Source organism: Mauremys mutica, chromosome 10 (genome assembly GCF_020497125.1).
Source record: "Mauremys mutica isolate MM-2020 ecotype Southern chromosome 10, ASM2049712v1, whole genome shotgun sequence".
NCBI lineage: Eukaryota > Metazoa > Chordata > Testudines > Geoemydidae > Mauremys > Mauremys mutica.
In genome coordinates this window covers 3078082-3139057 of record NC_059081.1, presented here as the reverse complement: position 1 = coordinate 3139057, position 60976 = coordinate 3078082, and the positions used below count along the sequence as shown (strand labels likewise).

The following is a 60976-nucleotide window of genomic DNA, read 5'->3' as shown; positions in this document are numbered from 1 at the left end:
CTCTCTCTGCACTCCCCTGCCCCCCACTCCTCGAGCCCCAAACTCCCCTGCATCTCCTCCACATCCCCGCAGCATCGTTCTTGGCATGGGGTGGGCTGGCCCTGTCCTGTGCTTGGTCATCCAGCCCTGGCTTGGGGCTGGCGGGGGATCGCAGCCTGTGGGGAGGGGAGGCCTGCTCCATCAGAGATACGGAGACTTTGGGCCAGAAGATCCAGGAGAGGACCAGCGTGAGCCTGGCAGCACTTCCCTGCTCCGCAGGGTCTGGCGTTCGTGGACTTGCAAGCAGCTGGGTGCAGTCTGAGAAGTACAAACAGGGGAAACTGAGGCAGGGGGCGGCTGTGATGCTGGATCAGACAAGGCCCGGTTACAGGTCTCTGGAACACCCTCCACACAACCCCTGTGCCTCGTGACCACCCCTTCTCCTCTCCCGGCCCCGTGCAAACAGATTGCTTTTGCGCCTCTTCATTCCTCCCTCCCTCCGTTATTCACCCCGTGACGCAGCTGCTTTCATTTCTTCACCCTCCCATGCTTCCCTCCCGGCCTGGTTGGTAATTTACACCATACGGCTTCTGCTGTCTTGTGCCCCCCAACACCAACGCCCCCCTCCCTCTCCCCCCCCCCCCCCGGATGCAGCGGGCATAAAAGCTGCCCTGGAGAGGAAGGTTACACTGCATTGGATAAACACCACAAGTGTTTTCCCGCTTCGGGCAATTGCGGGGTTTCTTGTGGAACATTTTAAGAGCTTCGTAGAGACTCAGATTCTTTCCAGACGAATCTCAGGCATCAGTGGGAACCAGGAAAGGGAAATTCAAACAAGGCTCCACCCCCACTTTCTCCTTCCCATTGCCCTGCGCAAAAAGCACGTCCACCGTTGGCTACAAACGATGGCGAACTGCTCAATGGCTGGGGTGGGGGGTGGGCAGGGTGACCAGATGTCCCGATTTTATAGGGACGGTCCCGACATTTGGGGCTTTTTTTAATACATGCTCCTATTACCCCCCATCCCCGTCCCAACTTTTCACACTTGCTGTCTGGTCACCCTAGGGGCGGGTAGGGGTGTCTCAGCAAAGAGGGGGGGAGAGTTCGTCCTTCCCAAACATCTCGCAGCAGGGAGACAACTCAGGTGCTTCACACAGCTGGACCAGCCCACATGGGCAGCACATCACCAACCTGGGCCCTGCAGTCCCAAATCCCAGCGTGCGGCCACCACGGTCACTGCTACAGCCCCACATCACCGGCACCACACATACACCTAGCAAGCCCTGAAGGCTCCCAAGCTAAGCAGACAAGCCAAAGGAAGGGAGAGGAAAGGACACGCCCAAGGTCACCCGGCAGGAGCTGCAGAGATAGGAATAAGAGCTGGGCCCCGCAGCTGGCAGGCTGGTGCTCTAACCACTGGACCACACAGCCACGCAGAAAGCCCTGGATTTGCCTTTGGCGTCCAGTCGTGACCCAGCGCGCTGGGCAGCCCTCCGAGCACTGCAGCATCCGTCAGGTGCTCCGTGCTCACCTGACTCTGGGAACGGGGCCAGGCTCCGAGATGGAAGCCAGGCTGGAGAGAGTGAAAAGCAAAATACCTCAGTGCAGACACCCAGGGAGGCAGCGCAAAGCGGGGAGACAGAAAGCGCAAGAGCTAAGGACACAGCAGGTCTCCCCCGCGCTGGGTGCCGAGGCGCCTCTGACAGCCGCTGCACAGTCTGTGAAGGAGGAGATAAATCCCCGGGTCTTTACCCAAAGGTGCCCCCCCCCAGTAGTTTGCCGCGAAAGCGGCAGGAGCGAAGCCTGGCCCTGCCGCTCCTCTCGTGAGCGGGACCACGCAGAGCGGAGCGATGGGCAGAAATGCCGAGGCAGGGCTGGATTGGCCAGCCAGACCCCGCAGCCGGCCTGCGTGCTCGCTGTGCACCGGGGAGCGCGGGGACTAGCTTCGCTGGAACGCTGATGCTCCCCGAGCGGACCAGCTGAGATCACGCGCCAGGCCCTGCAAACACGTAATAAACACGTCCCCGGCCCAAAAGCCCGACACTCCAGCGAGGAGAGAGACACAAATCAGGAGCGACTGCGACATTTGCGGGTGGCCTGGATGCCGAGTGGCCGCCGGTGCTGGGAGCCTTCCCCAGCCGCTCGCTCTCTCGGCATTGAACGGGAGGGCTCAGACGCCGCCGTGCAGGGTGGTCCCCGGGCGTGACAGCGAGCTGCATTGCTGTAGACGGCTGGGAGGCTGCGGGCAGATTTCCAGGGAGGCTGAAGAGAGACACCAGCAGGCACGGTTATTAGCTGGCTGCATTCAGGCATCTCCTCTGCACTTGCATCGTCCGGCCGAACAGGCTCTGGGCCACGGCCGGCACATCGCTGGGCCCACCAGAGCACACGGATAACAGCACCGACAGATGGCACGTTGCTCCAGGGCAGGGAAGTGGGCGCAACGGGCCACACCACGGGACTGGGGCGCTGGAACACACCCAAGATCTGACCCCAACTCAGACAGCATCACAAATTCTCTGCCTCAGTTCCCCCAGCTGTAAAACAGCCTCAACCTTTCCCGAGCTAGAGGGCTGCTGGAGGATCGATTTCTCCGGGACCTTTCATCCTGCCCCAAGCACTTCATCTGCCACTGAAATGCAGCAACTTCTGGGGCAGAGCACAGGAGCTACCTAACAGCACATGGTGACGCTCTACCACTGGCTTTCCTCACAGCCTGCCACGTAACCACCTTAGCTGTGGTGTCCTGGTCAGCTCTGAACAGCTCCCCCCTCAGAAACCCACTCGTTGAGTATCTTCCAGGGCTCCCTATGACACGCGGCCCCTCCTGCAGCACAGCATCCCCAGCACATCTGTCCTCCCCCGGTGGGAACATGCCGGGATCCCCCTGCACCCCTCTTGGTTGCTTGCACGTGTTCGGAGGAGACAACATGGACCCTGGCTAGCCACCGGCTCTGCCACCCCAGCCACCCCTCTGCTGCGCCTGGGGCGCTTCCCACCCCTGGGGGGGTCGCTGCAGCATGGCCCCCTCTGCCCCTTCCAGAGTCGGGGGCAGCTCCGGAGGGGGCTCGGCCCCCCTGCATTGCAGGAGGCAGAGACGCTGCTCACAGAAGGGGAGGGGGAGCAGGAGAGGAGCTTCAGAGCTGCTGCAAGAAGCCGGATTGGTTGCTCTGCCCCCAGAGGCGGGGCAAATGGGGCAAGCAGCCAACTAAAGAGCTCTAATTCACTAGCGGGCTGCAGCGTCTCACGTCATTGGGAGATTGGCTCCAGCCTTGGCCGAACGCCCGTCACTCCCCACACAAATCGCCAAAGCTGGTGATGCCGCCCAGAGCCCAGCCCAGCCCCCACTCTGCTCCCCGCCCCCTTTGCCATCCCATAACAGGGAGAACAAGGGGTCGTGTTGTGAACGTTCAGACCAGGCCGGGTTTAATGGCTGCTCTCAGCACCGTAACCCACGGGACTCCCTGCTGCAGGACGCCCTCGACTCAGAGCCCGGAGCTCACCCCAGATCTACAGTGGCACATCGTCAAAGCGACAGGCAACGTTAGACTGAGAGGAGCTGCACGCGCCAGCGAGGACTGGGCCATAAAGGAGCAGCAGGGCCTGGGAACGCAAGTAACAGACTGAGATCAGCGCACATGGCTCCAGCAACCTGAAACATGGCCCGTCGCAGGGAGGGCGGAACTTGTGAATTATGATCCGACAGGAGCTGAGATGGGGGCGCCTGGCGCTGCACAGACACAGAGCAAGGGACCGGCCCTGCCCTGAGGAGCTCACAGGCTAAACAAAGGGACTATCACCATTATACAGACTGGTGAGAAATGCAGCGACAGGCCCAAGGTCCCACAGACTGGGCACTGAATCCAGATCCCCCAAGTGCCAGCACCTGCCTCGCCAGCCCAGCCGTCCTATCTACAGTCCGAAGAATCGCCCCTTGGTTTTAGCAGCATAGGCGCTAAGACACATATTTGATTGCACCCCGATTAAGGCAGTCGGTGCTCACACTCGTGCGCTCTCTCTCTCTCACACACACACACACAGCACTAGGGAACGCCCCCCGGTCCCAGCCACGCACCATCCTGCCAGCTGCCGCACGAGGATGGGAGCAGATCTGATTTCTCGGATCATTTCACGAGCAGCAAAGACACTGGCTGTTCTTCGCGGCGAAGACGAGGGTCCGCGCCTCACTCAGGTTTCAGGCATCAGCGGATCCCGCAGGGTCGGGGAAGAACATTTCACTGCCCCAGGTCGCCTGCCGCCAGAGCATCAGATGTCAGCCCCCGAGAGAGGCGGGGCAGAGCTCCGATCAGGCCGTGTTTGAGCTCCCCCATCTAAGGGCAGGTCACCTGCAAAGCGGCATCTCTTCCCGCTTGGACGCTAGCCCTGCCGGGCGGGGAGCAGAGAGGCGAGCAGCCAGCAGGGGGAAGCTGTGACTCGGACTCTGCATCCCTTTGCAAGCCCCCCGCCAGTCCCCCATCCGGGAAACCCCGTCAGACGCCAGCCAAACCAACCCCCCTGCTAACAGGAACCCTTCTCCCGCTCAGGCCCGGCCAGGTCGTCGTCAGGGGGCAGCATCAACTCAAAGGCCTCGCCCCACCCTCTGTCCCCCGCCCCGAGCGTCTGCCATGCCTGGAGCCGAGGTGTGACGAGCATTGGGAGGAGCCGCGGTCCATCGGGGGCATTTCCTCTCTGCTGGGGCAGGGCCTGTCTCCCGCTGCGTGTCTGGGCAGCGCCCGGCCCAACGGGGCCCTGATCTCCCTAGAGTTACAATGGGGTTGGGACGGACAATCTGGCCCTGCGGCTTGAGTGCCCCCCAGCAGCAGCCCCGATTACAGCGATATGGAGTCCCAGAAACTGCCTGTTCGCTAGCCCCTGCGGCACCCTTCACAGGGCCTGTGTGCGCAGAGAGGCGATACGCACGCTGGATTGTTAGCAGCCACCTCAGAGTCCTCGCAGCGCCTTACTGAAGACAAGTCAGTCTCCCAGAGCTTTCTGTAGGGCCCTTATCAGCAAGTATATCTACACACCACAATACTCCACAACCCCGGCCAGAGAGCACCTCACAGCCCCATCAGAGACAGAACACAGAGAATCCCCATTTGCTGTTAGCAGTATAGAGTCTAAGACACACAACAGTGCAGAACTGAGTCCAACCACCAGTGGGCAGGGGCCACCTCAGCACGAGCCAGTGCTTTATACGGTAATATCTCCGCTGTAAGATGCCAGCCGGGTTTCGTCTGAGAAGCGACACGGAGCAGGGCTGGGCTGGGCAGGGCGTGGGGGAAACGCACGCGCTCTTTAGAAGGAGAATGAAAAGTTACATCTCCCAGTTACAGCTGGGAGAGCAGGGGTGGTTACTGGTCACATTAACAAGGCCAAGCACAGGCCCGTGCTAGCAACAAAAGCTAGCGCCAGCTGGACCCAGCCGCAGCCACGCCCGTTCCGTCTGCAGCCGCGTTCGCCAAGCAGCCGCAGGTCGCGGCACTGATCGAACGGGCGACGTCTGGGGAGAACCCCCAGTACTGCAGCGAGTCACGGTGGAGAGTCACTAAATCCCAGACCTGTCAGGCTGGAAGGGGCCTCGAGCGGTCATCAAATCCAGCCCCCTGCACTGAAGCAGGACAGCAGTGCCCTGGCCCACCTCCAGGGACTTCACTTCCTGTCCCAAACAGCTGGGCTAGGGTTGCAGTTCCCATGTCCCCCAGGCCCTTCGCCAGGTTTGATTGTCAGTCATTATAACTCCGGCTAATTATCCCTAAGAACATCCAGTCCCTCCCTCCAAATGGGGGATTCCTGGCCTCAGCAGCTTCTTGTGGCAGTGAGTTCCCCAGGCCAACAACACTGATTTGGGTCCCTATCGAACCTGCCACCTTTCAGGCTCAGCAGCTGCCCCCATGACCCTGCTGGGAGAGAAACGAGCATCCCCTGCTCTCCCGATCAGGAGTCAATCCAGTCTCCGCTCCCCTGGCCCCTCTCTAGGGTCGGGCCTTTTTCACTCTGTTCCCAGGGACCCTGCCCCAGGCCTCTCTCCATTCTCCCCACCTGCCTCCACACCCCTCCACACCATGCAGCCAGGTCCCCCAGCCCCCACCTAGCTCCCCCTCCCTGGGGTCCCCTCCCATGGGGGGCGAGAGGCCAGCGGGAAGACACATGGGGGTGGTCTCAGGATGAGAAAGTTGGTTCCCAGACCACAGAGCCAGGCTGGCCTGCCCCTGCCATCCGAGCCCACGCCAGCTCGGGCACACGAGGGCTCTTCCGCCGACATGCCCCACTCCGCAGGGATCCCCCCCACAGCTGGCAACCTCCCGCCCGTCCATAGCCGCCCCTGAAAACCAGGGCTCCCCTGGGGCTACCATGTTTGCAGACAAAGCCAGGCTCCCCCCCGCCCCCACACACCCCCTTACCTTGCTGGGCCGGCAGAAGCACCCGGGCAGGACGCAGGAGAAGAGGTACTTCCCCCAGCGGATCACCGAGCCCAAGCACCAGCCGTGACGGGTCATAGCTCGCTCCTGCCCGGCCGCCCACGATCTGCAGCCCCCAGGGGAAGGTGGTTTCCAGCTAAAACTCCAATGGATGTTGAGGTGGCGGGGGGGGGCCAGTTCCTGAGCCCTGAGGTAACCGGTGGCTCCCGGCGTGTGGCTGGGCTAATCCCGACCGCCCCTCACTGTGCCAGAGCCGGGCAGCTGCCAGCCTCTCCTGAGCCACCTGGGTGCAGCTCTCAGGGCCAGCGCCCTCAGCCCCCAGCCGTGCGCCCCGTCCAGGTGCCGGTGACGCCAGCTAAAACTTCCCCGCTCCCTGGCGGGCGGCACAGCCAGACCCCGGCTGCGGGACAGGCAGCAGAAGCCAGCAGGGCCCTGCAGCCTGCAAGGGTGCAGCCTCCCAGCGCTCCCCGAGGCGCAGAGCGATTAGCTAAAACATCCCAGCTGCAGAGAGCAGGATGCACGCTCCGGGTCGCCCAGGGCCCAGCTCACATGCACACGAGCCAGCCCAGGCACCGCCCGGCAAATCCCACCCCCCATTAGCTAATGAGATTCTCCCCCCTCTCCTTCCCCCGGCAGCTCAGGCATCGTGCCTTGCAGCTGCTGGCTGCTCCATGCGCTCCTCAGCTCATGTCCTTCACGGTGCTCGCTAGGGCGCAGGGCTCGTCCCCGGAGTCGAGTGATGCTGCACCAAAGGCGCGTGGTGCTGAGCCCCGGGGATGCAGGGCTGGGAGGACTGAGAGTGCTCGCCTAGCTCTGGGCCCAGCTGGGTGGGGAGAGCCCCCTCCAGGGAGACTCTGCGGCTTCTCCCCCCCCACCATGGGATTTCTCGGGTGTCTCCGCAGGGAAATCATCAGTGTATCTATCCTCCCGCACCCCAGTGGGGAAGGGCCGGGCTGTTACCCCCATGGGACAGATGGGAAACTGAGGCACAGAACACCCAGCTGACTCTGCTCTAACCGCCAGACAGTCCTTCCTGCTTCAACAGGGCCCACGGTGAGGTGCAGAGTGGAGGGGCGTGAGGCACTGGCAGGGGATACCCTGTGCTACGGTTCCCAGCCAAAGGCTCCTGGGGGTGTGGGATCAAGGGGTGGAGCTAGGAGGCAGGACTCCTGGGCTCTAGTCTCAGCTCTGCCCATGCAAATGGAGGCAAGGCCCTTCCCTACTACCTGCCTCAGTTTCCCCCATGCAGTGGGGTGAGGGTCTGCTCACTTGGCTGATAGAGACGAGCCCCAGCTCAGGGCTGCTGGTACGGAGCCTGGTAACCCCTGCGGTGCCAAGAACCAGCCCCGTTGCCAGGCGCACTGACATCCCCGGCCTGCATGGAGACCAGCATGGACATTTCGGACAATAAATCCTGCCTGACACACTGCCCTGCAGTCACCAAAACGTGGGGGTGGACGGGACCTCGAGAGCTCAGCCAGCTCAGCCCCCCATGCGGAGGCAGGGCCAGGGAAACCTAGGCCCAGCCGTGAGAGGGGTTTGTTCATCCTGCTCCTAAAAACCTCCAGTGACGGAGAATCCTCCCCCACCACAGGCACCTGTCCCAGAGCTTCCCACCGGCAGAATTAGGAAGTTCTTCCGAAATCTGCCTTGCGGCAAACTGGGCTGATTTCTTCTGGTCCAGGCCTCAGTGGACACGGAACAATCGATCACCGGCCTCTTTAGGCCAACCTCGTACACGTTTACAGACTCCTCAGCTCCCCCAAGCCTTCTCTAGACTAAATGCACCCGGGTTTAGCCTTTCCCCCAGGGCAGGTTTTCATTTTTATTCTCCTCCTTGGGACTCTCTCCAATGTATCCCCTAAAGCCCAACGGCCGGAACTGGCTGCAGGACTCCAGCTCAGATCTCCCCAGCGCCGAGCCGAGCGGGCCAACGACCTCCCATGTCTTACATCCGACACTCCTGTTAACAGACCCGAGTGACAATCGCCTTTCTCACAACAGCATCACACGGGTGACTCATTCGAGTTGTGATCTGCTAGAACCCTCAGGTCAGTTTCAGCAGCGCAACCTAGCCAGCTATTCCCCCGTTTGTAGCAGTGTGTTTGACCTCGCCCTTGGTCTTTACTGAAGTTCATTTTCCTGATTTCAGACCAATTCTCCAATTTAGCAAGATCATTTTGAATCTTAATCCCGTCCTCTGAAGTGCTTGCAACCCCTCCCAGCTTGGTGTCAGCCAAAAATTTTATAAGCATCCTCTCCACTCAAGTTGTTAATGAAAATATTGAATAGTATCGGACCCAAGACTGACCCCTGTGGGACCCCACTAGATAATGATTGTGACGAAGTGGGACTGTTCTTAACGTTTCCTCTGAATACTGTGTGGGTGCCTCAGTTTCCCCTATGCATTTCTTAAGTTTCCAGTGCCCATAGATGGCCGACACTCTGTCTCCTGGCAACAAATGGCCGGGGCCCTTCCCCCCTGCAAGGGGATGGCTAAAGGTGAACAAAGAGATCAGGTGACCTCCTGGCCCGGGAGAGAGACAAAGGCCAGACAGGAAGGGCTGGAGGGGGTTTCGGTTTGGAGCTGGCTGGGGACGGGGAGTGAGGGCAGACGGGGTTGTCTGGCTCGCTGGGCCCCAGAATGGACCCAGCTGAGGGGTCCGGTTCGCTGTACCTACAAGCTCTGTTTTAGACCCTGTTCCTGTAATCGAATAAACCTCTGTGTTACTGACCGGCTGAGAGTCACGTCTGACTGTGAAGTTGGGGGGCAGGTCCTCTGGCTTCCCCAGGACCCCGCCTGGGTGGACTCGCTATGGGAAGCGCACGGAGGGGCAGAGGATGCTGAATGCTCCAAGGAGAGACCCAGGAGGTGAAGCCGTGGGAGCTTCTTGCCCTGCAGACAGGCTGCTCCGAGGGAGAGGAGGCTCCCCAGAGTCCTGCCTGGCTTTGTGGGGAGCAGTTCCAGAGCATCGCCCAGGGACTCCGTGACAATGGCCCACTGGCAAACTGGGAGGACGTGAGAAAAGTGCAGATTTCCTACTGGTTGTGCACCTCCCGTATAGAAAGCTCATCTAGAGCATATTTCCCTGTTTGCTGCTGAGGATGCCTAGCCAGGCTCTTGACACACTCCACATGATCGTGATTACGTATCACACTTGAAAAATCATCATTTAGTCAGAACCACGAGTCTCTCCACCACACAACTAACATTTGGAACATTTCGCCTTCCAGGGATAACTGGTCTCCACATGCGTGTACTCCGTGTTACAGCCCATGTTAAACGCAGGTTCTCCATGGCACAGACCTTTTCAAAACTAGAAAACTCTCTCTCCCGCCCAAACCCTCCCAGGGTTAGGAACCACTGAAATTCAGATTTAAGAGCTGAACCTGCAGTGACTAGCGACTGGGGGGTAATTCACCCTCCCTGAACATGACCCACCACCCCCCTAAGGACTGTGAACACTAGCGTACTACAGTGCGATCGTTTTGTTCCGTCTCTCGACTCTTAAGTGTCGCATTCTTGACACTCGAGGCAGAGTGGATTAGCGTGTGTTCCTCAGCGTAGAGACCTTGTTTTACGGCATTTCTGTACAGCTCCATACCCAGCAAGGGTGAGTGAAAAACCACACTGACCTCCACCTCCAGCCCCAGCCGGGGCCTGCCGATGCCCTGGGACGGAGAATCCCTTCCAGACCCAGAATCTGGCACCGAGCGTTAACCCTGCTTCCCCATGGGGTAATGCTCAGATCTCAGGCCACGGCCAGTTGTTCCCAGCAATGGTGCTGGGCACAGAACTCCCAGCCCTGGTCCTCACCAGAGCCATCGCTCTCAGCCCCAGCGCTAGCCGCTGGCACAAGGTGAGTGAGGACGGGCAGCGCCAGACAAACCGCTCCGCTGCCAGGGTCAGGCAAGGGAGCTGATCGTGGCTCCAAGAGGGGATGTGATTTAGACCTGGCACCGGGAGCCAGGGGAAAGGTCCCGGGGGTGAAGACAAAGCCGGCCCCAGGTGTAGGCCAGATTCCAGTTGCCCTCTGAGCAGGGCACGCGCAGCTTCCGCAGACATTCACAGAGAATGACCAGTTCACAACAGGTATCATCTGTGTTGGCAGCAGAGCCCAGGGCCCAGCAGTGCCGGACGCTGCCCAGACACACAGCGACAGACAGGCCCTGCTCCAGCTGAGATCAGGGCCCCGTTGGGCCGGGCGCTGCCCAGACACACAGCAAGAGACAGGCCCTGCTCCAGCTGAGATCAGGGCCCCGTCACGCCGGGCGCTGCCCAGACACACAGCGAGAGACAGGCCCTGCCCCAGCTGAGATCAGGGCCCCGTCACGCCGGGCGCTGCCCAGACACACAGCGAGAGACAGGCCCTGCCCCAGCTGAGATCAGGGCCCCGTTGGGCCAGGCGCTGCCCAGACACACAGCAAGAGACAGGCCCTGCCCCAGCTGAGATCAGGGCCCCGTTGGGCCAGGCGCTGCCCAGACACACAGCGAGAGACAGGCCCTGCCCCAGCTGAGATCAGGGCCCCGTCACGCCGGGCGCTGCCCAGACACACAGCGAGAGACAGACCCTGCCCCAGCTGAGATCAGGGCCCCGTCGTGCCGGGCGCTGCCCAGACACACAGCGAGAGACAGTCCCTGCCCCAGCTGAGATCAGGGCCCCGTCGCGCCGGGCGCTGCCCAGACACACAGCGAGAGACAGGCCCTGCCCCAGCTGAGATCAGGGCCCCGTCGTGCCGGGCGCTGCCCAGACACACAGCGAGAGACAGGCCCTGCCCCAGCTGAGATCAGGGCCCCGTTGGGCCAGGCGCTGCCCAGACACACAGCGAGAGACAGGCCCTGCCCAGCTGAGATCAGGGCCCCGTCACGCCGGGCGCTGCCCAGACACACAGCGAGAGACAGGCCCTGCCCAGCTGAGATCAGGGCCCCGTTCATAGAACCATAGAATATCAGGGCTGGAAGGGACCTCAGGAGGTATCTAGTCCAACCCCCTGCTCAAAGCAGGACCAAACCCAACTAAATCATCCCAGCCAGGGCTTTGTCAAGCCTGACCTTAAACACCTCTAAGGAAGGAGATTCCACCACCTCCCTAGGGAACCCATTCCAGTGCTTCACACACAGCAAGAGACAGGCCCTGCCCCGCTCGGAGGAGGTCACTGGCTGGCTGGGGAAGGGGGAGTATTGCTCCATTTTACGGATGAGGAACTGCTGCACAGAGAGATCCTGTGGCCGGCCCCAGGTCACACAGAAGTCAGCGGGAATTACCACTAGACCAGCCTCCCTCCCCACAAGCCCCCCTTAGGGGTCCCCCCCATCCCTAGCAAGGAGCCTGGGCTGATCCTGCCCATCCCCCTCCCTACGGGGCCGAGCTGGGCCCCGGGTGGGGTGGGGGAGCAGAGAGGGGCTCTGTGGCGAATGCTCCATGATGGGGGAGCTGAGCCGCCCCCCCCAGCGGGCTCTGCTGATGGAGATGGGGCAGCAGGTGACCAACTGGGCAGGGGAGTGGACCCTCAAGCCAGGCTCCATCAGTACTTTGCTAATGGTATTAGCCTCCCCCGCCCCCCAGGGAAATCCCAGCATGCTCCCAATCAGCCAGGCAGCAGGAGGAGAGGGGAGGGGTACTAGAGAGGGAGCCGCTGGAGGGCCGGGAGGGGGCTAGATCTGGCCAGTGGGGGTGGGGGGAGCCTGGGCTTTCCCATAGCCCTGGGGGGATCTCGCTTTAGGGCCCATCGGTGCAGCCTGAAGGAATTTGCCCTTCCACACTGGTGGGGAGGGGAGGGGAGAACGGCCCCCCAGCCTTCCTCTGCTGAGCCCCTCGGCCTGCAGCCCTCCCAACCTGCCTGCCACCGGCCAAGCCGCAGGCCCAGGGGCCACATGCCGGCCCTAGGGTGGGGTCGCAGGGAAGCCAGCGGGGGGTCCCCAGCGAGCTGGAGGGGGCCAGGACGTCACCCCCAGGAGACCTGGAAACCAGCCCCACCCCCGCGGCAGGACACTGGCAGCTGCTGGGTGAAGGAGAGGCCTCCTGAGCTGCACCCAGCAGGTTTCGTGCTGTGCCAGGACCAAGCTCAGCCGGGTGAACTGGGCTGAGCACTGGGTGCCCAAGGACCAGGCCTGGCCTGGCCCTTGACCGAGTCGGCAGCCCTTCCACCCACACCAGCCTGGCGGGCACCCAAAGCCAGCTCCAATAGCCGCTCCCCCTCCCCCAGACACTCCGCTGCCCCCTCCCCGCCATTCATCCGGGGCACGTAGCCACGCTGGTCTCCTGGGGGCACGGCTCTGACCCAGGCACAGGAGTCTGGTGCAAACGCAAGCAGAGCGTCCCAGTCCCGAATCCGTCTCTCCCACCTGCCCCCCAAACCTACCCCGCATCCCAGGACAGAGAGCCCAGCTCCTGGGCCAGCGGGGCTCCCCGGGCACCTTCCAGCCAGAGGCACACGAGCCCCAGGGAAACCCCCCCACGGTGCTGTGGGGTGTCAACCCAGGGGAAGCCGGACAACAGCCAAGCGAGACCCCTGAGAGCCGCACGCCCCCCGGGCCTGGCTGGCAGCCCGCCCGTCACGCAGCACCAGGAGAACGTGCCGCCAGGTTCACCAACACACGTTAAAGCCATGAGATAAAACCAGCCCCCCTTGGGCTCCACACTGCAGGTGGGCAAGCGCCAGGGGCATCTGCCTGCCAACCTCCCTGGGTGCCAGGGAGATGCAACTGGGTGGGAGTCCCCAGAGATGCTTTTGGGTGCCAGCCGGACACCGACAGAGCCGGGGCGTAAGGTGCCCGTCAGCCCAAGGATGGGGGACGGGGCAGCTGGCCACGTGCTCCCACCCGCCCCAGCGTGCGGGCCCCCCACTCCCCGCAGCAGTCCTGGCTCGGTTTTAGCACAAGGTCCCTGCGGCAGCCAGCCCCTACCCCTCCCAAGGGCACAGGCAGGGAGCCTCCAGCAGCACAGGCCCAGCTAATTGCATTTTGCTCTGGCCAAGGACGCAAACAGCCTCTCTGGGGCTGCGGGGGGGTGAGAAGGGGGGGTGGGGGCTGGTCCCTTAGCAGCCCCTCTCCAATAGCAGCGAGGTGTCCCCAGCCTGGACGTGCCCACTCCTGGGTCTCCGGCTCGGCCACATGGGGGTCCCCAGAGCTGGGCAGGGGGAGAGCCCAGAGTAGCTCTGCCTTGCGAGCGGTGAGGAAAAACCTCACCCCAGGGGCTTCCCAGCCCCCCAGCTCTTCCCAGCTCCCTTCTCCGAGCGCCTGGGCTTTGCCGCGTCCGTCAGGAGCAGGGGCAGCCAGAACTCATCCCTTCAGTCTCAGCCTCCACCCAGGAGCAGCGCCAGGGTTTTTGGCACCCTAGGCGGGGGGTCCTTCCGCGCTCCCGGTCGTTGGCGGCAATTCTGCAGCAGGGGGGGGTCCTTCCGCGCTCCCGGTCTTCGGGGCACTTTGGCGGCGGGTCCCGGAGCGTGGAAGGACCCCCCCGCCGCCGAATGTCCGTCCCCCCAATCCTGGCGCCCTAGGCGACCACCTAGGTCGCCTAAATGGAAGCACCGGCCCTGCCTCCACCCCGGCCTGCCCTGCTGCCAGAGGGGCCTGCAAGGACGGCCAAGTCTGGGCCCCGAGTGCTTGGAGCTTGATTTACAGCCTTACAGCGTGAGAAACTCGTTAGCTAATTAACCCTCCCGCTGCCAGGATGTATTGTTACTCCATGTCACGGGTGGGGAAACTGAGGCAGGGAGGGGTTAGCGTGTGGGTGCTGGGTGGGGTTGGTGGCCTATGACATACAGGAGGTCAGAGTCAGGCTGGAGGAGCTGGGGGTCCCTTTTGGCCTGAAACACTCAGACTCCAAAAGCCCCCCTTGATTGGGGGGGCCCCAACTTGGGAGTCCAGGGGCCAGACTCTGAGAGGTGCTGGGCCCCCCTCACTCCCATTGATTGGCAACCCTTCATCTGGCACAGCCTAGCACCCAGAAACAGAGACGCCCACGGCCAGGGGCACCTTTGAGAACATCTGCCTCAGCGAGCGGCTCCTCCAGCAAACCCAGGTTCGGCGCCGGGTCAGAACCCCAGAGACCCAGGTTCGGCGCCGGGTCAGAACCCCAGAGACCCAGGTTCGGCGCCGGGTCAGAACCCCAGAGACCCAGGTTCGGCGCCGGGTCAGAACCCCAGAGACCCAGCCCCCCGATCACACGCCCACAAATCCTCCGCACAGAGCGAGCGGCTCAGAGCGTTCATACTCACCGGCTTCCTTCGCCTGCCCACTTCCAAACCGGGCCACTCCCCGGCTCCATTCCCCAAAGCTCCCCTAGCCACAGCAGCCCTGCAAAGGGCCAGAATGGCCTATGGGGCGGGGCCTTTATCCCACCCAGCTGGAGTGGGCGGAGCTACATTGGTGGGGGGAGGGGCATTGCTAGCAGCTGGTCTGCAAAGCCACCCACCCGCAGGTATTAAAGAACAGGGCTCGAGGCAAAGGCCTGCTTTTCAGATGTGGCAGGGTTTAGCCCCTCAGCACAGAGCTCAAGGAGGAACTCCATTCGCTGGCAGCGGCAGTAGGCTGTTATCTTCTAGGTGGGGCGGGACCCTTCCCAAGTGTGTCACCCTGAGCACCTACACAGGGGCCCTGGAAAAATGGGTGTCCTGCACCCCAACCTGCTTCACCTGCCCGGCACTCCTGACGGGGAGCAGGGTCGGGCACTGGGGCAAGGGCATACAGGGGGCGGGTGGTGTGGGGCAAGTCCAACGCCAACCCGTGCCCCAACCCTACCCTCTATCTTTCCTAGAGTGCGGCACCCAGAACTGGACGCAGGGCTGCAGCTGAGGCCTCCCCAGTGCTGAGCAGAGCAGGACAACAACCCCCTGTTAATACATCCAGAATGAGATTCGCCTTTTCCGCACCGGCATCGCGCTGCTGACTCATATTCAACTTGTGACCCACTAGAACCCCCAGGCCCGTTCCAGGAGTCCCGCCCACCTCGCCAGGCGGTCCCCGTTTTGTTGTCGTGCATTTGATTTTTCCTCCCTAAGTGACACACTTTGCACTTGCATTTAGTGAATGTCACCCAGCACATGGTATTTCTGTTCCCCTGCCGGGAACGGCAGAGCACACCCAGGCAGCTGCAGACGGTCCCGCTCAGCCAGCCCTGGTGTGACGGGAGCAATGGGGGGCTGGGCTGGGGAGGAGATGAGAAGGTGGGAGGTGAAGGATGCCAGCTGGGGTGTTGTCTTGGGGCCCGGGAAGGGGGGAACCCCCGCCCCCAGCCAGGCCAGTCCCCCGGGACAGTGAGAACACAAGAGCTGCCAGCACCTCCTGGGAGCGACAGGGTCACTCCGGGGAGGCCTCGTTCCTTTCGCTCTTGGACAAGCTCCAGCTGGGCCCAGCGCATCGGAGGCTCCGGCCCGGCCCATCGAAGGGGCCGGGACAAAACACAGCAGAGCGGGGACCACACCCGGCCCAAGGGGACTCCAGAGGGAGAGGGCGCCCTGGAGGTCCCTTCCCCGAACCCTGTTCTGGGGGGGGGCATTGCTCGGCGCTCACGACCCCCTCCCAGCTCACATGGGGCCAGGAGAGCCTGGGCCCAGCACAAGAGCCGATGGCACCGTCAGAGCAGCGGGAGGGGACGGGAGGGGAACAAACAGGCCTGCGGGGGTCCCCCCGGAGAGCCTGACGCTGGGCACTTGTGTCCCATAGGTACGTCTGTGGCCCCGTCACCATCCCAGCACCCCACTCCTCACTGTTCTTCCCCCCCACCGCACCATCCTGCTAGGGGCAGGCCCCTCCCCTCCGAGGAAGGAACAGGCGATGGACCCCCCAGAAAGGGCCAGCGGTGAACCCCTGGGCTCACTCCCCCGCTGCACAATGCTCCCTCCCCCCCCAGCTGACGTGCGTCAGCGATAACGGCAGGATCGCCCGGCGCCGGCGTCTGCCCAGGAGCACACGGCACCGCTCCCCGGTTCTGTGCCAGCTCGCCCAAGGCTGAGCCCGGGAGATCCCTGCAGCCCTGAGTTCCTAGCCCTGGGCACCGCGAGGCCCCGTGGCGATCCAGGGCCCGTTGTGCTAAGAGCGCCCGTCTCAATCAACAAGGCTGGGAAGGGAAAGAGAGTCACACAGAGAGGACACCTGCCCCAAGCCCGCAGAGCAGAGCCAGGAACAGAGCCCGAAGCGGCCGGGACCCGAGCCGGAGCTGTGCCCACTACACCACACGGCCTCTCCCGGAGAGGTGTCTGCTTGCCCAGCACCAGGGCCAAGCAGGGATAGCTCCGTGCCAGGCAAGTGGGTGCTGGGGCCCAAGACAGCCAGAGATCGGGGTGCAGCGGAGAACGCGACATGTCCCACACACCCACCCAGCCCCGTTTGCTGCCGGCCGGGCAGAGCAAGCGATAAACAGATTCCGGGAAGGTAACCTGAGAGACACCTGTGTACCGCGAACACAAAGGGCTCCCAGAGCCCAGCCGGGCGGGGCGGGAGCGGCAGGCGAAAGCGCCAGTCCCCACGGTAACCCAGCTCCTGGCAGGGCCGGAGCCGAGGAGACGCTGCGGGGAGGCCAGGCGAGTCAGAGCCCCACGGGCAGGGCAGGGCTGCAGTGGATGAATGGCCCCGGCTAAAGATCGAATGGTTCTGAAGAATAAATGACCCAGCGGCTGCAGCCCGTGTGTCTGTCCGGGAACCACTCCCCACGGGTGCAGGCAGGCGTCGGGGTGGATTCTCCTCTCTCTCCCACCGGCGCCTGCCGCCTGCACTGGGGTGCTCCCGATGAGATCAGAGCCAGGCCCGGGGGGCAGCGACTGGTAGCGGCCTCTCTTGCTGCCTACATGCCTGCTGCACAGCCCTGAGTGACGGCTCCAGCCATCGCTCTCCATCAGCCCAGAGTAACCCCACCTGTGTAAACAAAACCCAGCCCTCTGAGACCAGCCCACTGGGCTGCCCCCCTCCTATAGCGCTGCCGAGCTCTGGCTATTCTCCACTTCCCAGAGCCCACCAGGGCACGGGCAGCAGCATGTAAATCAGAGCAGCCCTGAGGCTGCTCTACCATCTGCAGGGGGCTGGGCTCGGAACGGGCAGTGCCCCATTTCTCCAACGCGCCGCGAGTCCCGATATCGCTTGCCAGCCTGGCCGTTCCTATGCTGGCCTGATTCTCTCCCCGCTCCATCCCCGTGTCCCAGCGTTAGCCTCCTGCCCACTGCCCAGCGGTCCCCTCCCTGCCTGCGAAGCCTGCAAATCCACCCTGGCCCTGCGCAAGCAGGATGGAGCCTCGCTGCCCGATGGAGAAATGGGACACTGCCCCTTTAAAGATGCGCTGGCTTCCCTCCCTGGGATTCAATTCCCGCTGCCCCAGGAGAGGCCCCAGGGAATAAATTAGCCCCACGGAGCAGAATGACGCTCAGGCTGTTTCCTCCCTCACGTGCATGGGTGGGGCGGGGGGAAAGCAGGGGGCCTGGCTCTGCTGCCGACCCCCCAGCACAGCACACACGCCCAGGGGAAGGGGCGAGGCTGCGTGCCTGGCAGTGCCAGCCCTGCTAGGCTCGGGGGGCGAGCCAGTGAGAGGCACTTGCTTGAGGGGGTTTGCTGAGGGGAGGGCCCACCAGGGCTGCTCCCCCTTGAGGCAATGGGAACTGGGAGACCCCCTCACTTCTGGGCTTGGAGCCACACCAAGGCGCGCCCGTGCTCGGCACAATGCGGCTTGGTGTCCCAGGTGCTCCAGGGCGGGCCCGTCTCCATCTGCGGCTTGCAGTGCCGCGCAGAGTGAGTGCTAATCCCCAGCAGCCAATGGGGGCGGCGGTGCTGCCAAGGAGGGAGGGGACCTGCAGTCTGATCACACCTTCATGCTAGTCACGCCGCTGCTCCATGCCTCAGTTTCCCCTGTCTGTGGAAGAGGGACAACACCTTGCCTGCCTTTGGAGCAATGGCCAGCGCTAGGTAAATGCTTGGGAGTATTATGCACTGAAGAAAACAACCCGCAGGCCATGGGGCGGCTTGTGCATGGGGCTCAGTAGGGGGCGCTCTCCCCTCACAGCCAGGGCTGACCCCAATGCCCCAGCATGGCACTAGGGGGCGCTGTGCTGCAGGGAGTCGGGGGCTCAGTAGGGGGCGCTCTCCCCTCACAGCCAGGGCTGGCCCCAGTGCCTGTGTTTAGTGGCCAATATTTTCTCCCCGGGACGGTACTTAGGCTTGACAATCAAGTCACCTCCTCCAGTCTTACAATCCAAACCAACAGTGGGTTATTGGCTCCATTTTACAGACAAACTGAGGCCCGGACAGACAAAGTGACTGGCCCATGGTCGCACAGGGGGACACCAGCAAAGCCAGGACTTGATCCCAGATCTCTTGCGTCCCAGCCCAGCACGCTAGCCCCTGCCCAGCCTTCCTCTCCCGTTAGTCATCCCTGCAACGGACGGTGATTAAAGGTGAACCTGCCCCGTTTCCTGTCGTTTGCAGACTCACGGCTCCGGGCGCCACGCGGCGGCTGATGGGTTTTTCCATTTCATTTCCTTGGCTTGAAGAGACGAGCAAGGAACCAAAGGGGACTCAGAGCCTCGCGGCCTCCCGAGGGGGCTGTGTGGCCGCAGGGCTTGCGCTCACTGAGATGTAGATACACACGCTCCGGCGCTGGTCAGTTGGCATCTCTACAGCACATCAGCGCTGCCCCGACACGCACTGAGCCAACGCTGGCCTGCGGTGCTAGACCGTGGGACCGGCGTGGGCCGGGGTCCCTCGTGCAGCGTCACACTGGAGGAGACTGTTTCCCGGGTGTGCACACAGCTAATCCGGACTCACTCCTAAGGGGCAGTTTCAGAGGAGGGAATTCCAACTGCACGCTAGGGAGCAGATCCTCGGCTAGAGAAGCATCCTGGAGGGAATGGATCTCGAAGGCAGGGAATCTTCTTTATCATCAAGTGCCCAGAACAATTCAGGGCACAACTGAAGTCAACGGAGCGATGACTATTTATCAGTGCTCCAGATCTGCCCCTTTGTCTCCCCTCTCCTGAGAACTAGATCCAGGGTGGTTTAAAGGCCAGGCAGCCCTGAGTTAGCCAGGTGCCATAAAGTCTGCCCTCCCCCCCCCACCCCACTTTAAGTCCAAGTGTGTTGGAGGGTGTCTCTCAAAATCGGGTGAGGAGGAAACTCGCCTCTGAGCGGAGGCCAAGCCTAGAAAATTTCAGCTGTAAGGGGGAAAATATTTGCAAAGTTCAGTGCCAGTAGAAACAGTCCTAATAAACCTCCGGGCGTCAGAGAGGAGAGATCTGTGCTGGCCCGTTCCTCCAGAGGCCAACGGCCCGTCCTCTCCTGCGCAGGATTAGTTGGGATTCTGGCTGTGTGACTTGAAATGTCCTGAGTTCTGGGGCTTCCCTGCTAGCCCCCCGATCGCCCTATCGCAGAGCGTCCCCCCTTCCCTCTCGCTGCAGTGGAGACTCCAACCTCCCTTTCAAAAGCAAGCTGGGAAACGGCCTGCGCTCGGTAACGGAACCAGACCGGCTCCTGACGGTCAGTGATAACAACAGGACGTTAGACCAAGGATCCCAACAGGCTTAACTGCTTTGCCTGCCCCTGAAGTGCAGCCACCTCTGGGGCGAAGCACAGCCGCTGGTTAACAGCGCACAGCCACACGAGGCAGCAGCTCAGGTTGGGAAGCGCTCAAGCCGCAGAGCAGCTCAAGCAGGCAGAATGGGATTAGCTGCCTTGGAATCTGGCCAAGAGGCTGAGGTTAAAGCCCTGCCCTTGAGAAAAGTGTCATGGGACCCAGACTAACCACAAGGGGTCGGGACCTTGGTTTTTATCGGAAAGACGCCTCCCCCCCACCCGCCACCCCTCCCCTGCAGTGCAGCGCCCCCTAGGGCCACGCTGGGGAACTGGCTTCTCCCCCTTCCGGGCACGCAAACACACACCCATGGCAACCAACTGAGATGTCACAGACAAAGGACCATCTTCAGGTAGGGATCAGAACGAAGCAAAAGAATTTAATCTCCTAACGAGCTGCGGACATCTGGACACTCTGCCCTGGACTTTCCTGCCCCTTTCGCTATACGGCGGAGACTCCGGGGAGGGAAGGGGGATCTCAGCTGCCCCGGCCCCCCGAGTCTGGGGCCTCACAGGATTGCAAGGAGGCAAGAATCACAGCTCCGCCCTGCATGCGACTCTGTGGCCTAGTAAATCCCAAGGGGTGGGAGACAGGAGCGGGACAGACTCTAAGGGCGAAGGCTGCCAGCATTTGAGACCGGCCTGTGCAGGCCTCTGGCGCTGCGTAGCCCAGGGCTGGGGTCACCTCCCCGGAGGACTGCCTCAGTACACGTCGCCAGACTCACGCGTGTGCGACCGTCACCCCCTAGCGGCTGCCAGCCTCCACCGCTTACAGAGCTGACCACCACTGCAGCTGGCACGAAGCCATTCGCTCAGGAACAGCCGATCCCTCGTGCCACCCTGCTGCCAAGGAGCAGCACCATTGGCACCATCCCTTATAATGCAGAGGGGCTCCGCCCGAGCCCATCCTCGTTTGACTCCCTGCGCCACCGGGCACGTCCGTGGCTATCGCTGGCGCTGCCCATTGTGGTTGAAACTCAATTTCTCTTTAAATCCCATTTCCCCAAATGGTGACATAGCATCAGAGGGCTCCAGCCCGGCCAGCTGTCAGCCTGCCTCCTGAAGCAGCACGCTGCACATCGGCCTCACACGATCCACTCCCAGCCCGGAGCTGCAGGGCTTTGCCTGCCGTGACAGGAGCAGCAGAAACGTACAACCAGGCACGATGCGTCCAGGGTGAGGCTTCAGCTGGGGGCCTCCAGGCAGCAGAGCTAACGGTTGGGTCAGAGGCAGACATCCACCACCAGCATCTACACAGTGACAAATCCACGGTGCCCCACACAGACCCCACCCTCTGTCCCCTGCATTCCTGAGTGGGGCGGGGCCGCTGGGACAGCGAAGCAGCTTCTGCTCCTGTTCCCAAAGCACGGGCCCTTAGCTCTTGATCTTAAAGGAGAATCTCCATTAGTGGGAGCAGTACAGAGTTTATGATGCATGGTTGAGTAGATCCGACTCCATGCACCAGAGGGCAGTGTTGATGCCTATACACCAGCAGACCCTGCTGCTGGACTCAGACAGACCCTGGGGTTCTCGCTGGGTCTCCAGCTCTCCGCTTGCGCTGCCCAGTGTCCTGGAAGGGGTCCCTGCCTGCGCTGCAGCCCTGGGGCCCTGCCGGCTGGGGAGCAGGGGGACGCTGCTGCCGGGCACCAGGCTGGCTTTGCAAGCCCTTCATGCCCAGCTGGGGTTGGGTTGATGCCCTCTGCAGGCCCAGCCGATCCAACCCCAGCCAGCAGCACCGTGCTCCCCCGGGCCTTGGGCCTGCCATGCCTGTAGCTCTCCCACTCAACGGCAGGAGGGGCTGGAGCCGCCACGTCCCCCCTCGCCCCGAGGCGCTGTGACCCGGGCAGTCTCCCTGCCGGCCGGCCCCTCTCCTCTGCCCTGGGGCTGCTGGTGAGACCAGGGCCCAGCCCGGTGCCAAGATTCCTGCCAGTTCCCATGACTCCCCCCCCCCCCCTTGATTTCTCTCACTTCACTTGGGCCTGTTGATGAAGAGCTTGGCGGGCGCAGCCGCCGGAGCGCCAGGGGGTGTTAATTAGAGACCCCGACCTCTGCCATCCCCATGAAGCACCCCCAGGACCCGCAGCCTGCAGAGAGCCACTGGCAGCCCAGGGGCCCGCCGGAGTGGAGCAGAGGAGGGAATTGAGGGGAGGGAGGTTTCCAGGGACCAACAGAGAAGGAAGATCTGGGGGGTGGGGGGGATTCCAGTGCCTGGAGGGGGGCGGATTTCACTGCCCAATGTTGGGGGGGGGAGGAGAGGAGCACGGAGGGATATCGCATCTCGGCTGGATTTGCAAAGATCTCGTCCTTCCTAGAGCCGAGGGCCGGACCCTCTCCCAGCCTTGGTGGTCTGGGCCCCCACTGGAGCCCCGGGCCTGGCTCCTTCCCAGCCGTGGGGCCGGGGAACCACTGAGCACACGTCAGTGAAGGGCCATTCCTCCGGCCCAGGAAATGTGCCAGCTCCCCGGGTTCAGCACTGGCCCTTCGGCGCCACAGGCTTGCTATGGAGCAGGGGTTACAGGGCATTGGGGGGTTCACTCGTGTTTGTTCAAACTGCCTCTCCCCACCCCTCCGCTTTGCCATCAAACTGCGAAATCCCGGCTCGGCTGCCCGGGGTCAGAAAACAGGGCGAATTGTCAGTGGTTCCCTCCCCCAGGGCTTGTCCCTTTGCAAATTCCAAGGATTTCCCATCCGATTTCACCACTGGAGAAATCCCCCCGGTTCCTGTTTGCCGTCGGGGGTTCGCCTTTGCCCTGCTGGTTTTATAGGAGCAATTCGAGTCTCGTCCGCCCGGCTTCTCTTGTAAGACCAGCAGGTGGAGGAGCTGCCGGCTCTCACTGATGCTGTAGCTAGGCTGTTTACCCACCCGTGGGCACCCCGGCTCTGCAGGCCCCTGCTAGCTTTACCTGGGCTTGTCCGGTGCCCTTCCTGCCCCCTCTTCTCCCTGCCCCCCGGCTGGGACGATGCCAGGAAACACCCGCGACAACCAACCAACGCCCTGGCCCAGCTCCCATTGTGCAGAGGCGGCATCTCCCCCATGGTGACCTTGCCAGTCCGACTTGCTGCTTAGACGCAGGCAGCACCAGAGCGTCTGCCAGGCTCTCCTTGCTGATACCCCCCCCCCCAGGGCCCCCTGGGAAGGGCGCACACCTGGCTGGCCACCCGCAGGCACCAAAGAGGTGACGGCAAATCTGCTGCCTCTGCCACGGTTCCGGACACGGACGGTCCTAAAAGGAGCCCCCTGGGATAACAGCTCCGTGGGTGGGGCTTGAGATTGGCCATCGATCATCCCGCAGCCGGTCTCTTTGCTTGAGTCCTACATGGGTTTGCAGGACACTGGCGTAGGCTTCCTGTCCTGGTCCACTCTGCTTCACCCCTCCCATCCCTCCGGCTTTCGGCAAGAGATGGCGGGGTGACAGACCCGGGGGCAGCTCCCCATGCAGGCCAGGGCCTCCCCTGTGCCACGCACCCCAGCGGAACAGAGCCAGCAGCAAGAACGGGACTAGGAATGGCCCGTCTCCTCTGAGCTATCCAGGCTCCCCCCTTACATCTGCCACCCCAGGCTGCTGAAAGGAGCAATTCAGGGCACTCTGGAAGCACCTAGCCCAGGCCAGCCCCCACAGGACCCCGCCAGGGAGAGGCCGGGCATTTCTACGCCCTCAGAAGTTCACATCTGGCTGGTTCGAGCCCAAACTTCTGCATCGGCTGCGTGGAGCTGGAACCGTTCGTCCTGCAGCCCCCGGCCATGCCAGCGCAGCCCGGTCGGGAAAGCAGCCGTGCCATGCTGGGGTGGGGTGGGGTGGGCAGATCTGGGTGCCAAGGCTCTCCCCGGGATGGTTCACCCAACCCTACAGCACTTCCTGCCTTTCATCCCCACGCCAGAGCCCCTGCCGGGGCACCGCCTGGCCCCTGCCAGCCACCTCCAGTCAAGCGTGCACTTTGCAAGCCGGCGAAGCTCCCCCCAAGAAGCCGCTACTTGTGCTCTTGAGGGAGATGGTGACGGCTGGCGCCAGTCAGGGTGGGAATTCCAGCCCTGCCTGTGCAAACCCCAGCCTCTGAGAGCAGCCAGGGCGGGGACACCCCCCCGGGCATGCCCGAAGCAGGGGCACTTTCTGGGATGGCTCCCTGGGGAGTGGCCGAGGCACGCAGGGGTCGCGCAGGCGTTAGGGGAAGGGGTACGGCCTTCGCCATCTGACGCGCGCCTGCTCCCCAGCCGCCAGGGGAAGGCAGGATGTGGGGTGCCCTCAGGCAGGGAAGACGCAGAGAGCCCTGTGCTCCCCCCAGGGAGGGGCACAAGACAGAAAGTGCAGGAGCCATTGCTAATGGGCTCTGGGGCCTTTCGCCTCCAGCCTGGAGCTGGCAGGTAGGGGAAAGTCCTGGAGGAAGCTGGTAGGGTTGGGCCCAACCGGTGCCTAGAGCAAAGCAAGGGGGTCTGGAGAACCTGCTCTCCAGCCCAGCGAACTCCACCGCGACCCATCACGGCCTCCAGGAGCAGCCCACTCTCCGCAATCCCATGGGAGGGCTCGTCCAAGCCAGCCAGGGGGTGTTGTGCCCTCGGAGGGGGACGGGGTTGGCTGGCAGGGGTGTCCCAAGGGGTTTCAGTCCACGGCCGCCCACAACACATCGAGCCAACCTGGCCTTGAGCTGCCCCACCGAGGCTTGGTTTTTAATATGAGAAATTCCCGTCCGCTGTCTCCCCACAGAACCTTCCAACCAAAGCCGGATTGGGAGGCAGATCTGATGCCCGGGGGACCTGAACGACGGGGCAGGGAGGGGTTTTCAATCAGACAGTTCCAAACCCTCTGCTTGTGTCATCGAAAAACTCAAACACCCAATAAACTCTTGGGAGAAAAGTGTCTGGTGTTAAAGTTCCACCGAAGGGCAGAACGAGCTCCCCAGAGACCGGCCCGGATCTCCCACAGCCATCCACATCCCCGCCCCGGGCAGTACTGAACTGGGTCCAGGAGGCCAGCGCATCCGAGGGGCCGACGGGCTGAGCCGGGGGGCGGGGGGGGGCGGCTCTGAGCAGCTCGCGGAAGGGGCATGGGTCAGACAGAGGTCGGGTCAGTTCTTGTGTCAGGGCTTTGCCCACCTGCAGTCACCATCCCCAGTGGTTTGGTGGCCCTGACGCGACATGAGTGCCCACCTCCATGCCCGCCAACAACAAATCACAGCTGGGGGGGGAGGGGGGACTGCCCCTCCACAGCCTGTGGGGGGCGCTGCGGGGTGAGGTGGCTCCCTCTCCTGCCAGAGGGATGTGGTTCTCCCCCAGGGACCCACAGCTGTGGGCTCCTCCCCACACAGCAACTGCCTGGGGCATCGGTCACTGGGGTTACCAGGGCCTGCATGCTGCAGCCCTGGGCAGGGACCATGAATGCCCCTGCTGGCACATGGCTGGGGGGGCAGAGACATCGGGCCCCAGCCCTCTCCCTGCCAGGAGAGGTGCCGAAAGCATCCAGCGGCCCCGGGGGAAACTCACCCTGGGCTGTCGCTGAAGCAAATGAGCTGCTTATGAGTCATCGGCAAGCGAGCGCACACGTCACTTATCCCCCCCACCGGCCCCATCCTCACACAATCATTCGTACGCAGCCTGCCAGCCTCCCGCTGCCCAGCAACGCACCCGCAGCCCAGCCCCTGCCTGCCAGCTGCAGCTCCCGCCCTGCCTCTGGGCACCACAGGGGCCGATGAAACCCACCCCAGGCCACCGGGGCAGATCTCAGAGCCAGGGGATCGGGGCAGAACCTCCCTGATGGGGGCCTCTGACTTGCAGGCCCCTTCACCTGGCTGCAATGAATCATGCCACCTTGCAGAAAGATCCCCCCCCCTCGCTGCCGCTCCCCACAAAGCATGTTGGTCTGCACCGAAACATGAGAACGGCCACACTGGGTCAGACCAAGGGTCCCTCCAGCCCAGTGTCCTGTCTGCCGACAGTGGCCAGTGCCAGGTGCTCCAGAGGGAATGAACAGAACAGGGAATCATCCAGTGACCCATCCCCTGTCGCCCAGTCCCAGCTTGTGGCAAACAGAGGCTACGACACCATCCCTGCCCCTCCTGACACCTGCCCTTCGCTCCGTGCCGGCTGCCCCCACCCACGCCAGTGACAAGGAGAAGCGTTTGATCGCTAAACCTGCCCAAAGCCAACACCGACAGGAGACGCGGGTGATAGCCCTGCCCTGGGCGCGGGGGGGGGAGGAGTTTAGGGCAGTTTGTCAAAGGAGCTTCAAGACGCAGAAGCACCTGAACGTCTATATCCCGTTGAAGGCACATTTAATGAATCCTGTTAGGTGTGTGGACGCACATCTAACAAGATGGCCCCAGCCCCATGGGGTTTACAATCTCAGCTTTGTTCTAGCAGGTGTCATCAGGGGGTGCTCGTTCCCCACGTTCACAGAGCCCGACGGGACCGCTAGCCCCACCACCTGCCCCTCCTGGGCCAGCGCGTTTGGCCTCTGGGGAGGACGTGCTACGTTACTGGTTTGGGGATACGCAAGGTTCCGTGTCGAGGCGGCCGTGTGAGTAGCTGCGGTTTGCTCTCGGGCTCGGACTGGAGTCGGTGTTGGAGGCAGAGCTGCTCTGTCGGCGTGGGGCTGAGATTCCTGGGAGAAGGGATCGCCCTGCGGGCTGTTTCTCCAGCTCGTTCCAGGCCTGGCGTGTGTGTGTCAGCTCCGCATAGGATAGACCCAGACGCGGCAGCTCCTACCCTCTGCCAAGGGATGATGCGCCTCCAGGGCTCTCTGTCCCCCTCTTTCTGGCTGTAAAACGCTGCCATTGGGATTTGCTAGCATTTCCCACCCCCCGGGGACTGGCGTGAATGGCTGGTTAGGCTGCAGGGCACCGGGGAATCTGACCTTAGAGAACTTCCTAAGTCACCCAAGGGCTCTGACTCAGTTTCCCTCAAATCCTTCTGAAAGGCCCCAGATGAACTCTGCAAGGAGCCGGGGCACAGAGGGTGAAATCTGGGGCTTACAGGCTTTTTAGCTGCCAGGGCCTCAGGCTCTAGGCTGCTGCCTCCAACCTATTTCCCTGCGACCCAGCCCACCAGCCTGGTTCCCTGTGTGGCTGATCACCTTTCGCAGCAGGGAATCACGTGTCACCAGCCAGGCCAAAGTCCGCCCTGGTGACGCTCCAGCAGAGCAGGGGGCCCAGGGCCCAGAGCAGGAGTCAGTGGCCAGGCCAAGGGAGAACCCAGCCGCCAACTCACTTCGTTACGCAAACAGCCTCTTGTGCCTTCTGGCTTCAATAGTGAGTCCGAGCCAAGCGGGGCGGCCAGACGGCTCCTCCCAGCAGCACATACCCATGGGGGGTACAGGGACCTGCCGCAGGGGGCTGGGGTCAGAGGTTGCTTGGAGAGCCACCAGCCTGGGTTCAAGACCTGTCAGCCCCCCCAGCAAGGGCTGTACGGGGGACGGCCCTCCCCTCTGTCTCCAGTGCGCTAGCTCCCTCCGAGCCAGAATGGGGAGGTCTCACGTGAGACTTCTCCCCTCCAGCTCCCAGCGCGGCTGTCCAGCGCCTAGCACAACAGGTCCGTAGCCAGCAGGACACCGGCAGTGCGGCCACAGAAGCTGCTTTTTCAAAACGACATTTAGTGCTGGTTTCCGAGAGCAGGGAGCCAGCCCGATCCCCCGCAAAGAGCACGAGTCAAACCCACGAGTAAGTGGCCAGCAGCCTGCCCGAGCCGGGTCTCCAGTGCCTGGAAGGAACGTACCTTCCCTGCGCTGCTTCTTAAACTCCCTGAGGATCGAGCTATTGCAGGCGCCTGGCTGGACGTTTGATCCAGACCTGCAGCCGGTTTACACGCGTGCTTAGACCTGTGCCCGTGAGTAGCCGCCCTCAGCACAGGAGCAGCTGAAATCTGGCCACTTCCTGGAGAGGCCTGAGCGGGATTGGATTTATTTTGAGACCTACCCCCCAGCTGCTGGCAAAGCCAACACACCACAGAAAATGCCGAGTCCCCTCCTCGCTATTCATCTGAGAGGGGACCTGGAACAAGTCTCTACAAAGCTTTTCAAACGGAAATAACCGAGGGCACATCCCTTTCAGCAAAACCCATCAGTGCGAACGCAGAATTAGAACCAGCCCCGCTCCTTACCTAGCAACCAGCGAGACTCAGACACCGGCACAAATTGCCTGCAGACTTCCCGAGGATCAGATGCTGCAGAAACGTCGGGTCTTAAAGGGTCCAGGTCGCCTTTTCCCTCTACCAGGGAACCGAGCAGCAGCTTACAGGGGAGAGGTGCTGAGAATTTGTTTTAAGCCTTGAATCCTCCTCGTAAGGGTCCGAGGCCTAGACTCGAACCCCGGGTAAAGCAAGTCGTCATCATTAACCCAATTCTACAGATGGGGAAACTGAGGCCTGGAGCAAGGCGGAGATAGGCTCACGGTCTCAGTGGGAGTCCCTGGCCGAGCAGAATTTAGAAAGCCGTCTCGTCTTGCCCCTGGCTGATTTCAGGGGCCGGCCTGTGCAGTGGGCCCTCTCTCCGGGCCCCCGACGCCTTGCTTCCCCGGCATGGCCGTGTTCTCAGGCAGACAGGAGGCCCTCGGAAAAGAGATCTGTTCCCATTAGGAATTCGCCATCTCTCAGGTCACCTACTCCATCCTCCCTGAGCCCCTGCGACCTCCTGGCCTAGACACGTCCAGCCCACGACCCGCGCCCGGGCGCAGCTCCCCGATGGCGCCGGCGCTCTCGCCCTTCGGCAGCACTGATCGGCCGGAATCTCACCTCCCAGGCGGCTCCCGCTCAGCTAGTTTGTGAGGAGCAAATCAATCCTTTGAGCTCAAAGGGGCGGGGGCGGGGGAAGCGGGCTCACACCGCTGCCTTTGAATTCTTCTCTTTGGGGGCAGGGTTGGGCTCCCCCTCCCTGATTTAGAGACCCGTGTGGATCAGTTCAAAGCCAGATCCACCCCCGGCTCCCAGAGGCTCTGGGACACCCCCCACCTCCACTACCTCTCTCTGGCTGCCCGGGATTCCCCAGCCTGCTGCTGCCCCTTCACGAGGGATCTGTCCACAGCAGGGCGGCGGCACAGCAGGAGAGCCACTATTCCGCTCCTGGCACCAATCCCCTGCTGCACCAGGGGGCTCTGGGGCCCAGAGATCAGGGGGAGTTCGGAGCCTAAATACATTTCTGGATCTGGGCCTCTCTCAGTTTCATCTCCTGGCCCCAGTTTAAGGAGCCTGCAGGGTCTGCTCTGTCCCCGCCAGGCCCCCAGCCAGGGTCAAACATCTACAGCAGCAGCCAGCAAGCGGATTTCGTGCCCTCCCTGAGCCCTGTGATTGGCCTCGCCTCTGTTGGGGATGGGGCAGGACCCAGAGAACCCCACCCTGGGGACCCCGGCGCAGATCCGGGGAGCTCAGCGGGCAGGGCGGGTGGAACTCCACTGCCCGAGGGGTGTCGACCTTTCATTCTACCTGCCAGGAGACACGTGCCTCTAGGTCGAACACCGGGCCGGGGAGCAAACCTCCCCTGCGCTGTCGAACACCCCCGCAGATCAGCCCCTGGCTGGCCCCATTCGAGCCCAGCACTCAATTGACCGGACCAGGGGTTCCTTTGTGCAGGTGCTCCCCTCCCCTCTCCCAGGTGCACGCGAGGCCCGTGCATTCACGTTGGTTTGCTGGTGAGCTGGCACGAGGAAAGCCAGGCCAACGAACGCCCAGCCTCCGGCCAGCGGGGACTGTTTGCTGGTGCCAGACGGCCAGCCTGGGAGAAGAGAACAGCACTTAGAACGGGGCAGCCCCCTGACACGCCACCCTGTCCCCACGAGGGCCTGTCTCGGGGCACAAGGAAGGGGATTCTCGCTGATCAGTGCCGTCCTTAGCCTCTCTGCTAATGCTGCCCACGCCGGGGCTCAGGTAGTGCCAGGGAGTAATAAAAAACAGCACGGCCCTGGCTCTCTTTGCCCCTGGAGCTCCCAAGGCAGGGCAGTGTCATCATCCCCATTTTATAGATGGGGAAACTGAGGCACAGGGATGCACCTAACATCACCCAGCAGCCTAGCTGGCAATAGAAGCCAGCTCCCCTGAGGGCCAGGCCACTGCTCTGACCACTAGGCTCCATGGCCGACTCAGTAAGAGTTTGGAGTATTTGTATTTCTGGGTGCTAGGTGCTGTACCGCCCTGGAACAAAAAGCCACTCCCTGCTCCCGGGAGCTCATACAAACCCCCCGCTCGGTGGAGTAGCCAGCAATTACTCTGAACAGATGAGGGCCTCAGCTCCACCACGTGCACTGTAGCGACAACACCCCTCTCTCCGGCCCCCCACCGCACGGGCAGCGGGTTCGGGTGTTCGGCCGAGCGGCGTGGGCTGGACTCAGTCAGATCTCAGCCCAGGCCAGCTCGTCCTGAACCAACGCGAAGAGCGGTTCTGCGTGTCTCTACATCTAGCGTCTTTATCTGCATTGTTACAGGTCTGTACAGGGAGACTCAAGCCCCACGTTCTCCTGCCCCGGCGTTCGGCAGAACAAAGCAGGGAAGCCCTTTTACAGCCGGGCTACCCCAGCAGGGGCTAAAACCCACCTGATTCACCCCCCTGCTCAGGCAGCCTGGCTCCTCTGCGCCCCCAGCGGGACCCCCCAGCTCTCCGGTGTCCTGGGCACCTTCTGGGGGAATTGTTTGCTATGGTGACCCGGCCAGGCTGCTCTCCGGCACCCCCGGCACCTCAGCTCTCTGCAGCGGGCGGCAGAGACAGAACCGGTGCTGGCCAAAGCTCGTCGCCCGAGAGCCAATCAGGCCCCGTCCTGGCTCCGGAGCCAGTGGGGCGCCATGTCCCGCTGGAGAACACGCAGGGCCCGGGGCCGGCTGAGGAAAGGGCCGGCGGCAGAGCCAGGAGAACGACGAAGGCCGAGCTGGGTGCGCCAGCCAGCGGCGTCTGCTGGATTTCAGCCCACTGCCAGCAGCTACCACCTGGTTTGCCAGGTGCTGGGAATGGGCGACAGGGCATGGATCACTCAATGATTCCCTGTTCCGTTCACTCCCTCTGGGGCACCTGGCGCTGGGCACTGTCAGCAGACAGGACACGGGGCTAGGCCCAGTCTGGCCGTTCTGCTGTTCTTAGCTACGCCAGCCGGGAGAGAGAGAGAGAGATGGGGGCACATGGGGAGAGACAAGAGACGCTAGAGGGGGTGTATGGGGAGTGCGGGGGGTGAGGATGGATAAATTGATATCGATCTTCCATCCAAGGCCTTGGCAGCACTTTACAGGCGTTCTGAGCCCCACCCCCGCGGTGCCAGTACTACCCCCCATTTTACAGATGGGAAAACTGAGGCACAGAGGGGTAGCTGCAGACCTGAGCTGAGTCCAGCTGCATGGAAATCCCAGGGCAGCGGGAGGAAGACTGGCCTTGTGGCTAGTGCACTGACCCGGGGCTCAGGAGATCGGGGTCTGGCCCCATTGTTCTCCCCGGCCCCCTCAGCAGGCTCCGGCCACGTTCCCATGTCCTCCAGGAGCACAGAGGTGAACCCCACCCCCGCCCCAGCCCTGACTGTCATTAGCTGAACTACGGCAGGAATGCGTCTGGCAGGGCTCACCCGGCCCCTGGCCCTCTGCAGCTCGGGGGTGGGGGGCAGGTTATGGCCTCCGTGCAGTGATGGGAAGGGGCCCTGTATGCAGGGTCTGAGCCCCGGCTGCGGGACGGAGCTTCCACTGGGGGACCTGCTGGAAACAGCTCAGGGCCCCCGGGTACCCTGCGACGCCGTGCGGGGCCAGAGCAGCGCCGCCCCCAAAGCTCTGGGGGTGTCGATCCAGGGCACTGTCCCCTGGGGGCCAGCCGGAAGGGGCAGGCGTTTGAATGGCATCAGAGGCTGCCAGACTCACGTGCCCAGTGCCAGAGTCAGCCCAGGGTGGCGGATCTCCCCAGAACACACAGGTGCTGCAGAAAGGGGAGGGGGAATCCAGAGGGGGGGCTCTGCCCCCAGTACCCCCCAGTGCCCCCACAGCTCTGCTGGTGCCCCCACAGCTCTGCGATGCCAACCCCGGGCTCCCCCCTCCAATAGCTCTGCCGGTGCCCCTCACTCCCGACCCGCAGCCCCTGCTAGCCCAGCCCTGGGCTCCCCCCAGCTCTGCCGGTGCCCCTCACTCCCGACCCGCAGCCCCTGCTAGCCCAGCCCTGGGCTCCCCCCAGCTCTGCCGGTGCCCCTCACTCCCGACCCGCAGCCCCTGCTAGCCCAGCCCTGGGCCCCCCCCAGCTCTGCCGGTGCCCCTCACTCCCGACCTGCAGCCCCCGCTAGCCCAGCCCTGGGCTCCCCCGACAGCTCTGCCGGTGCCCCTCACTCCTGACCCGCAGCCCCTGCTAGCCCAGTCCTGGGCTCCCCCAGCTCTGCCGGTGCCCCTCACTCCCGACCTGCAGCCCCTGCTAGCCCAGCCCTGGGCTCCCCCGACAGCTCTGCCGGTGCCCCTCACTCCCAACCCGCAGCCCCTGCTAGCCCAGCCGTGGGCTCCCCCAGCTCTGCCGGCGCCCCTCACTCCCGACCCGCAGCCCCTGCTAGCCCAGCCCTGGGCCCCCCCCAGCTCTGCTGGTGCCCCTCACTCCCGACCCGCAGCCCCTGCTAGCCCAGCCCTGGGCCCCCCCCAGCTCTGCTGGTGCCCCTCACTCCCGACCCGCAGCCCCTGCTAGCCCAGCCCTGGGCTCCCCATGTCCCCAGCTCTGCCGGTGCCCCTCACTCCCGACCCGCAGCCCCTGCTAGCCCAGCCCTGGGCCCCCCCCAGCTCTGCTGGTGCCCCTCACTCCCGACCCGCAGCCCCTGCTAGCCCAGCCCTGGGCTCCCCCAGCTCTGGCTCTCAGTGCCCTGTTTGCAGCTCACTGAGATGCTCCTTGGATGAGGTCCGGGAGAGCGGCCCCTGCCCCGTTCCCATCCCGCCCTGCAGCCCCGGCCTCCCCCACAGCCTGGGGCCGGACCCAGCGCGCCTGGGCTCTCAGCGCCACCTGGTGGCTGCATGAGCGAGCAGCCGCGGCCGCGCCGCAGGGACCCTTGCAAGGGAGACTCCCTGCAGAGCGCTGCCCGGGTCGGACCCTGGGGATCCCTGCCTGGCACCCGATCCGGAGTGGCACAGATCCGTGCAAATGTCACATGCCCAGCTCTGCCGGTGCCCCTCACTCCCGACCCGCAGCCCCCTGCTAGCCCAGCCCTGGGCTCCCCCCAGCTCAGCCGGCGCCCCTCACTCCCGACCCGCAGCCCCCTGCTAGCCCAGCCCTGGGCTCCCCACCAGCTCTGCCGGTGCCCCTCACTCCCGACCCGCAGCCCCTGCTGGCCCAGCCCTGGGCCCCCCACCAGCTCTGCCGGTGCCCCTCACTCCCGACCCGCAGCCCCTGCTGGCCCAGCCCTGGGCTCCCCCCAGCTCTGCCGGTGCCCCTCACTCCCGACCCGCAGCCCCTGCTGGCCCAGCCCTGGGCTCCCCACCAGCTCTGCCGGTGCCCCTCACTCCCGACCCGCAGCCCCTGCTGGCCCAGCCCTGGGCTCCCCACCAGCTCTGCCGGTGCCCCTCACTCCCGACCCGCAGCCCCCTGCTAGCCCAGCCCTGGGCTTCCCCCCAGCCCTGCCGGTGCCCCTCACTCCCGACCCGCAGCCCCTGCTAGCCTGCCAGCCCTGCCGGTGCCCCTCACTCCCGACCCGCAGCCCCTGCCAGCGCCCCTCACTCCCAACCCGCAGCCCCTGCTAGCCCGGCCCAGGGCTCTTCCCCCTGCCCATGCGGTGCCCCCTGCTCCTCCCCGGAGCTCACACGCCAGCCGCTGCCCTATCTCCTCTCACCGGGGAGGGAGCCAGAGCCGGGTCCCACCAGCGCCACTTCCTGCTTTCACTTTGCAGGTGGTGAGTGGCTGCCTGGGGAGGCGGCCTGGGGAGCCCCCCCGCCCCGCACCTCCCCCCTCCCCGCCGGGGCAGGGTCCCCCCCGGGGCTGGCACAGGTAGGAGGCATTGGGCTGCCCAGGGCCGGGTGGGGCAGAGACAGGAACCCGGCTGCTGGGCTCCAGCTGCAGCCGCTCGGCTGGTGGCTGGCACCGGGCACGGTGCCAGGCAGTGATGAGCTGTCAAAATCTTAACAACCGGTTCCCTATAAAAAGTTCTGATTTAAGGGGGGGAGCGGGGGAGGGGCCAGGGAGAGATCCTCGTGGGGCCGGGGGCCCCTGCAGGGCCTGGGCCAATTGCCCCACTTGCCCCCTCCCCTCCGGCCAGCCCTGGAGCTTGCAGCAGGCCCCCTTCCCCACCTTGCCAGGCCTCTCAGAAAGCGGCAGCAGGACGACTCCGGAGCTCAGCTGAGCTGCCCAGCTGGTGCCGGCGGCTGGCCACGCTGCAGCTGGGGGGAAGCAGGGGAAGGGCCGGGGGAGCCTCAGCCTCCCCAGCTGGGAATCCTGGGAGCAACAGGATGGTCCGGCCCCCGGACCGGAGTTCTTTGCCCACCCACCCCCTGGCCCTTTAACAACCGGTTCTCCATGGAGGTCTAAGTTTAGCAACTGGTTCTTGGGAACCTGTGGGAACCGGCTCCAGCTCACCACTGGTCCCAGGGTGCCCAGGCAGCAGCTGGGGGGTGGGAGAGGCCCCCACCCCCATGTCTCCCAACCGGAGGAAGCCGGATCCCACTGGCACCTGGGGGAGCCCGTCTGGGAACATGGCTCAGGCTGGGCCGGCGCCAGCAGCCGGCACCGTCCCTCCCAGGGGGCTGGGGAGCCCCCCCCCAGCACCCCCATGCCCCGGGGCTGGGGCAGGTCGCGAGTGCTCACCGGGGCAAGGAGATCAGCTTTCAGGGGATCCCAAAGCCCGGGGCAGCGTGCGGCGGGGGCTGAGTAGGGTCACCAGGTGTCCGGTTTTCGACCAGAACACGCGGTCGAAAAGGGATCCCAGCGGCTCTGGTCAGCACTGCTGACTGTCCGGTTGGCGGCACCATGCAGCAGGGCTGGCAGGCTCCCTGCCAGCCTCCACGCCGCACGGCTCCCGGGAAGCAGCCGGCATGTCCCCACTCCGGCTCCTATGTGTAGGGGCAGCCAGGGGGCTCCGCACGCTGCCCCCACCCCAAGCACTGCCCCCGCAGCTTCCATTGGCCGGGAACTACAGCCTATGTGAGCTGTGGGGGCGGTGCCTGCAGATGGGGCAGCGCACGGAGCTGCCTGGCTGCGCCTCCACGTAGGAGCCGGAGGAGGGACATGCTGGAGGGTGGGGAGAGGAAGGGGAGATGGAGTGAGCGGGGGACAGGGCCTCGGAGAAGGGGCAGGGAGAAGATGCCAGCGCTGTAGCTGCTGCAGGCAGCTTGGGGTCTTTACCCCCAAGCCTGGAGCAGGGCAGTGATCTGCGGGCTCAGCGCACCCACGTCTGCCTTTCTGGGAGGACTAGGCTGGTGGCTGGCCATAGCCCCAGCGGTGACACCACTAGGGTACAGGGAGAAGGACCATCCACCCACAGGCTTCAGGACTGTGGTTGAGCATCAGCTGGGGTCAGGAAGGACTCAACCCCAGGGCATAGGGCTGCCCGGCCTTGTTGAAGTGTCCAGCACTGGCCTCACTTGGTGGTGGGACACCGGAGCAGACAGGCTTTGGGGTCCTGGATCACAGAGCTTCTCGGGGCTCTCGCTGGCCGGCCCCTGCCGCTGCAGCCCGGGGGCTGATGGAGCAAAGAGGGTTCTCTGAGAGCTCCCCTGGGTGAGGCCTCGCATCCCATGGTGCTATCTGGCCCGAGCTGGGCACGTGCCATGGCTGAGAGGGGCCTATGCGGAGATACCCGGCTCCCCCCAGATCCGGTGCCCCCTGAACATGGGTCAAGCTGGGTTCCGGCTCTGCAGTGTCCTTGTGATCCAGCATCAATGAGCCCCCCCATCCCCACTAGCCCCCCGTTCTCCAGCCCCCTGCCCAGGAGCTCCCCCAGAGCCAGCTCTCTCTCACCTCCCCCCAGCTCCTGCTTCGCGTCTGTTTCGTTTCCCCCAGGGCGGATATTTTGGGCACAGCCGCTCGACGCAGCGCTCGGCTCCTCCTGGAATGGGGGCGCTGGGGTTCCTGTCTGCCGCACACAGCTCACGCCCTCCACTTCCTCCTTGGGAAGCAGCGACTCCCACGTGAAAGGAGAAGCAGCCTGCGAGCTGCAGGGAGAACCAAGCCAGGCCTGCTGCCAGGAGAGCGCTGCTAGCAGATGGCTCAGCCGCCAGCCACCCGGCCTCCCCCCAGAGAGCCCCTCGCAGGTGAGCCTCACCCCCCATTTGACAGAGCCGGAGATGCAGACGGGACTGGCCCAGGGTCACCCAGTGGCAGAACGGGGAATGGAACCCAGGAGTCCTGCGTCCCCGTCCCCTGCTTTAACCACTAGCCCTGCTGCCCTCCCCAGAGAGACCCTCTGAGCCTGGCGGGCAGCCCTCCGGGGGTCTGCTGTGGAAGCAGAAACCAGCCCGACGTTCCTCTCCCGTGGAAAAGGGCTGAGTGGGATTCTTGGCAGGGCTGGGGGGGGTGGATTTAATGTCCCATTTGGCTGATTATTAAGGTTCTCCTTGTGGGACTGCCCCCCTGCCCTGGGTACAGAGAACTGCGCCCCCAAGGGGGCGTTGCCAGCTCCAGCAAGTGCCCGGGGGGACGAGACGCTGACTGACCCGCCTGGCTCCCCCGGTCACACCAGCCCCCGGGAGCGCGGCCCAGGGCTTGGGGCACCCTGCCCGACCCGCGTGCTAGACTCAGCTCCTGCCAGAGAGGTGGGGCTGCTCCGGCACCCAGGAAAGCCTTTACCCGGCCGCCGGTGGGCTCAGCAGGGGCCAGCAGGACGCCAGGAGTCGTGCCTGGTTTCCCGAGAGCAGAACCTGCCCCAGGGCCGGTTCAAATCCCCACGGGGCCTTGCAGCCCTTCACCTCCCCCCGGGCTGCCTGAGCTCCCAAGCACTTCCCTGCGTGCGGCTCACTATTAGTCACCTTGCTCGTGCGTGCGGAGCCGGGGAACTAGGGGCTTTCCAGGCAGGTGGGAGGCAGGGAGAGGAGCTGGATGGGGCAGCAGCCAGGGTGCAGCCGACAGCGTCGCGGTGACTTGGGGTGCAGCCTGGTCTGTTGGCGGAGTCCGGGGGGCCCCAGTCCTCTCTGGGGTGCAGGGTCTGCTGGAGGGAGGGAGGGAGCTCAGGGATGGGCTGGTGGTCACAGCATTCAGCCTGGGCTTCTGTAAACCCCTCCCCCCCAGAACAGTGTGACAACCCCCAGCCAGTGGCTGGTTCAGGATAAGGACCTACTACTGCTCCCAGCTGGTGGAGCTGCTCTCTCAGCTCTGTCCCTTGGCCCAGCCCAGCTGCTGAGCTCCAGGGCGGGGTTATGGTGCTGGTTGGTGCTCTTTGCATGGCACGGCCTGCTGAGCTGCTGGTTGGGGGGGGGTCACGCCAGCTCCTGGGGCCCTCTCAGTCCACAGCTCGGCTGGGAGAGGCCACGTTCTTGGTGCCCTCTGGGTCAGGCCTGGGAGGGAATCTCCCACGCCCAGGTGCATCGTGGGCATTGGCCGTGGCTGGGCGGCATTGGCCAGGGGGCCAATGGGGTGATCGCGTCTCGCCCCCAGGGAGTGCAGCGTGGGGCCAGTCTGTGCCCGGGACCTCCGAGGGCTGGACGGTCACTCAGCGCCTGCCTGGCTGGAGCGAGGGGTGGGCAGAGGGGGAGCCCTGGGGGAGGAGAGACAAGGAGGGGACGGGGGGCTCCTGCCCCTTTTCCTGCAGCCCAGAGCACCCGCGGGCCGGAGGGGCAGGACCCTGCCCAGCCACGTGACACCGTGGGGCCCCGCAGCGTGGCATGATGCCATCGCAGCAGGGCGGGACATCACCGCTCTGTGCCGTTACGCTGGCACCACCCCGTGCCACGCCACTCCGGCCCCCCAGCTTCCCGGGGCCACGCCACGGCCACTCCCGGGCGATAGTCACGTTTCACAGAGGTGTCAGCTGCCAGGGCGACATCTCCCCTCCCTGCCCCCGGGCAGAGACAGACCCACAGTGCCGCCTCACCCACCCCCCACCCCACCCTGTCCCGTTGCAGGTGCCATGGCCGGAGCCGGAGAACTCCTCCGCATGATCCAGGACTTAAGGGGTAAGTGTGACAGCGACCCCCTCCCTGCCTGGGGGGGACACCCAGCCCGGTGCTGCGCTGGCACCGGTGCCAGGACGGGAGTTGGCTGCCGGCTCCCTGCGTCAGGGGCACAGGCTGGCCCAGCCCGGAGAGCTGCCCTGCAGTGCAGAATCGCTGGGCTGTGGGAACACCCGCCCCAGAAGGGAGGGGGCTCTGGGAACTAACACCTGGCAGGTGGGTCAGGCCAGCATGCAGGGTGGGGGGAGGGGAGATGGGTCAGGGCATCCTGTCGGGGGGGGGGTACAGATTGGAACTAGCAGGGGTTGGGGTGCCCGGAGCGGGGTCACTGGACAGGTAGGGAGCTGGGTTTGGTGGCAGGGTCTGGGTCAGTTGCAAGAGGGGTGCCTGGCAGAGAGATGATCAGTGTAGCCTCGTACTGGCCCCGGCTTAAAGGGTTAACACCCATGGGGGGGGGCTCTCCTACCGAGGAGTCACTCCACAGGAAAGGAGTCACTCAGCGGTAGCCTGGCCCGAGGGGATCCCCCAGGCTGGCCCCATAGAGCACAGGCCGGAGCTGCTCCCTGAGCTCGTCCCCGTCACACAGAGCGGCTCAGCCAGGGGAACAGCCAGGCCCCAGTTCAGAATTTCCACTGCCGGCGAGTCCAGCCCCACCCTGGGCAAATTGTTCCACTGGCTCATGACTCTCCCGTAACGGCCTCGCCCGGTTTCCACTCGGAGGGGGCCCCGCTTCGGCTTCCAGCAGCTGGGCTGGGTGAGACCTTTCTCTGCTGGCCGGAGGAGCCCGTTATCCAACAGCGGTTCCCCACGTCGGCACGGCCAACCTGGGATCTAGTCGCCCTTTAGGCTGCTCTCCTGAAGCCAGATCGACGGAGCTCCGTGACTTCCCAACCCTTCCATCCTTCTCCTGGCTCTTCTCCGGCCCGTCTCCAAGTTCTCCCCATCCTTCCCGAATGGGGACCCGGAACTGCATGAGCCGTTCTTATGGTCTAAACTCCACTTGCCCTCGCACAGGGACTCTCAACCTTTCCAGACGTCTGGCCCCCTTTCAGGAGGCTGATTTGTCTTGCGTTCCTCCAAGTTTCACTTCACTTCAAACCAACTTGCTGACAAAATCTGACATTAAAAGACAAATGTGTCACCGCACACTAGTACTGACAAATGGCTGATCCGCTCATTTTACCAGATCATAGAATAATAGAAAATCAGGGTTGGAAGGGACCTCAGGAGGTATCTAGTCCAACCCCCTGCTCAAAGCAGGACCAAACCCAACTAAATCATCCCAGCCAGGGCTTTGTCAAGCCTGACCTTAAACACCTCTAAGGAAGGAGATTCCACCACCTCCCTAGGGAACCCATTCCAGTGCTCCACCACCCTCCTAGGGAAATAGTGTTTCCTAATATCCAGCCTAGACCTCCCTCACTGCAACTTGAGATCATTGCTCCTTGTTCTGTCATCTGCCACCACTGAGAACAGTCTAGATCCATCCTCTTTGGAACCCCCTTTCAGGTAGTTGAAAGCAGCTATCAAATCCCCCCTCATCCTTCTCTTCTGCAGACTAAACAATCCCAGTTCCCTCAGCCTCTCCTCATCAGTCATGTGCTCCAGCCCCCTCATCATCTTCATTGCCCTCCGCTGGACTCTCTCCAATTTATCCACATCCTTCTTGTAGTGTGGGGCCCAAAACTGGACACAGTGCTCCAGATGAGGCCTCACCAGTGCTGAGTAAAGGGGAATGATCACGTCCCTCGATCTGCTGGCAGTGCCCCTACTTATACAGCCCAAAATGCTGTTAGCCTTCTTGGCAACTGTGATGAACTGGGACTGTTCTTACTGTGGTCTGTGAATGCTGAGTGGGGAGGGTTGGCCTGGGAGGACGGGGGATGGGAGACTGGCCTTGAGGGAAGATGCCTGAGCATGTAAGGTGAGATCCCAGGAAGGGGTTAGAGGCCAGGTGACACCTCTGCCCGGGAAGCTGAACAAAGGCTGGGGGAGGAGACGCTGGAGAGTGAGGGAGTTTCCGGAGCTGGCTGGGGAATGGAGGGAAGCACAGACAGGGCTCTGACCCTCCAAGGGGGCTGTGGGGCTCCTGGGACCCCAAGATGGACCTAATTGGGGAGGATCCTGTTGTCTGTGCCGGCAAAACCTGTCTTGGACTGTGTTCCTGTCGTCTAATAAACCTTCTGCTTTACTGGCTGGCTGAGAGTCATGGTGCATCGCAGGAAGCCGGGGGTGCAGGGCCCTGACTCCTCCACACTCCGTGACAACAGCAAGGGCACACTGTTGACTCATATCCAGCTTCTCGCCCACTGTAACCCCTAGGTCCTGTTCTGCAGAACTGCTGCCTGGCCACTCGGTCCCTAGTCTGTAGCAGTGCCTGGGATTCTTCCGTCCTAAGTGCAGGACTCTGCAACTTGTCCTTATTGAACCTCATCAGGTTTCTTTTGGCCCAGTCCTCTAATTTGTCTAGGTCCCTCTGTATCCCATCCCTACCCTCCAGCGTATCTACCACTCCTCCCAGTTTAGTGTCATCTGCAAACTTGCTGAGGGTGCAGCCCACGCCGTCCTCCAGATCGTTAATGAAGATATTGAACAAAACCAGCCCCAGGACTGACCCTTGGGGCACTCCGCTTGAAACCGGCTGCCAGCTAGACATGGAGCCGTTGATCACAACCCGTTGAGCCTGACAATCTAGCCAGCTTTCTATCCACCTTATAGTCCATTCATCCAGCCCAGACTTTAACTTGCTGGCAAGAATACTGTGGGAGACCGTATCTAAAGCTTTGCTAAAGTCAAGGAATAACACATCCACTGCTTTCCCCTCATCCACAGAGCCGGTTATCTCGTCATAGAAGGCAATTAGGTTAGTCAGGCATGACTTGCCCTTGGTGAATCCATGCTGCCTGTTCCTGATCACTTTCCTCTCCTCCAAGTGCTTCAGAATTGATTCCTTGAGGACCTGCTCCATGATTTTTCCAGGGACTGAGGTGAGACTGACTGGCCTGTAGTTCCCTGGATCTTCCTTCTTCCCTTTTTTAAAGATGGGCACTACATTAGCCTTTTTCCAGTCATCCGGGACCTCCCCCGATCGCCATGAGTTTTCAAAGATAATGGCCAATGGCTCTGCAATCACATCCACCAACTCCTTTAGCACCCTCGGATGCAGTGCATCCGGCCCCATGGACTTGTGCTCATCCAGCTTTTCTAAATAGTCTTGAACCACTTCTTTCTCCACAGAGGGCTGGTCACCTTCTCCCCATGCTGTGCTGCCCAGTGTAGCAGTCTGGGAGCTGGCCTTGGTCGTGAAGACAGAGGCAAAAAAATCATTGAGTACATGAGCTTTTTCCACATCCTCTATCACTAAGTTCCCTCCCTCATTCAGCAAGGGGCCCACACTTTCCTTGACTCTCTACTTGTTGCTAACATACCTGAAGAAACCCTTCTTGTGACTCTTAACATCTCTCGCTAGCTGCAACTCCTAGTGTGACTTGGCCTTCCTGATTTCACTCCCGCATGCCTGAGCAATACTTTTATACTCCTGCCTGGTCATTTGTCCAATCTTCCACTTCTTGTAAGCTTCTTTTTTGTGTTTAAGATCAGCAAGGATTTCACTGTTAAGCCAAGCTGGTCACCTGCCATATTTACTGTTCTTCCTACACATCGGGATGGTTTTTTCCTGCAACCTCAGTCAGGATTCTTTTAAATACAGCCAGCTCTCCTGGACTCCTTTCCCCGTCATGGTCTTCTCCCAGGGGATCCTGCCCATCAGTTCCCTGAGGGAGGCAGTCTGCTTTTCTGAAGTCCAGGGTCTGCATTCTGCTCCTCTCCTTTCTCCCTTGGGTCAGGATCCTGAACTCGACCAGCTCATGGTCACTGGCTTGTCTCATGCTCACGATAAAATAAATCAATTGGAATCGAAATTTTGTACTTACATTTCAGTGAATGGCATACAGAGCAGTATCACCCAGTGTCAGGGAGTGTGGGGGGAGACCAGGCCCTGCACCCCCGGCTTCCTGCGATGCACCAGGACTCTCAGCCAGCCAGTAACACAGAAGGTTTATTTGGACGACAGGAACACAGTCCAAGACAGGTCTTGCCGATACAGACAACAGGACCCCCTGTAGTTACATCCATCTGGGGGCCCTGGGGAGGCCACAGCCCTGTTGGTCGAGTCACCCAGCCCGCTCCAAACTGAACCTCCCTCAGCCTCCCCCAGCCTTTGTGTCCCTTGTCCAGTGTCCGGGCAGAGGTGTCACCTGGCTCCAACCCCCCTCCTGGGGTCTCAGGTTACCTGCTCAGGTCTCCTCCCTTCCCCAGTGCCGGCCCAGCACAACTCCCCTGCAACCCTCCCAGGCCAACACTCCCCACTCAGCATCCACATAACACAGCCCCAACATCCCCACTTCCTCACACCCAGTCATAGGCAATGGTAGTTCGTGCTGACTTTGCTAGTGCTTTTGATGTTGTAAAGCCAGGCAAATATCTAGACGAGTTCCCCCCCCCACGTACCCCCAGGGGGGTGAGAACCACTGCCCTAGCAGGGGCGGCTCTAGGCATTTTGCCACCCCCAAGCAGGGCAGGCAGGCTGCCTTCGGTCCCGCGGCTTCGGCGGCACACCTGCGGGAGGTCCCCGTTCCCTCGGCTTCGGCGGCACACCTGCGGGAGGTCCCCGGTCCCGCGGCTTCGGCGGCACACCTGCGGGAGGTCCCCGGTCCCGCGGCTTCGGCGGCACACCTGCGGGAGGTCCCCGGTCCCGCGGCTTCGGCGGCACACCTGCGGGAGGTCCACCGAAGCCGGGGGACCAGCGGACCCTCCGCAGGCAGCCACCGAAGGCAACGTGCCTGCCGCCCTCTTGGCGACCAGCCGAGCGCCCCCCGTGGCTTCCCCCCCAGGCACGCGCTCGGTGTGCTGGGGCTGGAGCCGCCCCTGTGCCCTACATTACTCCCGGTTTCCTTTTGCCTCCTGATCGGTTTTCTCCACGCTCCGACTTCTAATTTACTTTCATTGCTATCAGCTTTCCCTCCCTCCCTCGGCACCTGGCCCCAGGGGGTCTCAGCGGCTGGGGTTGCTCCCGCAGAGTTCGGTCCCCGTGGGGTGTGTGTGTGTGTGTAGCCGGGGGGCGGGCTGGGACTCGCCTGCTCACGGCGCCCCTGTTCCCTCCCAGATACCGTCGGGGAGCTGAAGCAGAACTACAAGGAGCGGAGGTTGCCGGTCACCGACGGCAGCCGGGAGCTTCACGGGCTCTGTGCCCAGCTGGAATTCCTGCTCCAGGTAGGGAGTCCGGGAACCCACCGCTCCTGCTGCCCCCGTCAGGCAAACCGCCCCCCCGATCCGCTCGGCCCCTCCCCACCCTGCGTGGCCCTTTGGGAATCCCTCTGCAGAGGCTCCCGGCCAGTGAGGTCTGTGGCTATTGACACCGGAGTGGCCGAGAACTGGCTGAACGCAGTCCCCCCGGCCCCCCCTCGGGCAGCGCTGGGGCTGGGATCTTCCAGGCAGGAGGGAGGCTACCGGCTGCAGTGCAGAGCTGGCCCCCTGCACTGCTGGGTTTTGGGGAGGACCTCCCCTCACCCCCCCCCACACCCCGTAATGACACCCGGCACTTGGCTTTGGGCGCCAGACAGAGGCAGGCCAGTTTCATGAGCCCCATGACACAGGGAAACTGAGGCACAGAGCAGGCAAGGGACTCACCAGGGCTCCCTCAATAACTGCCCCGTTCTGTTCTGGGGCACCTGGCATTGGCCACTGTCGGCAGACAGGATCCTGGGCTAGATGGACCCTTGGTCTGACCCAGTCTGGCCACTCTTATGTTGGCCTCCATGGGGGGTAGGAGCACAGCCCTGTACTGGTAGGGGGATCCCTGGGTGAACCCCAATTCCCCCCCCCTTGTCCCAGCAGCCAGGAGCCACAGGCCTAAGCAACAGCCCCCTTCCCACTACTGACCCCTCCTGGCGGTGGGCGGCCGCTGCAGCGGGCAGGCTGGGGATCCCGGGCTCTCCCGGGCTCACGGCTGCCGTCTGTTTGCCCGGCTCAGTTTGACCTGAAGGAGAAGAGGAGTTTCTTCGGGCAGCGGCGGGACTACTGGGACTTCCTGTGCCACGGGCTGGCGAGCCGGCGCCAGGGGCACGAGGGCGTGCGATTCGTCAGCTCCCTGGAGAAGGTGCGTGGGGGGCGGGGAACCTCCCCGGGCTGCTGGTGGGGAGGTCGCTGGCGTCTTTCCCGGCCTCCTGGGGCTCTGCTCTGCTTTGCTTTGCTGGACGTTTCCTTGCTGCCAACAGGCCCAGCCCTTCTGCCGCCCCAGCCAGGGGTTCAGCCGGTGCCTCGAACCATTTTGAAGGGCATTTTCCCCATCCCACTTACAGTTTTCTGCTAGCCCAGCCCTGGGCTCCCCCCACACCAGCTCTGCTGGTGCCCCTCACTCCTGACCCGCAGCCCCTGCTAGCCCGGCCCTGGGCTCCCCCCAGCTCTGCCGGTGCCCCTCACTCCCGACCCGCAGCCCCTGCTAGCCCAGTTCTCCTCCCCCCGCCCAGCTCTGCCGGTGCCCCTCACTCCCGACCTGCAGCCCCTGCTAGCCCAGCCCTGCCCCCCCAGCCCTGCCGGTGCCCCTCACTCCCGACCTGCAGCCCCTGCTAGCCCAGCCCTGGGCTTTCCCCACTGCCGCACCCCCCGCTCCGTCGGGACCCCCTGCAAGGCGGCCCTAGGGGAACATTGGATCTGGCTGGTCTGGCTCTGCCTCAGCACAGGACCTTGGAGGAACCTTCTCGCCCTGTTTCCATGAGCAGGAGCCGTCGCCACCCAGGCTGGGGGAAGCAGGTGGCTCCAGTCGCTTAGGACTGGCCTGGCCCGGACAGACAGGCGGGGGGGGGGGCAGAGCAGGGGGCCGGCAGCATCTTCCTCTAACGCCTCCCGTGTGCCCACAGCTCAGGACCCCCGTGGGGAAGGGACGAGCCTTCACTCGCTACTGCCTGGTGCACCGGCAGCTGGCGGAGTCGCTGCAGCTCTGCTTCCTGGACCCCCAGCTGACCAGGTGAGGAGCCCGGCGGTGGGGCAGGGGCAGGGGCCAAACCCCGAGAGGCAGCAGGGGGAAGCCCCAGGCTCCAGTGAAAGGGGAGAAGGGAGCCGAGGGAGAGGGGCAGGGAGGGAGGGAGGGGGGCAGATGACCCCCAGGCAGCAAGAGACCCTGTAGCAGGGACAGGCCCAGGGACAAATGCTGCAGGAGGCAAATCCCTGGGACGTCCTTCCAGCCCGAGGCGCCTTGGAGCGAAGCTCCCAGCCCGGCCCAGGCTGCTGGACATCCCCGTGTAGACGGCGCGGCTCAGGCTGCAGCTCTGAAGCTGGGGCCGGGGGGAGCTGGAAAGCCAGAGCTGCGACGCCCACCCAGGACAAAATGGTGCCCTCCCCCCGCACACACGCACCCTTCGCGGATTTGACCTCGGTCTCACGGACGGGTTTGTTGTTAAACTCAGGCCAAGGGGAGTCAGGACTCGTGGCTCTGCTACCGACACCCTGTGTGAACGGTCGCCCCACTCTGTGCCTCAGTTTCCCCATAGGAAGTGATCTGGGAGGGAGTAAGAGGACGGGAAGGAGACCGCGGGGGAAGAGTCAGAGGCAGCATGTAAAGGGCGGGGGGGTTGTCAGGAGATGAGATCTAACCCTCCCCCCAGGCGTTTCCTGTAAGGCGGCAGATTCTGACCCCCCTGCCCCCCGGAACAGGGGGTGCCATGAAGCGCAGAGGGCGCCACTCTCTCTCCCCACCCAGGCGTCACCGCTTCCCGCAGCTGGCTCGTGAGCTAGGAGCCGGCTGGGGCAGGGGCTGGCTGGGATCTCAGGGGCTCCTCTGGCTTGTTGGCTGCAGTGAATGGTACTATGCCCGGAGCCCCTTCCTGCACCCGCAGCTGCGAGCCGACATCCTGGGCTGCCTCTACGAGCTGGACAGCGTCACCTTCCACCTGGCCCTCAAGAGAGGCGACCTGGACGCGGCCTGGCCCATGTTCTCCGAGTGAGTGTCAGGGCGTCGGGGGGGGGGGTGGAGATACCAACAAACGCAGGTGGGTGCAGCAGGGACGGGTGCTGGAGAAACTTCCCACACGCAGCTGTACTCACGCCCCTCACTCCCGACCCGCAGCCCCCGCTAGCCCAGCCCTGGGCTCCCCCAGCTCTGCCGGTGCCCCTCACTCCCGACCCGCAGCCCCTGCTAGCCCAGCCCTGGGCTCCCCCCAGCTCTGCCGGTGCCCCTCACTCCCGACCCGCAGCCCCCGCTAGCCCAGCCCTGGGCTCCCCCCAGCTCTGCCGGTGCCCCTCACTCCCGACCCGCAGCCCCCGCTAGCCCAGCCCTGGGCTCCCCCCAGCTCTGCCGGTGCCTCTCACTCCCGACCCGCAGCCCCCGCTAGCCCAGCCCTGGGCTCCCCCCAGCTCTGCCGGTGCCCCTCACTCCCGACCCGCAGCCCCTGCTATCCCCGCCCTGGGCTCCCCCCAGCTCTGTCGGTGCCCCTCACTCCCGACCCGCAGCCCCTGCTATCCCCGCCCTGGGCTCCCCCCAGCTCTGCCGGTGCCTCTCACTCCCGACCCGCAGCCCCTGCTATCCCCGCCCTGGGCTCCCCCCAGCTCTGCCGGTGCCCCTCACTCCCGACCCGCAGCCCCTGCTAGCCCAGCCCTGGGCTCCCCCCAGCTCTGCCGGTGCCCCTCACTCCCGACCCGCAGCCCCTGCTAGCCCAGCCCTGGGCTCCCCCCAGCTCCGCCGGTGCCCCTCACTCCCGACCCGCAGCCCCCTGCTAGCCCGGCCCTGGGCTCCCCCCAGCTCCGCCGGTGCCCCTCACTCCCGACCCGCAGCCCCCTGCTAGCCCGGCCCTGGGCTCCCCCCAGCTCTGCCGGTGCCCCTCACTCCCGACTCCCTGGGCTCCCCCCAGCTCTGCCGGTGCCCCTCACTCCCGACTCGCAGCCCCCTGCTAGCCCGGCCCTGGGCTCCCCCCAGCTCTGCCGGTGCCCCTCACTCCCGACCCGCAGCCCCCTGCTGGCCCAGCTCTGCTGCAGTCCCCCAAGTCTCTCCTGAGCAGTCATGGCCTGCGGGTTGGGAGCGAGGGACGTGGCACATGCAGCTTTCAGGCCTCGTGCGGCAGGTGCAGCTCACATTGTAACCCCCGGCCCCCACCGCCCAGCACCCAGCAAACAGCACACGCCAGCCCCTGAGCACGTCCCTCCCCGCTTAGCTGCATTTCCAGGAGGTGAGGCCACCAGATCCTGGCACCGCTCGCTGGCACCCAGCGGGCACAGCCGAGGCTCAGGGCATCGGCCCGTCTCCTCCGGAGCCCACGTGCCCATACGGCGCTAAGCCGAGCCAAGCATGGAGGTGAGCTGCTCATGGGCCCCGCCCGGTCCCTGCTTCCCCAGCTCAGCACCAAACCCATCCGCGGACATCACACCCCCCGCCCCCCCCGGGCGCAGGAGCCTGCATTGCAACGGCCACGGACCCGCCCCTTTGCCAAGAGGGGAGGGGCAGTCGCCATCCCCCTTTCCCCAGGCCATTCGTAGCCTCACCCCTCTCTGGGTCCGGCCGGGGTGCTCTGGCCCCTCCTCTCTGAGCGCCAGACACACGCCCGGCTGGGTGTTGAGCATTGGCCTCCCCGGTGTTAAGGGACCAGCGTGATCATCCACTCTGACCTCCGGCACCCGCAGGCTCCAGAACCTCCCCCCTGCCCCACACACTCCTGTAACGGGCCCCTGGGCTCCGGCTGAGTTACTGACCTCCCCAGATCCTGGTCTAAAAAGACGACAGAGGATCCACCACTTAAACCTGCAAATGGCCCCTGCCCCAGGCTGCAGAGGAATGTGAAAAAAACCCCAAACAAAACAGGGTCTCTGCCAATCTGACCCGGGGGAAACTCCTTCCCAGCCCCAAATCTGGCAATCGATTGGTTAGACCCTGAGGACGCCGGCCGGGCGGGACCCACCAGCCAGACCCCCGGAAGACAATTCCCTGTAGTAACTCAGTGCCCCATCCCCGCCTGTGGCAGATATTTGGTGCTAGTGGGCAGGATCGAACCTGGGGCCTCTGGAGCTTAGTGCATGAGCTAAAAGCCAACTGCCCACCCAGATGGGACAGACCCCCACACCCAGGAGGTGTGTGGGTTACACGAGCCGTCGCAGATGGGCGACACGCCATTGTAGGACACTGTCAGCAGACAGGACACGGGGCTAGACGGGTCTTTGGTCTGACCCCCTCCATAAACGGATCCCGCTCAGCCTTTTTTGCCTGTTCTTCCCTGGACGCCGTCTCCCTCCCCAGGTTTGCCGCTTCCCACCAGATTTATTACACCACATCAAAAAAGCCAGAGGGGAAGAAAGGGTTAATCCCTAACAGCGGAGGCAGCGCTTGCGTCCAGCCCCCCAGAGCGGGGTCACACCCGTCACACCGCGCAGCCTCCGATCTCCTGCCAGACCCCGCGGGAGAGTCTCTCTGTACACCGGGCCGGGGGCAGCGACGCAAGGCCCCCATGTACACCCATGGCTGGGGAGCAAGCCCAGAGCAGCGCCAAGCAGCAGCTCCTCCTCCTCCTCCTCCTCCTTGACTTCGCCCTCTGAGGGATGCAGGCCCCAGGAATTGTAACACTTGCATCACACAGAGAGCCCCCCCCAGACAAACCCGTCCCCACCCACATCCCCTCCACATACACCCCCCTCCAGCAGCCCCCTCCACCGGGAGGCCGGGAATCGCTGAGGTCAGGAGCGACAAGCACCGGGGTGACTTCCCCCTATTCGTACCGGCCGGGCACTAATTGCTCTCCAGGAGGAGCAGAGGCAGGGCCCTGCCACTCGGACGAGCAGCCGCCTGGCCCGAGACACGACTGGCCAATAGCTGAAGCGAACAGGCTGGGACCTGCTCCTCCAACGCCCTGGCCGATCGGGGAGGGACGGTGTCACGGGGTCCACTCACCGCAGGTGGCACCTGCTCCTGGCTGCTCCGCTCCGGGGAATCAGCTCCTTCCACGGCTGAGATCCCCTGCTGCTGCCGCGCTCGCACGCTCCCTGCAGCCTCCTCGCCAGCCTCTGTCGCCCCAGACACAGCTCCCATCTCCAGGAGCAACTGCAGACGCTCCCCCGATGCCCCGTTCTGCGCTCAGCTCCTGGGCTTTAAACGGCCCCACCTGTTCCTGCCCAGCTGAGCTCCCCCTCAGCCCAATAGGTTAATTGGCCCAGCTGGCCCCCGTTAACCCTTTATGGGCCAGTGTGGGGTGGACACCCTGTCCTGGACTCACAGGCCCCTGTGCTCTCTGAGTCCGGCCAGTCTCTGCGACAGCCCCTCTCGGGGGTCCACTCCCTCGCCGGGGGTTAACCCCCTCCGCCTCCTGGAGCCGCACCGCTCTGAGCCTCAGCGCGTCTGTCTCTGCCATGGGCCCCCTCCGAGGTCCCCCGGGGCCTCCACTCCCAGAGGGAGCAATGCCCCCCCCCATCTCCCCGGGTCTCTAGCCTGCCGTGACCCTCCGCCAACGTAACACAGGGGGGTTATTGAGCATCTGAACCCAGCCCAGGCACTTCTCAGGGCTCGGGGCCTAGCAACCCTCAGCACAGAACATCTCTCCCCAGTCCAGCTGCCCCCTGCTTCCCCCCATCACTGATCTCAGCTCCCCCAACAGCTCCTCCCCTGGCCTTTGTCCTCCGCAGGTAATCACGTCCTTTGTTCCCCCACTGGCTGGTCAGGTCGTGGGGCCCATTCGTAGAATCACAGACTAGCAGGGTTGGAAGGGACCTCAGGAGGTATCTACTCCAACGTCCTGCTCAAAGCAGGACCAATCCCCGACTAAATCATCCCAGCCAGGGCTTTGTCAAGCCTGACCTTAAAAACCTCTAAGGAAGGAGATTCCACCACCTCCCTAGGGAACCCATTCCAGTGCTTCACCACCCTCCTAGTGAAACAGTTTTTCCTGATATCCAACCTAGACCTCCCCCACTGCAACTTGAGACCATTACTCCTTGTTCTGTCATCTGCCACCACTGAGAACAGCCGAGCTCCATCCTCTTTGGAACCCCCTTCAGGTAGTTGAAAGCAGCTATCAAATCCCCCCTCATTCTTCTCTTCTGCAGACTAAATAAACCCCGTTTAACCGGCTGCCTCCCAAGCTGCGCTGGGCCTCCCAGTCGCTGGGTCCCCAATCTCCAGGCCAGTGTCCGGGGTCTCGACTGCTAGGCAAGGTCACACCTGGTCCTCTGCAACAACCACCATCTCCCACCCCCTCATTACACGCACGCAGCACACAGGGAAACTGAGGCACGCGCCGTGTTCATGCAAAGCACTAAGAACATTCCCTGCTTTGTCACCTACCCCATCCCGGATGACAAGGCAGTTGGGAGAAGGACGAGGTTTAGGTCACGCACGAGGGGCTCACCCCAATGGGGCTCGGAGTTGGTGCCAAGAGCTGGGCCACCTGCCACGGCCCCATAGCAATAGGGTAGCCTTGAGCAGCGCCCGTCACTGGCCAATCTTCAGTCTCGCAGCCAGGGAAGGCTGGACCGGGCCCAAATTCAGCAGAAACGCACGATCAGGTCCCTAAATGCAAGACCCCAGCCTGGTGCCGCCTGCCCCCAGCTTCTGGGTTAGCTGGACGTGAGATGGGGAGAGGTCTGAGTTACTGCTGAGAATTCATCCCGGGGGTCGAGCTGCTGGGTCTCATCCCCATGCTCGGGGTCTGGGGTCAGGAAGGAATTTTCCCCTAGATAAGATTGGGAGAGACCCTGGTGTGGGGGTTGGGGGGATTCGCCTTCCTCTGCAGCGTCTCCTCTGGCCTTCAAGTCTCCAAGCGGATTTGCTGGTTCAGGAGAAACTTCTCCAAGAACAGGGGTTTTGGTCCGGGCTCGGCGCTGATCACACCCACCCAGGGCTGTTTCTGAACCCCCTGTCCTGAGAGCAGTGTCATGGACACAACTCGGCCCCGCCCAGCCATACAGGACCCAGGGGAGAGGGGGGACCCGGCAGCTTTATCTGTGGGGCTGGGGAAATGTTTCCAGCTGGACTGTTACTTTCCCGGTGGGGGGGTCTCTCCCATGTCAATGTTACTGTGCGGGACAGTGGGGCCAGACCGCCCGCAGGTGGGCGTCTCATCTGCAGCTCCCTGTGGCAGGATTCGGTCAGGGGAGGCACAAACAGCTGGAACAGGCACCTTCCAGGCCGTTACCCTGAGCGTGTTTGTTTCCTTTAGGACTCTGTCCAGATCCTCCAGCCAAAGCCCCGTGACCAGCCCGAAGGAGGGGCCGGCCTGGCCGGTAGGTGATCCCGCCCCAGGGTGGGGCGCTGGGACCGTATGGTTCACTGTTATTTCCCAAGCGCCCCGGGGTGCCGGGAGGGAGTCCGCTCAGAGCCCGGGGAGAGGCGCCGCTGCTGCCATGTCACGGCAGGCGCTCTGGCCTCAAGCTGCATCAGTAACGGGGCTCTCTCTACACTGGCTTTATAGCCACACGCTATGTTTCACCCACGCCAGGAGCCCAGGATGCCACTTGACTGTCACCAGGCTGTCTGCCTGTTATGTGGCTACACAGACCAGATCCACCCCACTGTGCTGGCTGACCCCCGTCCTCCCAGCGCTCAGTGCAGTGGTGCATCCCAGCATGCATTGCTGGCGGGCGTGAGGAGCATTAGCCGGCCGGCTCTCCCAGCATGCGTTGGAGGCGGGCATGCAGCCCCACCAGTGCTGTGGACGGAGCCGCAGCTCGGGCAGGTCAGTGGTAACCACAGCACCACCACCTGGTAAGAAGAGCTCAGGTGTCCTTGCAGCAGAGACGGTGCCGCAGCCAACGGCGACTGAATCTCACATGGGTCTGATGCAGATGATCAGCTAAGAGCTCCCAGGGTGGGCTGGGCTACCGGGGGATTGAACCCAGGGCCTCCAGCACCAAAGCCCAGGTCCCTACCACCTGAGCTAAGGGCCCCAACCCGTTAGCTGGGCGTAGGAGCGGGGGGGTTTCCTCCTAGCCACAAACAGGGGCACAGACCCACTTGTCCCCAGGTATCTCCCAAGGAGCCGTCCCTCGCTCTGTCTCTGCGCTTATTCACCCGCTGTAGGTTGGGAACCCGGCTGGAGACCGCGAGAAACACCACGCAGCCCGGAGAGGCCCCGAGGACGAGCCCCAGCTCCCAGGACAGGTCAGCCGATCCCCGGGGCTTAGCACTGATGACCCGTTCCAGCCCGGACTGGAAGAGCCCAGGGAACATACAGCAACGACGGCCTCTTTGGAGAGGAGCCGGGGCACTGGGCGAGAGGCAGGCTCCCAGCAACGGGGCTCGGAGGCGGCTGGAGACGGAAAGCCCGAGGCTGAGCTCCAGAGGCTCAACGCCCAGCTGCAGCTGCAGGTCGAGGCGCTGGACGGGGAGCTGCAGAGCAGCCTGGCCGCTGCCCGGGAGCTGGAGTCCATGTTGGCTCAGCAAGCGCAATGCCACCGCGAGGAGCAGGCCCGGCTGCAGCAGGAGGCAGCGCAGCACTGCAGCCGCCAGGTGGAGGAGCAGGCCAGGCAGATCCGGGAGCTCCAGGACTCCAAGGCCTTCCTGAGCGACACCCTGGAGGAGATGGACGCGCTGGTGAGCGCCCTGAGGCGGCAGCTGTCCCAGAGGGAGGGGGAGACGGCGGCCCTGCGGGCAGCCCAGGCGCAGGAGCTGGCGGAGCTGGAGACGCGGCACGGAGCCAGGCTGGCAGAGGGGGAGAAGCGTCAGCAGGAGCTCGCCGAGCGGCTTTCCCAGGCGATGCGCGACGCCGAGCAAGAGGCGGCCGCGGCGGCCGGCCAGCGCCAGGAGGCTCGGGCCATGGCCAAGGCCCTGGAGGAGGCCGAGCGGCGGCTGAGAGCGCAGGAGGCCGAGAGGAGGGAGTGCCTGGCCGGAGCAGAAGCCCAGGAGCTGAGGCACCAGCAGCTGCTGTCGCGGTGCCAGAGGCTCCAGGAGAAGCTGAGTGCGAGCGAGGGGAGGCTGGAGGAGACGGAGGCCCAGGTGGCGGCTCTGCACAGTCAGCTCAGCGAGGGGCAGCGGGAAGGGCCCAGCGGCAGCCCCCCGCGCGGCCCGGAGGAGGAGACGGCCCAGAGGCTCTGGCAGGCCGAGCTGCAGGCCGAGGGGCTGAGACAGAAGCTGGAGCAGGCCCTGGCGGAGGGAAGGGAGCTGGAGAGGGAGCGAGAGGCCCTGCTGGAGTCGGCGGTGTCTCAGGGGCAGAGCCTGGCGGCTGCCCGGCTAGAGGCTCAGGATCTCCAGAAGGAGCTGGCTGCACAGCAGGAGCGAAATGCTTCCCTCCAGGCGGCTTTGGAGCAGGCAGAGGGGGCCCTGATGGACAAGGAGGAAGGGACGCGGGGCCTGCAGGAGGAGCTGGAGGGGCAGTCGGCCAAGCTGCAGGATGCTCTGGCCGAAAACGCCGCGGTGGCCTCCCGGCTGGCGGAAGCAGCCGCGGGCTTCGCGAGCGAGAAGGCCCAGCTGGAGGCGCGAGGGACCGAGGAGCGAGCCGGGCACGAGAGGGCTGTGGCCGAGCTGTGGAGGCGGCTGGTGGAGTGCGAGGAGCAAAGGCAGGCGGAGAGAGAGGAGAAACAGCAGCTCCAGGACGTGCTGCAGGGAGCCTCCGAAGAGAGAGATGTCCTGGCCAAGCAAGTGCAAAGCACAGCGGCCGCCCTGGAGAGCCGTGCCCGGGAGGCAGCGCAGCTCCGAGACGAGCTGGAGGAATTGAGGGCCCGCAGCCAGCGGGAGGACACCCGGCTGCAGGAAGTGCTGGTCCGGCAGAAGGAGGAGAGCGACGGGCAGATTGTGGCGCTCCAGCACCAGGTGCAGACGTTGGAGCTGGAGAAGCAGAGAGCCGCCGACACGCTGGAGCAGGCCAGGGGGCAGCTCGCCGCCGTACTGGCGGAGAAGGGCGCCTTGGAGGAGACGCTGGCCCGAGCTGCCGCGGAGCTAGAGCGGGTGGCGGGATGTGACCGCTCGGAAGCTGGGGATGAGGAACCCCTGGGGCTGGCCAGAGGACGGGGCGCAGTGGAGGAGAAAGCGGCTGGAGGGGGTGGGCCGCGGACGGGCAAGCGGGTGCTGGCAGGGGAACCGCCGGAGGAGCTGGGGGCAGCAGCCATGCTGGAGAAGGCCAGTCCAGAGCAGAAACCAAGGAAGAGTGTCGAAGAGATGGTGAAGGTAGGAACTGGCCATTTGAAGGGAGGTAGTGGAGCTGGAGCGCAATGCAGGGGGAAATGGGGGTGAGGGATTCTCCATGGGAAATTTTGAGTTTTTGACCAAAAAAAAAAAATCAAACTGCAAAATATTTTGTTTTAGACAAGCTGCTGCAGTGCATCGTGGGTGTTGTAGTTCAGGTGCCTCATTCACCTGTTTACTGCTATGGCCTAGGCTCCCTGGTCAGACTACATCTCCCATGATGCACCAGGGTCTCCCCCCTTGGGGAGGGCTGTCACGTGGCTGGGATGCATCCTGGGAAATGTAGTCCAGTTGGGGAGCCCAGGCCTGGCCTCACGTTAGTGCTTTACCCCGCTAGCACCTGACCACGCACCTGGAGAAGGCGATGGGGGAGGCCCAGCAGAAAGGGCAGCTGGTAAAGGCCAAGGAGGAGGAAGCAAAGCACCTGGCGGAGCAGCTGGGCAGGTAGGAGACTCAGCGAGCCCGGCCGGTGCCCTCGGGATCCCTCGCAACGCGCAGCTGCTGCCCGAGCCAGCCGGCCTGATTGCGGCCTCGCTCCCCCAGCAGGGAACGTCAGGCACGATGCCACTAAGGCCAGCAGCACTGGGGGGGAAGTGATGCGAACCGGGTCTAACGAGCGGCTCACAGAGAGCGAGGACAGTAAAGCAGCTGGGCGCCGGGCAGCCCAGATACCGTGGCGATGGGCACCTTAGAAATACTGGCAGCCAGAGTCAAATGTACCCCTTGGGGCAAGCGCACCGACACATCAGCCAATCGGACGAGAGCCCAATGGCTGACTGACTGACACACCCGCCAATCAGATGATGCACGGCCGCCAATGGGTTAAGCTACATAGGATGCATCAGCCAATAGGACTGTACACGGTGCTTAGAGGAGAATTGCAGAGAGGGACGGAGGTGCCTTGTGCCCTGGGGGTCTTTACAAATTGGGGTTTTAGGGGACCTGGTTGTTCTTCCATAGGAGCTTAAGCGAGGGCGCGTTTCCTCCTCCCCGCTTTAGACGCAGGACTTCGAGGAAGACTCAGAGATGCTGGTCAGCTCCTCAGCTGATGGCAATCAGCCGAGCGCCCTTGGGTTTCCACCAGCTGCGAATCTGGCCCGCAGAACTGGGGCTTTCGTGGAAGGCATGGCCAGGCTGAGCCCGTAGCCCTGACAGCTTCCCCCCAGACGCCCATGTTAACCGAAATCCAGAGAGCTCCAAATGCTCCCAATAAACATCCTGCCCCTCTGCTGCTCAGCGCTCGCAGGCCCGGCCGCTCGGCGGTGGTGATCCTGCTAGATCCACAGGTGGCCAGAGGGTCTCCTGAGTTGGAGATGACCCAGTGTTAAAAACCAAGCCGGATGTAAAACCCCAACGCTCAGGGCCCGAGGAGCGATAAAGGGCATAAACCCTCTGTCTTTCCCCATGGTTCCACCCCTGGCCTCCGTGCCAGGGGAAATCACCCTTTCCCAGCCGGCCTCAAATACAGACCTATGCAAACCTGCCCCCCGGCGGGATCGTCTCTGGGTTTCCTGCCTGCCCTGGCGAGACGCTGGCCCCAGAAATATCGGTGGCGTTTTCTACAGGGGAGCTTCAGCTGGCCGCCGGGCTCCGGCTGGGGTGGCTCAGGCCCGTCTGCATGCAGTGTGGGGCTGACCCCCCTGGGGCATCACTGCCGGAGCTGGGTGCCCTTGCAGTCCAGAGTGGCACCCTGTCCGGCCGTTCCCTGTCCTGGCGACAGACCCCAGCGGTGGATCCCGGCGTCTCCTCTCTGGCACCCCGCAGCTAACGCTTGCCAGGGCTCAGCCATCTCAGGGCTTGTCCTTCTGCCCAGGGCCCGGCAGGACGGGGAGCAGTTCAGGCTGGCGCTGGAGAGAGCGCAGAGAGACGCCAAGGAGCGAGAGAAGGAACATCGAGGGCAGCTGGCTGAGCAGCAGGAGCTCGTCCGGGAGGTGAAGGGCCGGCTGCTGGAACTGCTCCGGTGAGCGGGCTGGGAGGCGAGGAACGAGGGGGGATTCCTGGGGACAGAGGCATCGTCTGGCCTCTGTATTTGGGGGAGCAGCTCCAGTCGCACGTCATGTGGGTGGCAAACTCCATGCCTGCCAGAGGCTTGCAGATTGGGGGGGCAATGCCCTCCCTTGCCCTCCTAAACTATGCCCATGCTGTGGGAGCCAGGGTCGGGGGGAGGAGCTGCAGCCTCCATGCTCCATCACTGGGAAACTTGAGTCTGCAGCCCCCTGCGATCCCAGTGCTGAGCCTCCCAAACACACAGCTCTGCCGGTGCCCCTCACTTCCGACCCGCAGCCCCTGCGATCCCAGTGCTGAGCCCCCCAAACACACAGCTCTGCCGGTGCCCCTCACTCCCGACCCGCAGCCCCTGCGATCCCAGCCCTGAGCCCCCCAAACACACAGCTCTGCCGGTGCCCCTCACTCCCGACCCGCAGCCCCCGGCGATCCCAGCCCTGAGCCCCCCAAACACACAGCTCTGCCGGTGCCCCTCACTCCCGACCCGCAGCCCCCTGCGATCCCAGCCCTGAGCCCCCCAAACACACAGCTTTGCCGGTGCCCCTCACTCCCGACCCGCAGCCCCCGGGGATCCCAGCCCTGAGCCCCCCAAACACACAGCTCTGCCAGTGCCCCTCACTCCCGACCCGCAGCCCCCTGCAATCCCAGCGCTGAGCCCCCCAAACACACAGCTCTGCCGGTGCCCCTCACTCCCGATCCGCAGCCCCTGCGATCCCAGTCCTGAGCCCCCCAAACACACAGCTCTGCCGGTGCCCCTCACTCCCGACCCGCAGCCCCTGCGATCCCAGTCCTGAGCCCCCCAAACACACAGCTCTGTCGGTGCCCCTCACTCCCGACCCGCAGCCCCTGCGATCCCAGTGCTGAGCCCCCCAAACACACAGCTCTGCCGGTGCCCCTCCCTCCCGACCCACAGCCCCTGCGATCCCAGTCCTGAGCCCCCCAAACACACAGCTCTGCCGGTGCCCCTCCCTCCCGACCCACAGCCCCCTGTGATCCCAGTCCTGAGCCCCCCAAACACACAGCTCTGCCGGTGCCCCTAAGTCTCTCTTTTGGAGGTTCTGTGAGGTGCACAAATGGGGAGCTAGGCTAACACCGAGCTCATTCTCGCTGGGCAGCAGGTGGCGCTAGCAGCCAGCAGGGCCACACCTGAGCCCCAGCCCCGCCTGGCTCGTCTTCCAGCCCAGGCTTCGGAGCTGCCTTTTCAAGGAGCGTCGAGCCTCCGGCTGCAGCTAACGGTGCTGAGCCCTGGGGCTCAGCCGGACCCAGAGCCCTGCAGATGCACAGGCCGTCGGCTCAGCGCCCTGGCTCGCCGGGGAGGTTTGTGCGACCCTAGAGGCGCTAAGGATGGTTGCTGGTTTTCACAAGAACAGCCACAGTGGGTCGGACCAAAGGTCCATCTGGCCCAGTGTCCCGTCCTCCGACAGTGGCCAGTGCCAGGTGCCCCAGAGGGAGTGAACAGAACAGGGAATCATCCAGTGACCCATCCCCTGTCGCCCATTCCCAGCTTCTGGCAAACAGAGGCCAGGGACACCATCCCTGCCCAGCCTGGCTAACAGCCATCGATGGACCTGTCCTCCAGGACGTTCTCTCCTTCTTTTTTGAGCCCCGGTGTGCTTTAGGCCTTCACAACATCCCCTGGCAGGGAGTTCCACAGGTTGGCTGTGCGTTGCGTGAAGAAATACTTCCCTTTGTTTGTTTTCAACCTGCTGCCTGTTAATTTCATTGGGTGACCCCTGGTTCAGGAGTTATGGGGAGGGGTAAATAACACTTCCCTCCTCACTTGCTCTACATCAGTCATGATTTTATAGACCTCAATCATATTCCCCCGGTATGGATAGCTGGGATTATTTTTGCCAACGTGCACAACTTTGTCAGGTAGCAAAGTGTAGCCCTGATTGTCAGTCCAGGGGGGGCGAGAATTGCATGTCAGCCAGTGCATGGGGTCATTGCACTCGCAAACCAGCCACCGCATCGGCCGTTTGTGTGTGGTCGCTGTGACTCTGCATGCAGCTGGGGCCGTTGTGTAACACACCTTCAAAGTGTGTGTGTGTAACAGCCGCCCCCTGGAGAGGGTGACAGCCTGCCGCAGCGGCCACCAAATGCCCGGATTCCTTAGCTCAAGCGGTGGAGGTTTGGGGGGAGGGAGGCAGAGGGCCAGTCTGCTGCTGCGGGGGGTCACTGAGGGAGCTGGCTCTGGCAGGGGATGGGCAGGTCCCACACACACTCCTGGGATGGGGAGGGAGCTGCAGAGGCTGCCCCGCTCACACCTGGCAGCTGGGGGGCGACGCGGCACCCTGAGGCCTCCGGGGGTGGCCCTGGGGCTCGGCAGGGCTGGGGCTTTAGTAAGGCTGGCTTGGGGGCTGGGATGGGGCCGGGGGGGAGCAGCGAGGGCTGGAGTCGAATGGCAGCGTCACGGGAAGGGGATGATGGGCCCTCTCCCCTCACCCCCCAGGGAGAAGGACGCCTTGTGGCAGAAGACGGAGGGCATTGACTGCCGGGCCCCCCGCGTGGTGCCCCACGACCTCAGCCTGTGCGCCCGCTGCAGCCAGGACTTCGGGTTTCTCTCCCGCAGGTACCAGTGCAGGTGAGGGGCCATGGCCACCAGACGTGGGGGGCAGTGGGGCGGGGGAGAGGCCAATGGGAACGGAGCGCGTGCCAAGCCACCTGGCCCTGGGAGCGTGTGGGTATTACCCTTCCCCCTGCCCAGCCCTGCCCCGTGGCATTAGGGGGCTCCCCCGCTCAGCCCTGCCCATCACCGTTTTGGGGGTTCCCTGGTCCCCCTGCCCAGCTCTCCCCTGCCCTGCAGCATTATGGGGGTCCCGCTGTCCCCCACTCCCGGCCACAGGAAATTGGTGAAAGCGACGGCGTGGGATCTCTGGGTTTGGGGAGGGGCTGCCAGGGGCGAGGGGGGCGCAGCGGGTGTGGGCGGGCGGGTGCCGGTGGCGACTGACGCGGGCCGCGTCACCTGCCTGGCTCTCTCTGCAGGCTGTGCCAGGGCACCGTCTGCCAGGCCTGCTCGGTGGAGAGCGGCAGGAGGGAGCGCTGCTGTCTGCACTGCTGGCAGAAGAGGAATTTCAAGGGCACCTGAGCAGGGCCCGCGTCCCGTGCGCCCTGCCTCCAGCTGGGGAGACTGTTCCTGGCGCCGGCCTGCCTCTCCATGTGGGACCGGGGCGTCTGTAACCCTTCCCGTGCCTCGCGCGGGCGGCGGGGCCGCGGCTAGAACCGATGGGCTGGGCCCTCACTCGGCCCTGCAGACGCTTCCCCGCGGCCTGTCCCGGGGAGACCGTTCCGGTGCAGAGACCCGGCCAAGTCCAGGCCCTTCAGCCCTGGGGGCACCTTAAAATGAACAGCCGTCGTGTGTGTGTTAGCCCCCTCTAGTGGCTGGCCCACAGAGAGGATAACGGCCTACTACTGCTAACGGAGTTGTTCAAGCGGCACAGGGCTGGGCTGTGGTGCTGAAGGTCCCGGGTTCAGAGCCTGCTGACGACCCACGAAGCGGCTCAGTCCACAAACTCTTGGCTTGAGCAGGGCTGTTAGCGAAGGTCTCTGGTCTGTGACGAAAGGAGACCAGGCCCTACAGCAGCGCTGAGGTGCAATTACACTCAGCAAAGCCGGCCTCTGTGTGTTGTCTCGCGGCGCTTCCAGCCCAGGTTCGTGCCGTTTCCCAGGAAAGCTGCCGTTGGCCTAACGGCCACTCCTGGAACCCCAGGCCGGCTGCGCGCCACAGGCACCCCGGAGCCTGGGTCTGCCCCAGGCCCTGTGCCCCGATGGGAAGGGTCTTCCGGCTCCCCCAGTGCCAGAGATGCTGCGGGGGGGCAGCTCCCTCCCGCAGAGCGGGGCTGACGGGCACAGGCCGGAGACGCTCGGTTCTGCCGAAGGAGGCGGCAGGGCTGGCTCTGATGCGCTGGGACTCACCACCACGGCGCTGTTTCGACCTAGTCACGTCTAGCACTGAAGACCGTGGAGGGCAGGGACCTGCCTCCTCCCAGTCCAAAGCCCCTCGACATCCCGGGCTTTGGCTCACGTGGCCACAGGGGTGATAACAGCCTGCTACTTCCTCACAGCTGAGGGAGCGCATCCTTTAGCTCCGGGGGCAGGGGCTCGTGCTGTCCATGCTAAGGGCCGGGGGTCGATCCCTGCGGGCGCCCAGGGCTCAGTGCCAGCGAGGGGGAGGGGCTGGCCTCTGAGGAGGGGCGGAGGCACGGCGAGGTGCTCCACCAGTTAAACCGAGAGACGCTGGTCTGGGGCGAGGGCTGAAGGCGCCGGGGGCTGCCCCCAGTGCGGTGTCCTGGCTCCAGGCCTGTCCCCCCCGTGCTGCGCTGCAGCTGGCAGCCCCTCGGCATGACGCACGGGAGGGGGCAGGGGAGATGCCTCTTTGCCAACCGCCCCAGCGAGGTTTCCTGGCCCGATTGCAGCGAATTGCGACGGGGTTGGTTGGGCAAGAGGGTTCCCAGCCACCGCTGCAGGCCGTCCCTCCCCCCGCCCGCGGGGGCTGCGCTGGCTCCGGTCCCAGAGGGGGTTGGGAAGGCCGGGCCAGCCTCTTAGCCTGTTTGAAGAGGCTGCCCCACCCCCCATCCCATCCCAGAAAGCCCAGCAGCAGGGCATCCTCTGATCCAACCCTACGCCCCTGGCACCTGCTCGCACCAGCGGGCAGCCACAGCTGGGTTCCTGAGCTCCAGGGCACCGTGTACCGGGATCCTGCCCGAGGGAGCCTCATTGGATGGGACCCTTCCATCTCCGTGCCGGCGGGGCCCTGCCAGGGGATCGATGCCACGCCGGGACCCTGGTTCTGGGACTCTCCCAGGAGCCCAAGGGAGTTGGGTGCAGACTCTCTAGGATCCCATGGGAGTCGGGCACCTGCGCCTCCAGGC

The 60976-nt window shown here is 63.9% G+C and overlaps 1 protein-coding gene across 2 annotated transcripts; it reads left to right on the top strand.

The window, feature by feature from the left end:
* Window positions 1–33753: 33753 nt before the first annotated feature.
* On the top strand, window positions 33754–60032 carry RUFY4 (RUN and FYVE domain containing 4). 2 transcript variants are annotated; one of them, XM_045031863.1, is made up of 13 exons: window positions 33754–33842; window positions 35850–36100; window positions 37907–37957; window positions 43119–43225; window positions 43986–44111; window positions 44872–44978; window positions 45807–45950; window positions 51142–51205; window positions 52002–54083; window positions 54439–54545; window positions 55915–56061; window positions 58558–58689; window positions 59091–60032. In XM_045031863.1, exons 2-13 carry the CDS (start codon window positions 36052–36054, stop codon window positions 59191–59193), a joined length of 3219 nt encoding a protein of 1072 aa, XP_044887798.1. In that variant the 5' UTR covers window positions 33754–33842; window positions 35850–36051; the 3' UTR covers window positions 59194–60032. The 2 variants fall into 2 exon arrangements, with proteins under 2 accessions (XP_044887798.1, XP_044887799.1); XM_045031864.1 differs by lacking the exon at window positions 33754–33842 and having other exon boundaries at window positions 35653–36100.
* Window positions 60033–60976: the final 944 nt, after the last annotated feature.

What these genes read in the sequence shown, in the direction of transcription:
- RUFY4 (XM_045031863.1), top strand. Translation starts at nt 36,052, where the DNA reads ATGGCTCAGCCGCCAGCCACCCGGCCTCCCCCCAGAGAGCCCCTCGCA. An exon ending in CTGGCGGAGCAGCTGGGCAG is followed by an intron (nt 54,546 to 55,914) that starts GTAGGAGACTCA and finishes CCTTCTGCCCAG; the next exon opens with GGCCCGGCAGGACGGGGAGC. An exon ending in TCCCGCAGGTACCAGTGCAG is followed by an intron (nt 58,690 to 59,090) that starts GTGAGGGGCCAT and finishes CTCTCTCTGCAG; the next exon opens with GCTGTGCCAGGGCACCGTCT.